The 72,089-nt window shown below is 38.3% G+C and overlaps 3 protein-coding genes across 7 annotated transcripts in view; 1 reads left to right on the top strand and 2 right to left on the bottom strand.

The window, feature by feature from the left end:
* Positions 1–22,744: 22,744 nt before the first annotated feature.
* On the bottom strand, positions 22,745–31,211 carry pwwp2b (PWWP domain containing 2B). 2 transcript variants are annotated; one of them, XM_079473709.1, is made up of 4 exons: positions 31,055–31,211; positions 30,343–30,669; positions 25,569–27,231; positions 22,745–24,118 (listed from the first exon to the last, which is right to left on the bottom strand). In XM_079473709.1, exons 2-3 carry the CDS (start codon positions 30,654–30,656, stop codon positions 25,569–25,571), a joined length of 1,977 nt encoding a protein of 658 aa, XP_079329835.1. In that variant the 5' UTR covers positions 30,657–30,669; positions 31,055–31,211; the 3' UTR covers positions 22,745–24,118. The 2 variants fall into 2 exon arrangements, with proteins under 2 accessions (XP_079329835.1, XP_079329836.1); XM_079473710.1 differs by lacking the exon at positions 31,055–31,211 and adding an exon at positions 30,756–30,842.
* Positions 31,212–37,731: 6,520 nt separating this feature from the next.
* LOC306903332 (leucine-rich repeat-containing protein 27-like) lies at positions 37,732–44,295 on the bottom strand. 4 transcript variants are annotated; one of them, XM_079472406.1, is made up of 8 exons: positions 43,976–44,295; positions 43,760–43,890; positions 43,526–43,584; positions 42,489–42,620; positions 41,671–41,875; positions 41,166–41,288; positions 40,760–40,835; positions 37,732–38,082 (listed from the first exon to the last, which is right to left on the bottom strand). In XM_079472406.1, exons 1-8 carry the CDS (start codon positions 44,078–44,080, stop codon positions 38,056–38,058), a joined length of 858 nt encoding a protein of 285 aa, XP_079328532.1. In that variant the 5' UTR covers positions 44,081–44,295; the 3' UTR covers positions 37,732–38,055. The 4 variants fall into 4 exon arrangements, with proteins under 4 accessions (XP_079328532.1, XP_079328534.1, XP_079328531.1 ...); XM_079472405.1 differs by having other exon boundaries at positions 37,742–38,082; positions 41,166–41,357; positions 43,976–44,240; XM_079472408.1 differs by lacking the exon at positions 40,760–40,835 and having other exon boundaries at positions 43,976–44,218.
* A 16,844-nt stretch (positions 44,296–61,139) lies between these two features.
* The window catches only part of stk32c (serine/threonine kinase 32C), a 19,758-nt gene continuing 8,808 nt past the window's right edge, over positions 61,140–72,089 (top strand). The window contains exons 1-2 of the mRNA XM_079473415.1: positions 61,140–61,190; positions 68,416–68,567. Of these exons, the coding sequence (XP_079329541.1) occupies positions 68,449–68,567 (119 nt within the window). The 5' untranslated portion in view covers positions 61,140–61,190; positions 68,416–68,448. The remainder of the gene's footprint in view (positions 61,191–68,415; positions 68,568–72,089) is intronic.

Below are 72,089 nucleotides of genomic sequence, written 5' to 3'. Positions count from 1 at the left end.
GTGAAATATGTATGTTGTTTATATCATTTTTTTTTAACGTTTTTGAAAACATATTTTACAAACGTGAGCCATTGTTCTATTGCATCATATTAATATAATTCAGACCTATTGATTATAATTTTTAAATAGATTTTAGAAAAATATATATTGCATCGCATATTTCTTCAATATCGCTCAGCCCTAGCTCAGAGAGAGGATTTATATGATTATTAAAGAATCGTCTCATCACAATTATTTGAGAAAATCGCGATTATTGTAAATCCTTGTAAAACAAGAGTGATCTGCAGCATTTACATCCACCATCCTCGATCTGCACTCACTGTTATGTTCGAGTAACAGTTCTCCATCACTTGAGTTGTATCAGATTTGTATTTTTTGAGTTTATGAGTTTTACTAAAGTGATTCCAGATTTAAAGAATTAAAGAATAAAGCACTATTCACATCTCAAAAAGTGCAGATGTAAACAGGAAACAGTAAAAAAGCATGGAGACGTCACACCCAAAGAGAGAACTTACTCTCTGCTTCTTTTTACGTCTCATATGACTTGAAACATGCAAAACAACACTCAAAACAGACTGGAGTCAACCGAAGTGTCGAAAACACATCACAGTTCACACAAAGAAACCAGCAGATTCTTAAAAAGATACAGCCTATAGAATTGACCAAATTAACTATTATTTCACAATGGGTTGTATGTACAGAAGTGTGTATGAGAAGAATCTAGAATGTTCATGTTTGCTCACAGCAGATGAGATAAAGGGCCAAAAGTAAATGTTTCTATTGTTGGATTTGTTTTCACTTTAAATTACATTTAGCCTCTGTAATGCTGACGAGAAATGTGGTTCACAAACCCTCGCTATTTCAAACGACTCATTTATATCAGCAGGCAGGAGACGGACATCTATTATCATACACCATATCAAGATGCCACGTCGAAGCAAGAGAAGAGACCCTGTCATAGAGACCCGTGAACTCTAATCCATATTTGAAATGCAGAAATGTTTCCTGTGTGAACAGCTCCAAACATCTCACTAAACTCATCCTGACCCGTCCCTTCTCTCAGTGTTCTCTCCCTTCCCGTCTGAACTTCTCGGATACAGTAAGATCTTCCGCTCTCTCTCTTATCTCCAGCGACTCTCCGGCACACAGCTTCCTGTTTGTGTTGAAAGCGGACAAACACAAAACATATTTCACAGTCCATCAAGTTCTCAAAATCAGCCTGCGAGGATTTAACTGGAGTTTTCCTGTCCCACACAAAGCGACAGAGAGATGGAGGAGTCGTATACGTAAGATAAGCTCCATCAACGACAGCATTAGTGACAATATTGATTCATCACAGAAATTCAACTCCTTTGTAAAAACAAACAATAACATTGTTTACAGTAGTGTGTTTTAAATACACATTACTTCAAAGACAAATATCCAAAAGCTCAGATGTCTTACAGCAAAAACAAATGTACACATCTCAAAGAACACACTGAAATGAAGCTCATATTTGTGTTAAAGAACTTTAAAGTGCACACCTCTCTAAGTGTTTAAACCCAAAACCTCTAAGGTCTAACACAAATGTTGAAAGACTAAAAGCCACACAAACAAATAAATAAATGATCAAATGAAGCACTTAAATCTCATCTGAGGTCATCCATCAAACCGCAGTTCCTCTTCCGGCCCCAATCATCTCTGATCAATACTGAAGACAAACACTGAACATTTTAAAAGATCCTTTTACACACCAACATCCTCCTGCGGATCACACCACATCCAAAACCAGAAGAAACACAGCCCATGATAAAAGCTAAACCCCAACACAAGTCATTAAATCTAACACAACCTCCTCCAGATGTATCATAAGATCAACACATCAAGAGGACACAACCAATGAATGAAATGGTTTAAGACTAAAGTATAGTACTTGTCCACCCGCATGACATCATTTTCTTCATCAGGAGGGTCCGCGGTTGTCCAAACACCACATACAACAGCACATACTGTGCTAGGCTTTAATGGACTAGTTTGATGCACTTAAGTATTTTGTTGTTAATTGCTTCCCATGTTTCCTCATCTGTAAGTCGCTTTGGTAAAGTAGTCTGCTAAATGTAAATGTAAATGCATGCAAGAAAAATTCTGAATCGGCCGAGTCCACTAGGTGAAGTACTGCGCATGTGTGGAACTCATCCATCCGCGCTTATCCACGGTTGAGTATGACGCGTTAGTGCGCGAAAAGTTAATACAAAGATTAAAATACCTGGGCCTTTAGTTTTCTACACATGTAACTATACTGTGGTATCATTAATATGAAATTAAACGAATCATACTGCCATAAACAAGGTTTTTGGTTGTGCCACCCAACCTCCAGCTTTGGTCTGGATAACATCGCCGTCTTCAACAACCTTTAATAAAGAGTGTGTGTTTGTGTCTTGATCATATCAATCGAATATCCTGTAATGTCTGCAAAACTAAAAGTTCCTTTTAGTTCTGTACTCCAAATTCCAAATAAAATCAAACAGATGAAGGTACGCTCAGAGAATGTATTTGTTATCAATATACAGAAGCATTTGTTTATATTTTTCTGTAGCCTTTATAATGACGATTAAACATCAGTGTATGCATACGTTTTCTATTTCAAAAAAGGGAAATAAACCTTCGTTATGGATGTGACAAAAATTGACAAGTTCTTTGGGGGGGAAACACAAACTTTGTAGGATTTCTGTGAACAAAAGTCTTTATTGGAGCGATGCACAGTACAAAACGGGGCTTTACAACGAAAACATTTGAGAACCACTGCTTTAAAGGATGGTTTACTCAAAATATCATCATTTCTGTTCATATTAATTTATTCTAGCATGGTTTATTTACCCTTATGTTGTTGAAAACCTGCATATATAAGATATTTTGAGAAATGTCTAAATGGTTTTGAGTCATACAATGGATGCCAGTGGGGTTCAGTGTTGTTTGGTTAACATCGTCCTTTAAAATATCTTCTTTAAGTTCTGCACAAGTAATAGTCACAAAGACGGATGATGACGGCATTTGAAGAGAAAATCGTTCTTATTCTCTATTAAAAATATCAACAATGTGCATATTTACATAAACATACAATTTGAAGTTACTATGGGGTAAACACCACAGATTAATAAACTGTAGATATTATAACAAAATACTTCAAACCTTGCAGCAAATGTGGAGATGGAATTAATGGCTGACAGATTTTCATTAAACTACTTTTTTAAATAAAGAGTTTCACTGTTCAAATTCAGTCAAATTCAAATTTTGAATTTCAAAAACACCTCCTGTTTCCTAATCTCATACAGTATATGATGCTTTATAAATAAATGGGTCAAATAAAGGCAACAAAAGCTCTGCGAAACTTTTATCAGAAAGTAAATCGCAAGTGATTCTGTTCTGATCTCACATCATTAGAGAGGGTAAAAGTCAGCCTGCTCCAGGCTTTTAATATGAACAATGTAGGTGTAAGAGAGTAAATATAAAAGAGTGTGCTCATTTTTAACATGCGAGGTAAAATAAAGTCAACACAAGAGCACTAGCTCCAAACCCGCAGTCAACCATGAGTTTCTATACAACACATCAGGAATCTACATTTACAGTTTTTATTTATTAACTAAGCACAGTAGAGGCAGACAGGAGGATGGGGGTGAGGGATCCGGACATGACTTGAACAAGGGTCCCCATATGCCCATGTCTGAAATATGCGCTTCATCTCTGACTGCATTCACCCTAAACTTCAGAATGAATGCAAAAGTCAAGGGTATCACTTTTTTAGTTGTATCAGCACAAAATATTAATAATTATATTTCGAAACAAAAGTCAAGCTTGTTTATTTTACAGCACAACCAAAAAACATCAAAATATTTTAAAACTTCCTGAGAGAACAGTGAGTGCACATACAAATCTCCCGGCCACGATGCAGGGCTGTTGCCGAAGGGATGCTTGCGGTTCTCTTTAAATGTCTAAAACGTCACAGCTCTTCTCAGCGGGCAACAGCGAGGCCGTTTAACTTTAGCACAAATAGTGCAGAAGTTACACATATTGATAATTTGTCATAATTGCTTCCAATGTTTCTCATCTGTAAATCGCTTTGGATAAAAGCGTCTGCTAAATGACTAAATGTAAATGTAAATACTTATCAGACGTCACTGTACAAATAATGAATGTTTCAATGTCAGCGTAACATTTGAATCTTTACACATAGGATAGTACAGTATATATGGAGGATTGATACACTGTAACTGGAGGACACCAAACAGGAAATACACTCTCGACGAGAGGCATTATGGGTAGAGTGCAATTTAACTGCCGTGTGTGAATGACACTGAATAAAACGAGCCATGTCTCCTGTTTCTACATGTAAAACACAACACCCAGCACGCTCGGTCAACGCTAGTGATCTATTTCAGTCCTGCAGAAGATCGGTACGCCGCTCAGCGTTTCCTCCTACACACCAGACAGGAGAAAGAGGCAAAACACACTGGTGAGGAGATGACAGGATCACGACTGATGCAGACGAAACCAAATGATCCCCGCCGGCAGCGCATCTAATAATCCCACGAGCACGCTGCGTAACGTATCGGCCGACAAACCCCTGCTCCATCACCATACATGGGCACCTGCCGCTGCCAACACAGAGCAATACTGATGTTTGTCCCAGAGATTTCTGTAATGATTCCACAGACTTCCCATGGATGAAAAAAGCCAGACACACACACACACAGAGCCGATCACATCCTCTTTAAAAGAGGTGTACGGATGGTTTTTGAATTGGTGGGAAATATTTAATACTTCCCACAGTTCTGATGCAGACATTTACATTTATTCATTTGGCAGACGCTTTTATCCAAAGTGACTTACGAGTAGTTTTTTACAGTGGCACATTACTGCAGAGCAATCAGGGGTAAGGTGTCTTGCTCAATTTGCTTTAATTTGTATCCATCCATCCATCCATTTTCTTCCGCTTATCCGGGGCCGGGTCACGGGGGCAGCAGCCTAAGCAGAGAAACGCCACTAATTACGCCAAGATACGCTTTAATTTGTAAATAAAAAATTCCCCCGCAAATTACCAACCATATTTTGTCGAACAGCGAGGTCTAGTGAAAACATAGTCTCGTGCGAATCGGCATCTCTGTGATTTGGCGGGGTCGTTAATCCTTTTTTAAGGTTTTATCCACCGTTTGCGAATAATAGAGGCTGTGTTGAAGTGTTTTGATATTATTTCGGGTGCATTATGGACGGGAGCCTCCTGTTTTGTTATTTCTCCCATGAAACTCCAGTAACACGATCGCGAACCAGACAGAGGAACATCATGGAGTTTCATGTGGGTCTCAAATGCTGACAGGCAAAGTCATATATCGTTATACACCATACAACTATATGTGTGTGTGTGTGTATATATATATATATACACACACACATATATACAAACAAAAGGCACTGCCTTGCTAAGAACAACACAATGAGACCAATGAACATATCAGCATCTTTATTTTTAAAAACTTCAACTCTTGATAATAAAAATAAATCATTCTTATGTGCTTATCACAAATTTTCAAAGTCCTAATTTCACAGTGTCCAATAACCTCCAAAGGGCAAAATCAAGGACGTAAGCGTGCAGATTGCGATGCGTGGGTCATCATCATTGATTTTGAAATATTTCCACACTGCTAATAGAGTGTTCACACCAAACGCACTGGAACGTTCTGTCAGTTACGTCACGTGAGGTATCGGTCTTTGGTATCGGGCCCGATGTTTTTATGAGTACGAGTACATGAGCTTGGTATCGTATCGGTGCATCCCTATCAGAATGCTACGGATGCGGCAAATGCAAAAATAACCCCAAAAAACCAGTAAAGCGGTTTTGTACCTGTTAATTTACTCTGACATAACATAGATGCCAGCCCAGCTAACAGCAGAGCTCTGTCAGCATACAAACCCCATGGACACGCGTGCCAGACCGGTCACAGCTTTTACTTCAGGTTTTAAACCTGATGTTTACATTCCTGAGTTAAGACAAGTTCAAGCTTGCCACGGTTCTCCTCCATCAAATGAGTCCTGCGGCACAGAGACGGCATTCACTTCACTGATATATCTTTATGTTCTATCTCGGGATTAATGACTGTCTATCCACACATGACATTCTGACATCATCTGCTGTTTTTGTTTCACAGAAATACATTGAAGAATATGTACGCTGTACTTTTATGGGTTGATGGCAACAAGACCTGACAAGCTTTACAAATATAATAAAAATACACAAAATAAAGGAAATAATCAAAAACCCACAAAGTCCTACAACAGCTCTGTTTCCAATAAAAAAATGTATGGTGTGACTTCTGAAGTCACAGCCCGAGCACATCTTCACACCCATCCATAGGATCACCAGCCAACATTTACTGAACATTACATTACATCATGTAAGAATGAAGTCTGGTCATTTAACTCGTTTAAACACCTGCTGTTGGGTGCTATCTGTATGCAGACTATATATTTACAAACATCTCTCAGAGAAGATTGCTCAGGTTTGGTTTAGTTACTGATTGTCACAATTTCACAAAGCGAGAGATAAACGCCTCTATCAGGATATTTTAGAGTTGCTATGATGAAAATCTGCAGATATCTGTGCATCCCTCACAAAACAATATGTGACCCTTCATCAAATCATTCAACATAAAAGAACATTCTGTGACAATCTATCTTTAGATATTTTAAATATTGAGTAAGTAAGGTCATGTCAAAAATTTAAATCAAACTCTCAAGTACTGTGCATGCAGCTAAAATTGTAGTGTTTAACACATGTCATTTTTGAGTTTAATTCTCATTACCGTAATACATAAATCAGCATAAATGAAGGCAGTCCAACAGTAATACACCATACATAATCTACACAATATTTAAATAATATTTGGTGTTCTGCATTGCCGTGATGATAATGTCATGTTTACATGTAATGATTCACTTGTTGAAATTCGATAATATCATATGACGATTCAAGCCGGTTGAGATGTTATTTGAATGGCAATACATGTTTTGAACAGCAGGGGAAGCTTTGTTTACTGCAAACTTGGAAAAGAATTGAAATACTGATATGTTTTTGCTATTTGACATAAAATATATTTTCCTGAAGACACAAGACTCTAAACTCATTTAACGTGTGGTAACACAAATTAAAACGGTTTCCTCACGAGATATCCGCCAGGTCGGGTGATGACTGTAATTCTCAGAGTCACTTCAGCTGATGCTTCACACTCATTTACTACGGTATGTGGTTGATGATAATGTAAAATCCATTATCAATATACTAACATTTCCCTAGAGCAGACAGAAGACAGAGAAATGCTTTATTTCAAATGAGATGATGTGGCTAAATTCATTTCCTTCTACTAAAAGTCTAATTGTTCGTGTGTGGGTTTACATTTAGCAAAACTCACAGGCTATATCACGTGATGAACATCAGGACACCCATGATGGCTTTAACAGAGGCTGTGAAAAATCATACAATTCCTAAATTCAACTGAAAAATATAAATTTACATTCAGTCATATAGCAGATGCTTTTATCCAAAGCAATGGAAGCAATTGGAAAAACATAAGGACAACAAAAACTGGTCTCAAATAGCCAACACTACCTTTTTGGGATGGTACTACAAGACATTGTTCATTTGCAGCGCGTAGGGATCTGGCAGGTACATAAGTCTGTATTAGCGAGTGAAACTAGTGGTGGTCTTGTAGGTCAAGAGCAGAGCTATGATTTTAATGCGAGCCTCTATAAGGAGCCGATGCAACTTAATGGAGAGAGGAGTGGTGTGCATTCTCTTTGGTTCATTGAAGACCTCTCTCGCCGCTGCATTCTGGGTCATCTGTAGAGGTTGTGTTGTGGAAGCTGGAAGTCCAGCCAGTAGCGCATTGCAATATTACAGTCTAGAGAGGACAAGAGCCTGAACTAGGTAAATGAAAGAGATAGCACAACTGAACCGCTGTAATTGAAGGGGGTGCGCTGTGGATTTATACCACAGGAGAGAATTCATAGTTTTACCTCGATTATTTTGTTTTTGTAATTGTTGAAGGGAAAAATTTACAATCAAGGTTAATTGTCGATAAATTGCACAGCCCTATATCCTTTGCCAACATAAGGTCGTAACATCACAGACGAAAGTAAAGGTATTCTGGCAGATCTGTATAACCACCAAATAAAAAGGATCTAACATAAAAAGTCTAGCGTGAGCTCCTCTTCATTCACACAATGTGAATTCCTCCACAAATAACAGCTGAATTCCACAACGCCACCTGCACGGACATATGCAGAATACATGTTAACATTAATGCAAATATCTAACCCTCCACAGCTCAACATGAACAGGAATGGTTTCAGACAGTAACGATACGGTACATCTACATTTACCATAGTACTGAATCATCACTAGATTGCCATTTACCATGTTTTATTACAGTTTTTTTAGAGAATCCCCTGATAACAGCACAACAGCAGCATCCATGTTCATTTAATTATTAATGAAGATCTGATGCTTATAAACAGATGCACTATGACATTCTGCTCTCTAAACACGCTTTTTCTTCATCTGATTTATTCTGTCTGTTAACTTATACAGTAACTTTCAGCATTACAGAGCTAAGAGATCGATGAGGATGATGAAGAGCTGTTATGAAGATGACAAGTCCAGCCCCAGTTCCCTGCCAGCAGTAAATTTGAAGAGCGAGGATACAAGGATTCTTTACATAAAAATGAAAAGATAAAGGAGAACCTGTGTGTGTGTGTGTGTGTGTGTGTGTGTGTGAGTGTGACTGTGAGTGTGACTGTGAGTGTAAGTGTGAGTGTAAGTGTGAGTGTGAGTGTGAGTGTGACTGTGATGCTGATAAGAGGATGCCAACAACATAAAACCTTACATCTCACGTGAGCAGTTGTTTATTTACGAGCATTCCACATCTATCACTTCTGACCTAGTGTGTCTCTTAAGATCACAGATATCTGCATAGTGGCACCATAGCTTACCTGGCAGGTTTTAAAGCAGAAATGTTTTTTATTTCTATTTGATAGAAGTTTGTAATGTTTGCCCGCGGGCCCTGAACACACAGTGAAGTTATACACCACAGCGGAACACAAAACCTGTGAGTCAACTTCGACACGTACGCAAGATAAGATATATGAACACGAGCATCTTTACAGAACACGTTCTCTGTTTACTGGCACAATGAAACATCCAAATCACAGTTTACATGAATAAAGTAGATGAATTTAAGTTGAGTGGGAAATCTTAATTGATCCTGAGACTGTCTCTTATAAAAAGTAATCAAATACAATTATAAAATGACAAAAGCGTACACCAAAATGGCTAAAACTTGAAGTAAAATGATTATTAAAATCTAAAATATTCCCATTATCCTCTGCTGCAGCATCTCACAAGTCACAGTTATCTCACATCTCACGATATACTTCCACTTGTTTGTCTATCAGATATTAAAACCACATTTATGCGTAATCTCGGCACCTGCGGTCCACATGGACATCTGCCAACAGCCGATTTCTCCAAAGGAAATAAGCAATATTTCCTCGAGCTCGCTACATCATAGTGCTCAATTATTGTGTCCGAAGGGTTTTTATGCCTCCAAGTTTCCCAGAAACCCTTTAATAAAATCCCATCAGGAGAAATCCAGCGCTCGAGGAAAATTACTACTACAGTAGACAAATTCATCCAAACGCTTTCCTAGAAAAAGGATCGAATCTCAGCCAAAAACATCTTGTGACTGCTGACAAAAGCCGTTTACTTCTTTTATATAATTTGGAAAATCTTTGCATTTACGCCATGTGCTGCACAAAAGGCCCATTCAGCGGCGAGACGTCTGCACATGTTACATATTTAGAGGAATTTAAGCCTTTATAAGTGGTGAGCTGGTTTTGGCCGTCCTCGCTTGTAACAGAAGTAATGAATACACAGTGATATTCATAAGACAGAGATGACAGGCAAACTATTTATAACTCTGAAGATAGTATCCGAGTTTCAAGCATAAGGGTTCTCCAGAATTAAATAAACACATCTCTCGTAAATGTCAGAAAATGAGCTCGGTGAACTAAACACTGCGTTAGACTCGCCCATCGTCCCAATAAACGTAAACACCTTCAAACTAAAATGCATTTGATGGCACCACTCGACGACACGTTACCACAGTTTATAAAGAGGAAATGATTTGTTTTAACCTCCATTCATCTTCAAACCACATCGACCACAACTTTACACGCAGTGAAATAACAAATAATTGCTTAAATTTGTGTTTTTAACTAAACCACAGAAAGCCAGATTGAATTCCCTGAACGGGGAGACAGAAGCTGTCTGTTATGATGCTGCTGAAGATCAAAGAGTTTACTGTAAATATAATCTGTGATGGTCACACAAGCCTTTCATCCAACATACTAATCTGCTTTTGACAGCACGAGTGACAATTTTATGAATGTTATTGTGTGAAGAGTGTTTGTCTAAACACGTTCTGCGTATTAAAACTTTCCTGTCATCCGTGACTTCTGCTAAAAGATTGGGGTCATTTAATCAATTAAAAACATCGTATTCAACATAACATTTGACCTTTTAAAGCCTGGAAACTGTCCCATATCAGGTCATTTAAAAAACACAAGACAACAAAACACAAGTCATGAAAAGTCTACAGTCACATTAACATGTATCTGCATCATTAAACAACACGCAGCTGTCATCAGAAAAACACACAAACCCGTGACATCACATCACACAACTCTTGTTTATAAACATGATGAAGTTTCTGCACAACTCTGTGGCGCGAGCTGCACTGAAGCCACAAACATCAAAACATTTACATTAAAAACGACAAATGAAGAGTAAAACGGTCCCTCAGAGCAAAGCGGTTCATTGATAATAAAGCGTAACGTTACTCACATCGTCGAATAAAGAGCCGACGTTTGCGGTGACGAGCAGGATCCCCGCGCCCGGTTCTGTCAGCTTCCCCGCCATCATTACAGACCTCAGGTCAGCGCAGATCACACGATATCGACTGTTTGTGGACTGAAGAGTGTTTACCATCGACTGAGGGCTCGTCGCGTCGCGATCAGCTGGGCTCGTGCATGCTCGGGTGCGCGAGCGCGGTCGGTCCTCGCGTTACTTTCTCGCCGCCGGGAAACTTTAATCCGACGCGAGCGGCGGTCCGTGGCTCGTTTCAGCGCGACGCTTGTCTCCAGACGCGCGCATTGCTCGGGTTCGTTGAGGGAGGACGCGCCGCCGCTGAAGTGGGTCCCGCACTGCCGTGACGTCACGGACCCGACGGAAAGATGCGGATCTTAAAAGGGCAACGCGCGATGTGTGCGTGGCCCCTTTAAGAGCTGCGTGCTCGGTGACGTCACGCCAGCGAAAATCCTATTATGTCCATTTATGTCACAAATTATTTGGTTTTAATTAAACATGCGCTCGAGTCAACTTTATTTATATATAGCACTGCAAACGATACTATTTCAAACACTTCACTAAATAGATATACATTTAAAAAAGCATCACATTTATATAAACGTAACGTTGAATACATGCGGGGGTCTACAACTCCAAACAGCTGTAAAGTCAAAAAAACTAAACAGAAAGAATATTGTTATATAATATAATAATTTACATTAAATGAAAGAAAAGAAAGAAACCAACAAAATCAAACAGGCACACATATACACAACTTAAACACATTTAAAGTTCTTAGAGGAAGACAAAAGAGCAAAACAATATTTATATCTGTGACAATATTTCAATGTTTTTACAGTAATAGTTTTTTAGACAAATAAAAACTGCACTTATGTATAAAGAATATTTATTTAAAAATACTTCTTCACACCACAGTTCTGTCATGATGTCATGTAGAGAAAGTCCATGCTACTTCATTTCTGTTTCATTAAATTGATCTGTCCATCAACTCGATATTCATTATGTTAATCAAGACTTGACGTGTCTGTTGTTTCATGTGTACAGCATTGATCAGTCTTAAATAACTTTTTTCTTTTTGATGCAGTGTGAACTAAATTGAATGATTGACAGCACAATTTGTCAGCATTCTTCCAGTGTATACTGTTTAAAAGAGCCTGAAATGACATCATCATGATGCTTTCAGTTCACATGGCGAGTGCACTTGGACATGGAATGTTGCGTTGGGAAAATCATAAGATAATTGCATTTGATAAGTCCAGTTTAATGTAAAGGATTGGTCTTTGACAGCATGTGTAGTCTAAGTGTGTCTTATCACACTACAATGCTGGGACTGGCAGAGCAAGAGTTATGTGTCTCCTAAACGGCTGTTTGGACATTACCTCTCAAGATTCACAAAGTTCTGGAAAACCTGAAAATGTTGGGAAATTGTATGGACTTGGTCAATTTATAGCGAGTTCTGTAAAATGTGGGAAGAAACAATCAAACGCTGATGTGAATTTCAAAAGATTTACGACTACAGCACTTGCTGCTCGACTTGTTTTATGTTTAATATGCAGATAAAAAAAGAGTAATAGAGTCAATCACATTCAAATGAATATAGAGGCTTTGAACTTAAGCCTGTCCTTGAATCAGATACATCAGAATTTTCATTAAAGTGACAGTACCAGCTTGTGGAACATCTACAGATCTACAGACATGTGAAAAATGGCCAGCGTTGGAGAGTCAATCTGTTTTTGGGGCGGTGTACTTGTGAATGAGGGGAAATGGAGTTAAATACACAGTGTGTGAGATGAGCCGTGTCTCTCTGTGTACACACAGATAACATTCCAGGCAATGTGTTCCGTATACGCCACAAATACTACACTGCGGCTCCGAGCAGGATATCCCAGAGAGAAACACACAGTGGGAGGGCGAGAGTTTATTTTAGTACGACTGACTGTGTGTGTGAAAATACAGAGAGAGATCTGTGGCCGGTCATCATCCACTGGGCTAAAGCGGGCAGGATCCGCTCTCAAACTCCTCCTCCAAACGTTTGAGTAATGGAACAACTGATGGAGGAATTCCATTCTGGGAGAAAAAAGTGAACTTTAACCTCTCTCCCCGGACTGATCAAATTGAACCATCCAAGAATAGAACAACCTGGAATTGTGAAGCAAGCGTTTGCTCGCTCTGAAGAAATGTCTGATTCAGCCCTTCTCGAGCCATAACAAGCACACTTTCAGTTGCAATTCTGAGCCAGAATTTGAGTAACGTGGGAAGCTTGGTTTCATTCGGGACACATGTGTTGTTCTTCCTTCTAGAAAAGCTTTTCTCTTGAAACACAATAGCTGCAGTTTTATGTGTGTGAAGTCAATCATTTAATCCTTCCACAGCATCTCTGTTTATTTCTTGTCTCAAGGTAAACATGTCTGAATACATCGAAACTAAAATCCAAACGTTTGGTAATCAGATGTTTAAGAGATCAACACAAGTCCGTGCTCTCCTCACGCCAACAACAGCTCACAGTGTGTTCAGATGTGTTAACGTCACAATGGGTTCATAAAGAAGTATGAACACCAACACTATTACTATTACTAAACATGAAAAACTGAAGACAGGAGTAAAATGAAGTGAAGTCTGTCGAGGTTTGTTCTGTTTCTGTCTCTGAAGAATCTCACATTACAAACCAGCAGCTGAAGTTTATTGTAACATCACATTACATTTGCTAGTGCGGTGATCTATCAGAATTGAGCTACACAGAAATGATCAGCTTCACAGACGAGAATGTTATTGCTCAGAGGATTCTCTATAGTTCAGAAGATTTGATGGAGTTCCCAAATGTGTTTCAGTATTAACTTAGTTTCAGATGTTTCTCAGTTGTTTCACATCTCAAATCCGAGTGTAATTGTGTAATTGTTGAGACACGTGAAGAGTCTGGAGGTGTAAATAAATGTAGATTGTAGAGGTGAAATCATCTGGATTGGAGTAAATGTGATCAGAAATGTTTGAGTTGATATTGAGATCTTTACTAATATTGACATTTGATCACAGACGAGACGAATCTGAGCTCAGTTTGACACATTGTTGACGTCTCTTCTAAACCTTATGGAACCAAAAGAATATGGCAATATCCTGCGAATTGTAACGCCATATATTACACAATACAGTATTCCACCAATCACTACACACGGGTGAACTGGCCAATCACAGCGCACCTCGCTGTTCAGAGTCATGAGCTTTGTAATAAATCAGCGTGTTTCAGAGATACAGACATGTAGTGTGTGAAACATACAGTGTTTGTGAACCTTAAATCGTGTAATTACACTGAATTACATCTAAAACAAACCATAATATTAGTTTCAGCCGTATCATATGACCCCTTTAATGCAGATTTCTAGTTTCCAGCATGCTTTGCTTTTGACTTTTTTCTCAATATTAATATGGGGAGATCTGTTGTATTATTTTGACATTTAGAAGGGTTTCTGGTGCGTGTGGGTTACAGTGGTGCTGAGGAGTAGAGCCTGTGGTCAGGATAACGATTGGCCAGGCCGTCACCATTAAAACAACACGTTACTTCAATTAAGAAGAACTGGATGTGCACTTATCAGCGCAACCATTGTCTGTTCACGAAGAACTTCATGCTAATGTCAACTATTTTGAAATATGAAACATGTATATTGTAAATGTGTGTTAAACATAAGAAATATGTGTCTTTTAATATGTGCGTATATGCTGTGCGAGTAAATGTTTGTTATGTTATGTATTATTCAATTTGTTGTAATATATTGACACAATGTGTTGTTCTGTATAATTTTGAATATACCGTTATGTCATTAAATATATTTATCATTCATATATTAAGAAATATATTTAGTTTCCTTCAAGGGAAACTTTCATGACAGAGACTTTCATGATGAGATTTTCTCTCATCTCACTGATGTCTAGGAGAAATAACTGAGATATTAAAGAGATCTCAACTGTTCTTAAGTTTCTCTCACTGGTGTTTAATTCTTATACACACATGTTGAGGTGAAAGCAGAACGCAGTCATCTCCTCTGAGACTGAAGGGTTTCTCTCTCTCTCTCTCTCTCTCTCTCTCTCTCTCTCTCTCTCCGTGTGTCTATTCTCACACCAGAGGATCTAATTAACCTCACATGTGATTTTAAAAAGCTCTTTCCAGCTTTAGATGAGCCATAAATCTCTGACATATTTCTCAAATTCCTCTGGGTGTGAGAGGGGTGGATTCTTCAGGGTGACTGTCCTATTTCAGCTCTCACAGGACACCCCATAATATCACCTCTTATTGGAAAGAAAATTAAAAGTGTGACCTACATTTATATATCCAGATAAATCACAATCCATGGATCAGGTCATGGGTGGATCCCTGGAAATCTGATGAAAACATTTTCTGGTCAAAACTCATTCCAAAAAGAAATAAAACCTTTGTCAGCTTTCACAAAGGCGGCTTACTAAAGTCCCAGACTAGTTTGAGTGTTAACTTAAGATAATGACTTTGACAAGCACAGCAATCCTGTTTTTACTAAGGCGCTTTAATCAAATCTGTTTTAATATCCCTATTTAACGAAGCCTTACTTCTGACTTAAGCTAAACCTTGTCTGTGAAACTGTGAATTTATTTTTTCCAATTCTCATGACTAAAACACAGTTTATTGTATTACTGTAAAAGATAACGAAAGATTGCATTACAGTGTTAAACAAACCATTAAAAGATGTCTGATCGGATTTATATATATTTCTAACATTCTAATTACTGTAAAATGACAACGTAAACATGTTGTGTGATTCAGTTTCATAACAAGAGCGCCCTTACAGAGCAATAACTACATCTGAACTACATTTCATGGCAACTTGGAGTCCACTTAAGTTACACAGATGAGAAGATGTGAGTTTGTTTGCACGTTGTGTATGATGGATGTGTTGTACTGTTGCGTTATTGTATAGTGTTACCAACGTTTATTATTCAATCGTGTAGATGTGGCAGTATATTTACATTAGGCTACAATTCTTTTGTCTGAGACACCATCAGCAGCTGTGGTCCATGAAGAGACAGTCAACCAGCACTAAACCAACTTCTTTCTCACCTGTCAATCATCACAAACATGCAGTGGATTCACAGAACATCTCTGGATATCAGGAGGAATTATTTTCAATGTAAACTGGAGAAATGGCACAAACATCCCAGATAACACTGATAGTCTGCTAATGATAAATCATAAAGAGGTTGCTTTCTCAAAGGAATAGTCTAGTGGTGTTGGGAGGGTATATTTGTACAATATTCCTTCAGGTTCAACTAAACCATCAATATACGGTATGGTGTACTATGGTACAAAATAGAGAAAATGGAGAAACACTATACAACAACTATTTATTTGACAACATTGTTTTGCTAAAGACAAACTACACGGTATCAAAGAATATTTCTAGATTTCTATTCTAACGCATCAAATGCATAGAAATAAAAAAGTGAAACTTAATATAAAAACAATGAGCAGAGTTTTATCCGTTATGAATATTGTGTTGTATTTAAACTTCCTCTCCCATCAAAGCTTAAGTTTACAACCGAACCCAACCCATATCAACTGTTTAACCAAGTGCCAGTAAGTGATTCACCCACAAAAGTAGGCGACAATGCAACAGCGTGTGTCCTTTAACAGGTCGATGTTCAATAGAACTTTCATACATAAAGTACACAAGGCCAAAGTTTATACATAATAAAACCATCAACAGATCTGATTGGTCCGCATGAGGAAACAAGAATTACAATCACACCATCAAAACGAAAGTGTGCAGCTACAAGTTGTGTACATTTAAACACAACACAAGTGACATCACTCTCTCCGGGAGCGCTCCACAACAGACCCGTCATTACTTATCATCATGAAATCTTATGACGGAAAAACTCCATCTGTTTCTGTCTTGGTGAGGGTGGACAGTACATTGAAAGTGACAGAAAAGTGTGTATCTTAAGATATCTATAAGCTCTATATTTGTCTGTCTATATATTCATGAAATTAATAAATCAATATTGACCTTCACAACTCAAAGCTGTGTATTATCATGAAATAATCTGCTGAAATGTGTAAACATTACCTACTTTACAAACGTCACTTCACACTACTGATGCATATCATCAAAACGTAGACATAAGTTGACAACAATTATTTGAAGAAAATAAAATGATGCTATTTCATATATCTGACTGAATGTAGTGGGGTATGAAAATAAGTTTTGTATTTGAAGATCTGTTAACTACAGAAATAACATTAAGAAAATGCAGTTTCACTTTAATATCAGCAGATGGCGCCACTCCAATGGTTTAATGTCAGGAGGAGTCAGCAGTTACAGCTCATGTCTCTGTCATCTTAAAATGAATATTATTTATATATATATATAAACTTATTTACATTTCCAAATACTCATTACTTACCAAAATAAACACACCTGTTCAAATGAAGAGTCTGTTTTTTTATTGTGCATTCCAATAAATATAAATCAATCTGCAGTTGGTTTGTTTTGATTGAAGCCATAATAACTGAAAAATACAGCTAACTAAGAAAATAAAATACAACAGAAACAGGATAATATAATAAAAAACATGATTTGTTAAAAAAAAACACAAAATGGTCCCCAATGGTCAAGTCAATGGGGACAACTTTTGTGTGAACTATATTCCTTTAAGAACCTTCTAATCTATGGCATTGTTGTAATGAACACAATGGCACATCTATTTTCAAGATTGTGATCCACATGAGGAAATGTTTTTTAGAGTTCATGCTAAGACAGAGAGAACTGATGTTTTTTTCTTGTCTGTCTATTTACTGGAACCTCACACACTATCAGAGGTTCAGAATCCTGCTCGGTGGCATTCTTGATGGGTGTATCTGAGATGGGGTCTGCACGCAAACACACACAGAAAACTAAAGAAAACTAAAGACTCCAACAGATCGTTCACATCTTGAAATGACCTAGTGAAAGGTTCCTATCAAATGATGAAACCAGAAGAAATGAAATTAGTTAAGATCGTCTTAATGTTAAAGGTTCCTGTGAGTACAGAAGTGCTGGAGGAATAAGTCAGATACACTGTGCTGTTTTTATAAGGCAAAATTCTTCTTATACAGATGGATCAGATTGAATCTCGACAAACGTGGAGAGAGAGAGAGAGAGAGAGAGAGAGACAGAGAGAGAGAGAGAGAGTAACCACAAGCAAAGGCATGCTGTGTTGCTCTCATACAAAAATGCACTTTCATAAACTAGCAGGTATAAAATTCGTCTGGTTCTGGTTAAATTCTTAGTACCTGGCAACCGCAGGACCTCCTGTGGTGTGGGTGGTCTCTCTATTGTCTGAGGGGCTTTTAAGTGTCAAGTCTCAGTTCCGCTCCACTGAGAGCAGATGTAAGCCTTCTGACAACACACACACACACACGTGCCTGTATCTGTCCATCACGTGTCCTACTCCTGCAAACAGACATGTATACACAAGTTATGTTTTTGGTAAAGCACGTTTGTAAAAACGACTTCCTAATTTAGGCCTAGTCTGGTTTTAGTTCATCCCTGTCCGGACAACCATCCCATAATGTTCAGTAATGTTCGTGCATTTACAGACACAGAGATGAAATACAGCAGAAACACAAACAACAGTTCATTTAAAACACAAAGAACATTAATGTGATGTTCACCCAAAAAATGTTGTCATCATTTACTCACCCGCACGTTGTTGCAAACCTGTATAAATGTATTTTTTTACATTATTATTATTGGCATTTGGCATTTAAATTGAATTTGTTCTGCTAAACAAAAAGGAAGATATTTGTAAGAATGTCAGTAACCAAACCGATCTCTTGACCCATTGACTGCCATAGTAGAGAAAATAAATAGCCTACTATGGGAGTAAATGGGTGATGAGATCTGTTTGGTTATTGATATTCTCCTGAATATCTTCTTTTGTGTTCAGCAGAACAACAACATTATACAGGTTTGCAACAATCTGCGGGTGAGTAAATCCCGACAGAATTGTCATTTCTGTGTGAACTGTTTCTTAAAGTTGTGTCCTCATTCTGTGGGGTCACGTTCAGCCCGCCCCACCGTCAATGCTCTTTAACATGTTGACAGATGTTCATTGAGCAGAGACAGAACAGATCTCAATAAATCTGCCTCTGCTTCATCAACACACACGCTTTTTTTTTTTCTCTCTCTTTCTTCAGAGCGCAGCAGCATGTGGATAAACTCAAGGTCTCGTCTCTGTTAAAGTCAAAGAGAAGTCAATGTTTACACTGCTGTCTGTTTGCTCATGTTAACATCTGAAGAGCATCACAGATTCATGGCAGCTGGGGGTTGGGGTCTGTATTATCTGTCATCAGGTCAGTAAACCTCATCTGAACCCTGTCCTCCAATGACACATCCGATCTTTATTGTCTGTCAATGATCTCATGTAATCCTCTGCAAACCAGGAGGAAATACTGAATAAGATCACGGCCAAAACTACAGCTCATACCGTAATAAAGATCTGGGGATTCACGTATGATCAACATTTGCATTTACTTAATAAAAGAAAGTAATGATGTGCACTCTTGACTGTATGTACGCACACTTTAAGGACACTGTTGTTGTTGTTGACTGATCAATGCTGAATCACAAGTGAACTGAACATTGAATTCTATTGACACGAGCTTCAATAAGAGGCGGATCAGATCAGATCAATACAGTCGACCGGCAAACAGAAGACGAGAGAAGAAAGCCAGCCGAGGAAATCCATCCGGGGTCTTGGAGGGCCGCCAGAGCTCTATTTGTTTAGGCAGAGCCGCACCCTTTATTTCTGAGAGCCGGACCCTTCCTGAACGCTGGAGAACTTCAGAAAAAAAACTTGCATTCAACATGTTTCTAATTTACTGACATTTCTAAAACACAAACTAAAGAAGTTAAGAATTTCACAATAAAACGTTGTTCAAAACAGGTTTTTCATAATGCATTCTAAATCAGTTTGCAAAAAGCAAGCACAGCATATAAACATGTGAATACGTGAAGGACTCTGATGCTTGTTGTGTAAAATGTCCCCTATGGTTTTACTGCAAGACAAACACCACAGTTTAATCCTGGTGTTTTACTGTGATTATACAAAATCACACATTACACAAGATCACTACAGTTTTACCACGGTTCATTTTCATCAGGGTTGAGACGGATGCAACGTTTACATCTTCCAGCATTACAGTTATGTCATCATCACCATGGCAACCAAGAGAATGAACACTGACATGGATAGGCCATCCAAACAGATTTCATTTCATTCGTTTTATTCACATTTTGAAAATAACTCTCACATTTGAAGGTTTTAATAGTAATTTAAGCAAAGATTTTCTTTTTCTAGTCTAGGCCTTTTGAATTGTTTTATTGATATATTGTACGTGCAGTGTTTGAGCTTACTGTAAACACACAAACAATGAGCTGCAAAAAGTGATGACACGTGCGTTTGGGTTGAGGATTTACAGTAGATGGCAAAACGCCAGCACCGGGAGTGAACGAGTCGAGGATTAAGTGCAGTTTGTGTCCACAAAACACAAGTGTGTTTTTAGATCAACATGCCAAAGGGAATGCGAGGAAACTCAACAACACCTGAAGACACACAAGACTGGAGCCCTGGAGAGAAACACGGATCACTCTTTTCCCAGCGGATATGAAAGCAGATGGCACGAGACGTCCGCAGGGAGAAACCATCCAGAGCTGAGGAACATCTCACATTTCAATCAGACATCACCCGTCCACACAGACTACACTCATGTTTACATCGAAATGAATCCAATGTAGGGCTGCTCGATTGTGGCGATAATCATAATCACAATTAATTTGCTCAATATTGAGATCCCCATTATTTATCCTGATTACTTGTTAACTTTAAAACAACATAGAAAAATGTTAAAACTTTAAAGCAGGCTTTTAAACTGTGAATTCAACTGAAAAATACATGTTCAGAAATAGCACTGCTGAACCACAGTAAAGGAAAGGTGTGGATTTATACCACGAGAAAAGAGAGGATCCTTGCAAATGGGATGCGGCACAATAATTGTTACCATCGCATAACACAAAAACAGTTCAGGTCCTGGATGCTGATCAATAACAGCAATGTAGTAATAACTTTATTAATAACACAGCAGCCAATCAGAACGGTTTCATGTCACGATCGTGTTCACTCCCATAATATCACGTATATCTGAGTGAAATGGAATTTTGAATGAGGAAAACAGTGGGCGTGGCTTTCGTCTTTCTCTGCGATCTGATTGGATGTATCTGCTCTGGCATTTTGAAATGGAACTGGCAGTAGACTGACGGCTGAAGGGGAGGAGTTCACAAAGGCTCCGCCCAAGCCGCCAAGAGCATTTTCAGATTTTAACTGAAGATTATGAGGGCACATGAATTTTAAAAAGTTAAGAATGATAAACTATTTACAACAAACACGGCAACATTTCATGAAAAACTTTAATGTAATAAAAAATGTGTAATTTTTTATTTCACTGTGACTTTAATAAATGATATTTGTGCTATTTACTATCAAGTGCTATTCAACAAAATTATTTAAGGTTGTGCTGGAAAATGTCTCCGATGTAGATTTCATATAACTCAGGAGGTTTTCCGTTTTGTTTCCAAGTATCAACTGAGAAATATTGGAGACACACCAGTTTCCGTTGACTCTCAATTACATCTTATTTATATGAGGAATAATTAAATGACTTGTTTTTATAAAGCACTACAGAAATGAAAGTTTCTGCAGATCAGTGTGTGCTACGACTGATGAATGTGTGACAGATCTGCATTGCTGAGACTGATTTAATCTTCACTAATGCAAACACTGCAATCAGAACTTTAGTCAAAGAGAACGAGACGACTTCAGCTCATTTTATAACGCGCTACAAGATGAACGATTCATGTGGAAAACATCGATTGAAGTGAAAGGATAAATGTGCAAAAATGATGTTTAACAGACCGTATAAAAGCAGTTGCTTCACGTTAAGCCACAGCAGAAACACTATTGCTTTGAAATTATAGATGACCTATTTAAGGTCTGACCCCTGAACTGACCCGCTGAGACCCTGACCTCAGAACTGTGTGCATCTATAAACATTAATATTCAGTACAAAGACAACAGCATCAAGAGTTTAGATTAAAGCTGTAGATTAAGGGCTGTGTGAAATTAAAGAAAAATGCTATATGCCATAGCATCCTAAATAGAGCAATATTTGATACGATATTACTTTTTTATAGACTAGACACCACTTCACAAGACATAGACACTGGTCCTGAAACACTTCTGGTTTTATTTCTTTTTTAAATTGTAAATTGCAACCATTGTGTGTTAAAAAAACTGTTCTTTTGGACCAGCGTTGTTTACGTCATCCAAAGAGGTCTATCGAATTTTCTTAAGATTACTGTTATTGACAAATATTGCGATTTGCACATTAGCGATATATTGCGCAGCCTTCGTACTGTATACAAAGTGTCGCAGTGCCATCTCTGTCTGAAACATAAAATGTAAAATAATTTCCAATAAGTGTTGAAAAACAACTGACATGTTCAGGCAAATCAAAACAGACAGCTCATGACTCAGTGTTGTTAAAGGATTCGTGTGAATCAGGTTAAAGGAGATTATGTACTTGCTTATTAAGTGATTTTCTGTTCGTTTTTAACCATAAAAATGCCAGATTGCAGTTTTAATGAGGGTTCAGCGAGTGCATTCTTCACACCTCATGCTTACATAACCTACGAGTGTTGTGAAATGGAGCCAAACGGCATTGCCTGCATGCAAAAGAACATTCCAGAAAGGTTATGGCTTTCATATTTTATTCTATTTACAGCACATAAAAAAAATCCACCGTGTTGAGTCGTGGATGGCTGCAGACGTCTGCAGAAAGTCCAGAATCATAAACCAGCTGGAAAAGAAACGCAGAGAAAGGTGCGACTGACGGGGCGAGCTGGAGCTCAAAATATACCTTGAGTTCCCTCCCCGCCCCCGCCGACAGCCCTCTTTAATCGCTCCTGTCCCGGAGGTCAGCGGGGTGCGTGAACAACTCATTCCACTTCACGGAGAGTTCCCGTTTCAAAGACGCATACAGACAACTGATGCTGTTCATTTAGCAAACACATGATTGAATTCATCCCATCGGGTAGTGTTGTAAGCTTTAATAAAAGAGGCGGGCGGTGCAAAGGAGCGTACACTTCTGTCCAGATGTCCAGTGGAACATTTCACCAGGTTAAAGAAATGGTGACTAACGTAAAGCAGGCTAAACACGAGAATACAGTGTACACAACTTCCTGAAGGCGTCCTTTAATCTGTAGGAGAAAAGTTAAAAATCACTTCGAAAGCAAAGGGTCGGCTCCTCCATCGATCTGCAAACTCTTGTTAGTGTCGCCCGATGAGTTCACAGCAGGCCACCGGGGATGGAATAAAGTGCTATTCTTAACGTGACACATTAAATAATTAAAGCAAATACAACGGAAACGTCACCGGCCTCTTCGACGAGCGGATGCGAAAGAAAACGTCACATGATCAGAGATGTGAGAAAGAAAACCAGCTGGACAAACCTACACAATCATCTCAGAGGTTACAAAACAGAATTTCACATTATCAGAATCGGATGAAGAGAGACACAAGAGTAAGACTTGTTATGTAGTATCGTGGGGTTGATATTCGTCCGTTCTGGGCATCCTATGAGGATGACACTGTGATGTGACGGGCGGGCGAGCCCACGGCCGATGAAGGACACCGTCAGTCTTCAACAGTAGCACTTTCATCCTACAGGATTTTTTCCAGTCCAGTCACCTGACGAGTGTTTCGTGAATAAATACATTCAGATTTAGTGTCGATCTACTTCTAATATAATGTACGCACTAAAAGAACAAACAGACGGAAGATGAAGAGACGAACAAAGAGAAGATGGGGGAAAATCGATGGATCGCTCTAAGATTTTCCAGCGTTCTCCTTGTGGCCCCTCAAACGCAGTTTACTCATCCAGTCCACAAGTCCGCCGTTCTCTTCCAACAGCCGTGTGTGTGGGGGGGGGAAGCACCGTCGCTCATTATATCCGTGGCAAATAAAGGCACTCTCCGTCCGGGGAGACTGCCACATCCGGGGAGCGCAGATCCTGCGTGAAAGCCAAACCAGCACCTTCCTCTTCCTCTGAAGACAAATTAAACACAGACAAGTCAGTTAACAGATTAAAAGAAATATGGACTTTGAAAACCTAATCAGCTGTATACTATTACAGCAAATATATGTACGTCTGCATCATGTGTATACTTGATAAAGAAAGCAAACCCAGAATGCATTGCAATAAACACATTGGAAAACATAAACATACTTCACTAAATACACTCTCTTTTTTCTCTAATATTTGTTTGCGTTGATTTTCCTGTTAAAAGCTGCACATTCTCTCTTAAAAGGATAAATTAGTCCGAATTCTGTCTTATCCTTCCATTGTATGGACAAAACCCACGGAGACATTTCTCAACATATCTTCTTTTGTGTTCCACTGAAGAAAGACTCATATCCAGATTAGCTAGCACACGAGAGGGAGTCATTGATGAGAACACTTGGATTTTTGGCTAAACTTTGCTCTTAAGAACATAAAATGTCAGCCATTTTTTGAGATCGTATTTTACTTTTGTGTGGTAAGGAATTGTTGGATGAGTATTTAATTGGTCTCATGTAAAGTCGGGTCAAGTCTGAGACAATTCATTGAAATCTAGTTAGACAAAAATGTGCATATATTAACTAAAGTGTGTAAATAAGGATGAATTGTACATAAAAATGACATGTTGAGGAAAGGTGGTTATTCCTGCAGGACGTCAGGGTGCTTACAGCTCACAGACATGAAGTCTGACAAAACACCGCTTACATGACTAAAAATGGCTGTGGTGAAATACAGGAGTGCAAACATCAGCAGTGGGACGGGCCTGGAAACCTCAGACAATATTGAACTAAGCTGTGCCGTCTCATCTTCTCTAAACATTCAGTGACTCTATGGAAACATGAAGCGATGAAAAATAACCAAAAGTTTAAAAATGTTTCTTACCCAACAGAAAACAAACCTAGTACTAACAAACGTATCCTACAAATCACCCAATCGTGAAATGTATAGAAGAACAAATATCAACATTGAAGAAATAGTTTCACCAAAAATAAACAGTGTCAGAAAAGATACCAAAAAAGGAGAACACTAGAGGGAGCAGATGAAGATTCTTTAAGACAAAAAGTTTGAGACGGCTGATATTGAATTTGATATAAGAATAAGTGTGCTCAAGAAATAATGTTGCACATCCTTATCTTCGGTGTCAAAGACGGAACCAACAGAGAATTTCACTCCCCATCTGTGTGTCATTAGCAAGAGAAAAACAAAACTCATCATTTGTAAAAAAGGGATTGTGTGGTTTAAAAATCGGTCACAAAATGTTCTAGACCACAATTTCACAGTAAACGTTTTGATCCAAATCATGCTCTTTTAATATTGGGGCAAAAGAGAATCACATTTATTTCTAGAGCACAAGCCTCAAATATTGAGACACATAGTACGTACCGTCAAAATAAGGAAATATACAGAGATACAGGCAAAGAAAGAAAAGAAGCTCACCTAAGTTTCGCAGTGAGCAAGTAGAGATGTGATTTCTGCACTCATGTGTCCCACCGCCTTGGCAGCCTCCATAATGGCCCGCCGGTACATCCCTTTCTTTTTACGGTTGAACCGTGACCTGAAGAACTCACGGAACGGTGACAGTTTGGCAACCGAAAGTTGGGAGGTGGTGGGCGAGCCGAACCAGGACACTTTAGCTTCAGGCCAAGGAGCGTCAACCTCCCCTTCTTCCCTATGAGTACCGCTAATACTGAGTATCCGTGCGGGCCACCAGGGGAAGCCGTGGATCTTTCCCCAAACCACATCACCCACAGTCACCGCGTGACCTTCCTCCGTCACGCACTTCGTCATGCTGCGAGTATGAAGTCGTACGGTGAGAGGCGGAACCGTTTTACTTTCCCCGTGACAGGAAGACGACACCGATATGTCGTCACCCGGAGCGAGGTCGCACAGTTCCGGTGACGTGCCGTCCGAACTGAACGACTTGGACTCATCCAGGCTATCGCTACTGCACACGGACAGACTCGACGAGTCGGCTTTCCTCTTGCGGAAGTTGATGAGTAAAGTCAGGTCGCCGTGACGCTCGACTTCATCCCCACAGTTTCCAGACCAAAGTTCTAGCGAGTTCTTCTCGGCACCGTCCTCTGACTGCAACAGAGCAGTGCTGGGAACTCTGGGACTTTTCCGACGCGTGCCACCCACCAGTTCAGCCTCGTACACGGACACCTGCTGCGTGCCGTCACTGCGGGATCTTAAGCGTATCTTGGGCGATGGGGCATCTGGACCAGTTAGCTTGGGGAGCTTGAGTTTGGGAATGGAAATGGTAAGGCCTGTCCTGATGGCGTCCATGGAGGGTTGTACATCTTTTTGAGGCTCCTTGGAAGTTTCTCTTTCTCCATGACCGTTCTGGAGCAGCTGCTTCGGGCAGAATGGTTTGACAGATCCATGTACTCTAGAAGGGATCTTAATGACTTCACCTTTACCTTGAGGAGTGCTATAAGAGATCTTAATGACCGGACTGTGAGGAATAACAACCCCCCCTGGAACCTTCTCATCGTCCTTCTTGTCCTTGCGAAAGCGCTTGTTATCGTAGCCTGTGGAGTCCTCTCTTCTTTTAGACTCTTTATTGTTGTCTCCATCATCCTTCCTCAGACTCTTGGCTGGGGCTGTTTTAGTGTCCTCATCGGCTTGAGGCGCGTTCTCCTTCCTCGACGTCTTGGGCACCGTCGGCCCATCTTTGCTGTCCTCGTCGCTGTTTAGCGTGTTCTTACATTTCTCGCACAGCACCTGACGCGGCCTGAGTCGAATGGTGCTCATGGTCATCCTCCCTTGTTCTCGACCTCGCCTTTTCTTTCTCTTGATTGGACGAGGTGGCGGTTGAGGTACCCATTGGTTGTAGGTGTGCCGGACCCACATGGGTTGGGGGAAAGGGGCACCCTCAAAGTACGGAGGGTATGTGGGCTGGCCCGGCTGGAGCGGGATGGGTACGAGAGCGGGAGCGGGAGGGACCGCCTCGGGTTCTGTGTTCTCATCTTTTGGTTGCTGTGTAAGTTGAACGGAGGGTTCAGAGGAAGGCTCTTCACTTGAGACTTCACAGTCTTGTCTCAACCTCGTGTTTTCTTCTGACTTCCCAAGTACGTCTGGAAGGCAAAAGAGCCCTGTCCTGCGAACACAGACAAATGGAAACATAAGAGCCAATCATAATCAAACACACAAGGGATGGAGTTTAATGAGAACGGCCATTCCTTACAGGAACAAAACAGCCAGCACAACACATCCCTGGTGTTCTGTTCTTTGACATAAGCGTCAAAGCTCTGCACAATGAGAGCAAGCCTGAATGTGCTTGGGAAAAAACCTTTGTAAAGATGACACATTTATCTTTTAAAACACTAGGATTTGAACTGTAATAGCAGATTCATCGTTTCTGATGTAAGCTGACTCTTGACCAGGAGAACGAGTTAGTGAACTGTCCCAATCATGCACCACCTGACCACACCTGTGAGCTTTTTCCTTCTTATATTTAAAAAATAAAACACAGGAATCAGTTCATCTTTTAAAGTTCTTAACGGCGGTGAACAACATTCTGTTACTCACATGACCACATATACTACCCAATAAAAAAAGAACGAACCAAAATGCTTCATTAAATGTTTACCTTTTGGTGACATATATCTTCCTCTGTTTCTTACTGTAGCCGTATTTTTAGTTCATTGCAGTTAAGGTTTATGGAAATAACAGCACAAAGGTTTCATGTCCCTACAGGAAAACATCTGTCAAGTGCGGTATATCTGAGATTCAGGTCGTTTAGATGTGAAGCAATGAAGGCACGGACCACGATCCGGCACACAGGTGTATGATTCAGTACTGATGAAATCTGTAAAATATAGCGGCTCTGTGAACAGCGCTGTAATGGCGCAGGACCGGATGGCTGCTTGCCCGAACTGGATTACTTCTCCCTGTTGCAAGTCTTGTATATGGTGTATTGTGTTCATGTTTTTCTCCCCACCTTACCCATGTTATGCTGTATTTTTCTTCTTACTACATTTCGTTACACTGTACTTGTATGTGTGTAATGACAATAAATTGAATCCAATACATTGATAACAAGCTCTGGGGCTCCGCTCGGTTAGGATCGACAGACAAAGAGACCAACGGATCAACCCGGAAGCCACCCCCCCAACCTCCACGTCTGAACAAAAACAATCCCATAAACCAGCAGGGACACGGGACGAGGGCCAAGAGATTTCAATGTTTTCACATGCGGCCCTGAAATCTGATTGTGCCGGGATTATCAATTAAACCTTAGAAGAAAGTCCTGTGGGTAAAGAGCAGCAGAAAACCCTCAGGCAATAAACTATAATCATTTGAGATGTTTGATGTGAAAATAAAACGCCCACCCTTGAATCTGCTGTCCTGAAGACCATAATTACACCAGCCGCTCAATCCAAAACTAAAGCTGCGTAGGGAATATATTGAATATTATATTACAAATGCTAATGAACGATGGTAATTAATGACTTGATGTTATTTAATAATCCCAAACTATGTTTGAAATGAAATCTTAGTAATGACTGACTGCACTGCAGTGTACCCCAGATATTTATTAAACAGTACGCAACCGTAACGTTGTTGTCAATGTCCCGTCGCCAGAATAATGAATCTATATAGTATAATCCTAGTAATTCATCATCATGTCATGAACGAGTTTCTTTCATCATCAGAAGATATTTTGATAGTCAAACAACACTGAACTCCATTGACTTCAATTGTGTGAACACAAAACTACTGAGACATTTCTCAAAATGTTCCACTGAAGAAAGACTGGCATAGAGGTTTAGAAACACACGAGAGTGAATAATTGATGACGGTATTAATGCGTATACCTGTTAACATAATTTTGGATGCACTGCATTATGGGATAGAGTTGTTGTGTAACGCACACTAGATCATTTTCAGATCACAAAATACACAATTCACAGAGCACAAAGAGCGTATACTGCAAAAACAGCAAGAATATTCCTTAGTTTGATAGCAGGATGAGCAACTAAAGGCCAACCATGTTATCCACGTCCAAGGACGCAGCGGATGACCTGCCGTGACTCACAGCTCGACTCAATAACATTCTGAGCAGGATGTGACACATCATGACATAACAGAACAATGTCATGAAGAAATTCACATTAGACAACATTTCACATGTCACTGGACCAATAGGACGATAAAATAACGTCGAATACACAAGCTCACCCCTATTCTTCCACGAACGGCTAAATATGATGGAAACATTGGTTTAAGGTCCTTTTCTGAGCTTTATAAAGTAAATGTGACATAAGATGCATTCGAGCTATAAATATCTTCCACTGCACATACGCTCTCGTATGAAGACAAACGAGCACATCGATAAATAGAAAAATCTCCAAATGATGGTGTAGTAATGTTTTTACAGAGACACAAGTGACATCTCGTCTGTCTTTGTCTGACACAAAGAGTTCCGGCTCTTTAAATGAACACTCCAAACTCAAATATGACATTTATTTGATGAATTATTTTGTAAACACATGCATCTATTGACATGATGTTATCACTCAACATCACATGCTCTGGGTTAGCAAAGATTATTCAAAAAGGTTACCATTGTGAGGCCTCTTAAAACCACCTGAGCCTTTAAGAAAACTTTCTAAATGCTAATAAACATTTTCCCACAATGCAAAGAGAAACACGTTCAATTCATTCACATACAAAGTTGACAAATGTTTGACCTTTAAACTAAATGTATGTGCAGGTAACAAGCTACAACAATGCCATCAGGGCCATTCGTCAAGAATAATGATGTTTCACTCGAGAGTTAAATAAAGAAACATATCGTTACACGTTTCAATAATTCGCCATGATATATGTGTATAAAACACGTCCATCCATGTTTCATCTCTGTAGAAATACACACAGCAGATTGTGAGGCTGATAAATAGCTTCAGATGGCTACATGGCTAGCTACAAACACAACAATAAACATACACCGTCAAATAACAGAATTAAAACCACACGATCTGAGACGAAAGCCGTGATTTATTCGTTTAAACGCGTTTGCGGTGTGTGTGAAGTGATGCTTTGGCTTCTTCTCATTGTTAAACACACACACACACACACACACACACATATACACACACACAAACACAACACACACACAGGCCTCTGCTTGTCTTTATTCGGCCTGCTTGTTGGGCCCACATGACAATTTCTTTCTTTCTTGAAAACATACAATAATGTCACTCACTTCTTTTTGCAGTCCAGTAAAATGCCCGTGTAGCTTTTCTCTCGGTACGTGAGCGTCACCAGCAGCGTGTCGTTGACGATCTGATCGACGGTGACGGGGATCCGGGAGCCGGCCTGCAGCTCCTCCGCTACGGCCTGCATGTTTCCTGACTCGGGTGTCCGGCTTGGCGTCGCTCGATCCCGGCCGCCGGAGCCTCGGTCGTCTCGGCCTTCGCTGCTACTCCGCTCCGTCAGCGCTCGGGAGGCTCCGCCAGCGCGCGGAATGACGCCATCAGCTCCGCCGAGGCGATTACAACGGATCCGCCGCGGTGACATCACTACCGAAAGACTAAACACATAAACTGCATTTACTCCAACATATGTACTCGGAGTCAACTATTAGAGAAGAGATTACAGAATAATACACCAACACACCCAACACACACCCATTCAACCTTTATAGCACATATATACACTATATATGAAATTTCACACACATAGTGAGGGTATAGCACGCATACAGCCCACTTCGAGTATAACATATATCCACACATTATATATCATGTACACAACCATTATTGTACATATTCACCTTTAATAAAGCACACACTACATACACCTTTTAACTACTAACATATAACTATTTCATACACCATACAGAGAACACTTCAAGTGTAACATACATTCATATATTATTGAATGTAACGTAAATATTTACATAGCTACTATATTACCTGATGTCAAGGTCCACTTAAACTAATCTTTTATTACAGCATAAAAGCCCAAAATAGATTAATACACCTATTTCAACTGTATACATCTACACCTGTAATTTTCTTTATTCTTAAATTCACATGAGCTTTTACAGCTGAAATGCCAGGCGCTTAATCTACCCAAAGTTATTATGGTCAGTTCATTTATACAGGTGCTGTCACTTTGCTATCTTTAGTGTTTTATTAATCATTTATGTGTTTATGACAGGATTAAAACATGTGACTGATGAATTTGTTCACGGGATTACTGTTATTTTTCAAACACCAGATGAGACAGGACGTTACACGGGAAGAGAATAATGCAGATGTGATATCTGGAGCTTCAGAGTATTTTAACTCTGTGACATTAGGCCCTTAAAATGGCTGACTGTTGAGTCCAGACACTGATTCATGGAGGAATAAAACAGGATGGATGACACCTGCTGGTCAAACTGAGAACACTGGGTATTCAGTTCAGACAGACAGAACGTGTTTGCCCTGTATTATGGAAATGCAGTACAGAACTGCTGTCATCTCTTGAAACATAGTCGATATTTCATCAGTGAATCTATAGGCCTACTCCAAAGCTCCAGGCCTACGTCCTCTCCTAAAGAAGAGTTTAGAAGACGACTGTTTTCAGCATAGACTTCAGGTCTGGATTATTACAGTAAATAAATAAACACGACTGAAAAGAACATCACTAATTTCAGCATTCTGGTATTACAACAGCCAGAAAAGGAAAAGCCTGGGGTATAGAATTGGAATACGTTTGGGAAATGAAAGTGTTTTATACGTGACGTTTTTCAGTGTTTTAATCAAAGTTTGGTGAAAAAATGTGCAGTTAGTATAGCTATTGGACTAAACCGTGATGCTTTTGAGATACAGAGCCACGTAAACTATCTTTCTGTAATAAAACATAGCATTTGAACATGTCCAGCCTTTAAATGTGATCGAGATGTGTCTGTTAAAGGTCCAGTGTCCCAGATAGCACAATCCATCTGGCTTACGTCTATTTTAATGTCTGCATTTACATCTGCAATACATAGCTTGCTCATCTGCAATACGTCTCTGAACGTCTGTAATATGTCTGCTTAAGATCTGGAAATATCTGCTGTATAAAAATTTGCTAAATATCGTATAAAGAGCAGCTTTACATCAATTCTAAATCATAAACATCTTACAGACATCTTCTAGATGTCTACATGACTTCTGACAGCAGACGTCTCCGAAGATGTAGTGCAGATGAGCAAACTATGTCTTGCAGATGTAAACGCAGACGTCAAGTAGACGTAAGCCAGTGTTTTTAGGAGAATCTATTGACAGATCTGCAATATAATATACATAACTATGCCTTCAGTGGTGTATAAAGAGCTTATATAATATGGTGTTATGTTTTATTTAACCTAAAATGAGCTATACCTATATCTATCTACATACACCGTGGGTACCTTGCATGTAATGGTCATTGTTGTGTCAGCTTTGTAGTGCTTCGAAAGGGCGCTAGGTTTCACAGACTGTTCCTTTAAGACAAACTTGACTACCACCATAAACTACCATAGTAAATAAAAAAATTGCTTTATACATTTCCCTGTTGTCTTAAACACAAAAGAAGATATTTTGAAGAATAGCAAACACTTTGGGGCACTTCTTACTACCATTGTCATTTTTCCTACACTAGTAGTCAACGATGGCAAAGATCTGTTTAGTCACAAGAATTCTTCACAAATGTCTTTCTCTGTGTTCATCAGAACAAAGACATTTAAACAGATTTGGAACAACTCGAATGTGAGAAAATAAAGACAAAATGTTTACTTTTGGGTGCACTGTCCCTTTAAAAGCCTTATTAATTTATGTAATGGGAAAAAATGGCAATTAATAATAATGATGCATTATTTAGACTGTTTAAAGAAGAGTGATGTGCAAATACAGTCATCTTAACCATCATATATTTTCAAGTCCCGAAAATACCCACAATGCCTTGCTTTTGAGCGTCTTCCACTTCGCAGGTAGTTACTTCGAAACCATTGTAATATTTTCGTAATGTTATCGTTTTAAAGTTGTCAGTGAGCAATTTCAGTTTTATGTACTTGTGGCACATGCACGAGTTTTGAACTTACATCGTGGTAACACGTCAGGCTTTATTAACTGATGTGCAGCGACATCTCCTGGTCTGGATCGATGACCAGCAGTCACGCGTTTGCTTCAGGCAGGTTTAGTAGCGATGCTGCAGCTTTGTTGTGAAATGTGATCATAAACAAAGCTACATTGCTAAACATAACACAGAAAAGACGTTTAAATAGTGTGTGTGTGCTGCCTCATTCAAGGTAAAGACTCATTTTAAATGCATCATAATAAAAATAATAAATGACATACTGTCCTAATAATGTGATTTATGAGGTAACTTCAAACAATGTGCCTTTAATAGCAAATTAATTGAACAGTTAATTCTCTCTGAACTATTTAACATGATCAGTAAGCTCGGAATGATGATAAAACCAGAGAGCTCGCGCGGAGCGTCAAACAGGAAGTCGCTCGCGGAGGCGGTAATGGCGCCCTTCATGTTTGTGGTTAGCACGCAGGCATCTATCATAAACAGAAAATTCGTTCAATGTGGACAAATGGTTTAATAAATTCAAAGAAAATCAAACGCCAACTCGTAACCTGTGCGACGCTACGTGTTTATTTCCTTTTTACATTGCGGTTAAGTAGCCCACACATCGTTGCTTAGTAACTGACGTGTTTAAGGTTTCAGAAACTGAGAGTAATGCGCTATGTGTGTAAAGTCAATGTGAACTATACTCAAATGTCTTTAGAAAATGGAAATTATAATAAACAACATGTTTCAAATTCATTTTGATCGCCGCCATCTTCCTCACGCGCACATTCGCATGTCAGCATCCACACAAAAGCTTTGACAATACATCACTTTTTGAAATAATGTTTAAGTTATTGCAAACCCATTTCATCGTGCCTACTGCGATATGGACATTTCGAGGATTAAAGGTTCTTTCAGATCGCAACGAGTAAGTCTACGCAAAAACATTTAAAATGACTGTCACTGCTGTCTGTGTGTGTTTGTGCCCAATAGAGCTGTTTTTAATGGAAACCAATTCAAATCTATTTTAAAAGTGAGGAAAGAAACGGCAAGGTAAACCGCAAACAGAAGAATATGATTGTATGAAGATGAACCGAGTTTAAAAGAACACAACACGCCGCATGTGATCGCACGTGCAGCTTTCACTGTTACGTCATAGTGTCATTTGCTAAGACTCCGTTTGTTTTGAAGCCTGCGGATCATTTGAAGTTTGAACGAGTTTTATAAGCGAGCGAAGTGAGTTCAAACAGGCCAGTTTTCTTTGCATTCATTTTGTTCAAACTATTATTTTAGCACACTTTATACACGATTTAATGTTATGGTTTATTTAAGTATCGACCGGATACGCGGCTTCAAATAACGAACATTTTACATTTTGTTTCGCGTGAATTGCATTGCTTAACGCAAACGGCAGACAATTACCCTCTTTCTAACAGTGTGTATTTTCCAATAATACCATTTCTTAATACTATGTATTTTTATACTTGACTTTTACTTACTTATTTCTATTCTATGTGTTTTCTGTAACAGTGCAACATTAAAAAACGCCATGGAAATCTATATAGAGATCGACATGAGTATAATTTTGGTCACCGTTAAAATCACCATTATAAAATAAGATTTGTAACTTGAAACCTTTGATTTTCAATTTCCATTGAGAACTGAAAATGCATGCATTGGTTCACAAAATAACTGTCATACAACACATCATTTTCTTTATATTCCTTATAGTATCATACTGTGATCATGACCCCAAAACCCTTTTCTTTAACAGCAAGACTCTTTTATCTTTTACAGATGGGGCATCAGAATTCAGACGATCTCTCTGAACAACATCTCAGACAGGTCCTTACTGACATCTTGGGGCCATTGACTTTAGGTCTTGAGGCTGGGGACGATAATGCCAGCATCAACACGGTCTGGTCTGGAACTGGAGATCTTCAAAACGAATTTAATCATGTAAGAAAAGAGATGATTAGAACAATTCACACTACAGACTATGGCCGATACAATACAATTATGTATAGAGGTGTCAAAGCGAGGTCACACGCTTCAGTTCAAAATAGAAATATTACATAAAGTGTTTTCTTTATTGTTTTTTGCTGTAATCATGAGCCCATAACCCTTTTTTATCAAGACTCTTTTGTCGTTTTACAGGTGGTAGTTGAGTTTTCCCAAGGTGCTGATCATGCCAACCATGTACACATTGAGGGATGTGGTTAGTCCACTGTCTGAAAGAGACCTTGAACAGACACTTTCTGCGATAAGCGATGTAAGCAAACAAATCACACAACAGACTCAGACCAATACAATACAATCATTTTCAAATGTGTGTACAGACCCATTCCATCCATCCATATCACACACACACACACACAGAATATGGATACCCATGTATGAAAGTTAAAATGTGGGGATAACATACAGTAAATATGTGGTCATCATCATGAAGATCACAATTCAAGGTGTGTTCAATTTTGTAAGAATGTTCATTTTGTTTCCTGTAGTTTTTACAGCCCCGGAGGTATCACAGAGAGCAAGGAACCACTTCCTTGTGGTGAGTTTGCAAAATGCGGTAGAAAATGTTAGGACCTTCTTCAGCAAAGTCTGGAAGCGATTACGACATATCAAGGTTATGTGTGTTGATGTATTCTAGAGAGACTTAAATCTCTAGAACAAGTCATTTTACTAGGCATAGGTAAAAGTTAATTTTATTGAGTATGCATATTTTCTGTAAGTACACTAATATAAACGTACTGGTTACGTAATTGTTTAACACGATTTGGTAGGTATGTTAATAATGATCAATGTGAATAAGCTTTAAGAACGTAGGCATGGTGTTTTTTGATAAATGTGAGGTAGTTTTTAGACTGTGGCATTTGTAGACATTAGTTGGTGTTTTTTTTGCAATCATTTGATCAGTTCAAGTTTTAGAACGTTGGCGTTAGTCTGTGTATTTTGGCCTTTGTTGGATCAGTGCGAATTCACTTTTAGAATGTTGGTATTTGTAGGCATTCCTTGGATCAGTGTGATTTGGCTTTAAGTGGGTTGGCATGTGAAGACTGTGTTGGTGTTTTTGCTGTTTATTAGATCAGTGTCAGTTAGCTTTTAGAACTTAAATCATTTTGTTGCGCTGGTTTAAAGGTAATGTAAAGTGTACTAGTTAAACTAGTTAAATTCTGTTGCGGGCGGCGCAGTGGCTCTGTGGTTTGCACTGTTGTCTCACAGCAAAAAGATCCCCGGTTCGGCTGGAGTTTGCATGTTCTCCCTGTGTCCGCGTGGGTTTACTCCGGGAACTCCAGTTTCCTTCCACAGTCCAAAGACATGCAGGTTAGGTTCATTGAAAAATCTAAATTGTTCCTCCCCCAATTTGTGTAGAATAAATTGTGTACGTTAAAATGAATATAGCCATACATGCTGGAATAAATTAATTATGATGCATCAGGATTATGCTTCAGATTTTAATTTTAATAAAAAAATGGATGAAGATAATAAACAGAGATGTTTTTAATGCTCCTGCCCCTTTAAGAGCTAGCGGATCTAATATAGGTCTACTGCGACATGCATCCATTTACGTTCACGCAACTGACTACTTTTACAAGGATTCTTGTTAATCTGAGAATTTTGTGTTAAATACTAAACTCAGTTTAGTATTCTGCGTGCGCTCTGACTCCCTGTAAGCGCTCAAATCTCAATCAGCCCTTCAGGTTTTAAGTGATTTTTCGTCACGAAAGCTGCATTGATTCACGTTTGGCTTTTATCAATAGTGAACTCACAAGTGTTTACCGTTATGTCTAACATTTTGTATGCTTTCTAGTATTGTCCACTCTCGCAATATAAAATTTTGTTCATTAAATTCATAATGTGAAAAATTATATATTGATCAGTCGCATTGATGCAACTATTAAGAAAAATGCAGTCTAATTGCACAATGCCGCCATCTGGTCGCAGTCTTTGTTCTGTTGAACAAAAAATGAGATATTTTGAAGAATTTAGTAAAGCAAATAGTTCTGGGCCACCTTTGACTACCATTTTAATTTTTCCAGAAAGTACTTTGCTAAGGTTTCCAAATACAGTATCATTCTTTGTGTTCAACAGAACAAAGAGATTTATACAGAAATGTTAATTCCTTTAACACGAAAGAAAATGATGTCATCACTTATTTTCACCTTCATGTCATGTCAAACCTGTATGAATTACTTTCCTCTGGAGAACACAAAAGAAGATATTTAGAAGAATGTACCAATTGACTTCTCAGTGGTTTTGTGTACATCCAAAAGAAGTCAATAAAATGACAGCATTTGTGGCTGATCTATCCCATGAAAATCCTATTTACTATATTTGTTGTTTATTAAAAATGGTGACTGTATGAACCTAATACACTCGGTCAGTTTAAATCTGGACTAAAGAGTCGGCTCATTTATCAATCATTTACCTAATTCACCGCCTAAACACCTTCAGACACAATGTTTAGCTCAATCAGAACTGAACAGACACACCCGTCTCACTGTATAATGATCACTTTATACGTGAACAGCCTAATAAAAACATTTCAGCTTTGGTTACTTGATGGTCAGATTTCAAAAAGTATTTATTGTCATCATGAGGAATTATGAAGCATGACTGTAACGGAACTACTAAAACCATCAAACAGATTACAGTAATGATTGCAACGAATCAGGAACAAAGTAGACATGTTCACGTGTTTTTATCCAAAGTGACTTCATTCTTCGTTTGTGTGTTCAAACCCGTGATCCTATCGGCACAATTCTCGTCGTTCTTCAACTTTCACAATCCACCACAAGATGTCAGTATAACACAGATCTGAAGGTATCTGGACGCGTGCCTGTACCTCATTTCACTGGAATCCAGGAAAAACGGTGATGTCTCAGGTCAGATGAGCAGACGATCGATCCTATAACACACAAGTGATGTGCTGGTGACAACAAGATCGTCATTAGAGCTTTATTTAGAAAAAACTTTAGTGTATTTAAAGTGCTCCAAGAAAATATAACACATAGTGTCGGGGTACTCGAGACTGGAATTAAGACTGTTTTCATGGTCTTGTCTCAGTTTCAACTGCAGTTGGTCTCGGTCTCGTCTTATTCTATTTAAAAAAATAAGACAATCACTTAATTGTTAAGTTACAGTTTTATAATGAATATTGTCTTAAAGTGCACACTCAGCTTTATTCAGAGTGTATTCACATCCAGATTAGCTGGTGGGTTTAGGAATTAGTTCTTTAATATGAAGCTCCCCCTTTTTATCACGGGACCAAAAGCAATAGGACAGTCGAATCAAAAGCTGTTTTTATGGACAGGTATGGGCTTTTCCTTAAATAATTTCTTCATAAATAAAGCATGTAAAGGTCTTTGCATTTGGAAGCTGTTGCTGTGAACCCCATCATGCGGTTCAGTGAGACAGACCGCTGTATATCTTGGGTATTTATGTGCTTTCTACGTTTATCTGTTACCTTTTTGGCATTTTTACTTGCACAAAAATTGTGATGTGATATATGGGTGATAAAACATAGAAAATAAGCTTTGAATGTAAAGTTAACTTCCTCTCCTCAGTGTTTGTATATATCGTCTAAAAAAAAAAAGAAGATCCCTAAACATAAAACTCTGCTCAATGAATTGCCACAACTATTTAATTATGTCTTTTTAGGGTTGATGAATTTAGAGAGTGCTTGTCTTGGTCTCGACTACAATAGAGAGAGTAAACTGTAAGTATGATGTGCAGCTCACCTAAAGAAAACTGACAAGTCGTGTTAATTGCACACACATATCTTAAAATATATCTGTGTTTTTCCTCAAGATGCACACCAGTAATGTTTTTTTGTAATTTATGTTTTGAAAAACAACTTAAATCACCTTATTTAACTAAAGCCTAGTCCTGGTTTAAGCAAGCCCATAAGGGTATACTTCAGGTCATTGTGCTTTCATCAGCTGAGAATGTGCTGTAGTAAACTAAGTACACCTACAAGTAGGGATGCTCCGATCCACCTTTTTTGCTTCCGATACCGATTCCGATACCTGAGATTCAGTATCGGCCGATACCGAGTACCGATCCGATACTAAGGTAAAAATTTTAAAGTGCACAATTACTTAATAAACTATGTGCATTGCTGTGCAAGACATCAGGCTCGACTTAACATAAATTTCCTGACCCCGTAAAACAAAATAACAAACTAATGATTCACAAATTTAGTAAATAGTTTATTAAACCAGCACCGGTGCAAAACAAATGAAAAATAAAACAAAAGTGTTCACTATCTTTGGACAAAAGACATTCAAAATTAAAGCATCTGAATAAAACAACAGCTTCACTAGCTTGATAAACGGGTATAAATAAATGGAAACAAAATCTCTTAATAATTTTTAAGAAAGTGCAAAAATAATTAAAAAATCAATTCGCAAAAAAAAGCTGCTGAAATTGAGCAAAAAAGTAATAGCTTTACTGCTTTAGATATTCAAAGTAACATGAATCAGATCTTTTTAATGCTTTAGTCACTAAAGCAAAGTCCACTTAACTAAACTAAAGTTTAGTGAAAATAAAATGTAACATCCAACACAGAAACAGATGAATAAACCGCTAGCTTCCCTAGCTGAGTAAAACTGCACATGTTTGTTGCATTTAACGTGGCATTTTGTGGCACAAATTTCTCATCCAACCAGTGTGCGGTTAAACTTAAAAGCGACACGTCGCAGCTCCAGATATCTGTTGTAAAACTCACCGCATTGACATCTTTAATTTTTTCGGATATGTGTTTGCTTTTTGACTTTTCGGTACAGTTCAAGGTAGAGTTAAATATTTACGCTTCGGCGTGTCGTACTGCGGCTCCAGGTGGTTTATAAGGAGTCTGAAGCCATTATTCGCAACGACGGACAGCGGTTGCCCATCCATAACAATGAAAGCGGTGGAACTTATTGGCGTAGCTGTTGTAAAATAACTCCAAATGACAGATATTTTGGCTCGCTCCATGCTGTTCGCTGCTATATGTTCACTTGTTCACGTGCACTACGTACAGAGCACGTTGCTAGCGTATGATGGCGCACGTTGCTAGCGTATGATGTCACACGTTGCTAGCGTATGATGTCGCACGTTGCGCAATGCGCAGCCGCCCACGAGAGAGTTTAAGCGCCGGTGTCTCCATGAACTTTTACATCGTCTAGCACAAATTTTATGTCAGATCGGGTATCGGTGACAAATTGCACCGATACCCGATCTAGAATTTTATTACGTATCGACGCCGATACCCGATACGAATATCGGATCGGAGCATCCCTACCTACAAGTTCACCGTTAGTATATAAAACATATGTGTAAACTAGTTGTGTACAGCTATACTTAAAATGTTACATTCATAACTAAAGGTGGGCCAATTTAGTCCCGAGCATTATTGAAATAGTACACCTGCTACAAGTATACTACTCCTACATTGATATTGCAAGTGTACTAAATGAACTTTACCTCTGTAAACCTTACTAAATGATCTTGAAGTATATTTATTTTTGTTAAGCGTACAGCATGACTTCATTCTGCCAGCAGACATGCTGAAGAGTGTTTGATGTGTGTTGATTTGTCTGTACCTGTGTGGTTCTTCTGGTGTGCTGCTCTGTGACTCTGTGGCTCTTGTTTCTGTGACTCCACAGCCGCTCATGGGCTCTGTGTTTTATACACAAACATGTCAACTGGGTGTGTGATTCATCAAGATTACATCACGCAACACGTGCACTACAGGAGAGTACATTCACATGAGCATTGTATGACCAACAGATCGAGGTTTCTAGTCTAAATATGTGGAGCAGGACGTTTTTTTCCCGATATTGTCTTAAAATGTTTTGTCTGCTCTTTAATCCTCACACAAAGTGTGGTTTCATTGGAATGAAGTAGTTTTGTTTTGGTGACCGGTGACTACCTAATGCTTTATTCTACATCTGGTAGAAGTCCTAGAGTTTTTCAAGAATGAACTCTAGAATGAAGTTGTAAACACACCTCTTTCTTTCCTCATGAATCCACTGTTTCTCCTTCAGTTCTCTCGTGGCTGCCAGTCTGATCTCATCAGTTCTGCTCCAGCTCGGGGTTTCTGAGCAAATGCCTCTCGTGACGGCTTTAGTCCTGGAAGACAGATGGATATCATGTCTGATGTGACATGCTTGTTCCCTCTTGAATCTACAGGTACAGCCTCTAGTGTAACACACACACACACACATTTTATTAGGCTAAGGTTTTATTATACTGAGCTAGTGATCATTTTCTTCTATTCTAGATATCACATAATTTTTACATTTGTAATACATAAACATTTAGTTTGTTGAGTTAGCACTTTCAATTATGGGGACAGTTGTGATGCACGCACACACACACTTTTATTTTGAATAAAAAAGAATTTCAAACATTAATACATCACATGGGTTATATCTCTATTTTCAGTGAAATGTACCCTACTGTCATGCGTTTTATAATCATTTATATAATCTCGCTGATTGAATCCCGGTACCTGATGGTGGGGAGGACGAGAGGTCCAGCTCCTCTGTCGCCCTCGGATGTTCCGGGCTGTTCTAAATCAGCCCTCTCCATCTGGACCATCCTGTGCCGAAGCTCCTGAAAGTGCCGGACGTCTGCGTCATCGGCTGCTTCTTCACACAGATCCAGACTGAGGTCACTCAGATCAGACAACTGCAGCTTCTCCACCGCAGGAACATCTGAATAAAACGCATCATCTCACTTTTACATGTGAATACTTTGAGATATGACACAAGCATTGAGCCTTTGTGAGTATTAACCCATATACAACAGTGCCTTTTTTTTAGTGGGCTGTTTTGACTTTGAGGAATCGCAGAACGACCAATCTGAAACCCCAGCAGGTACAATGTGCAAAAAACACCCTTTGCATGGTCAAGTAGGGCATATTACACAACAAACTTTACTGGCCACACACTGAAAGTCAGGCAAGACTTCTGTCTGAAATATGATTTACATTTGAGATGTCATTAAGATGTTAGTATCCTTCCGCAGTCACACTTGATTCATTTAGAGCTGCGTTTATTTCTTCTTGGTCTAGATGTCTATTGACCACGTGCTGTGTCATGGGTTATTGATCGTTTCCATTGGACTGAATATGCAGGCGTCGTGCTGCGCAAGAATCCAGCTGAGCGGCATGCATGCGTCTCCAGGGGAACAGAACTCACACCAGCCAAGCAGAACCAGGGCAAGGAGCTATTTTTGAGGCAGGCCATGCTTTTAATGCAAAGCCACAGATGGCGAAGCACAACACGCACACATCTACACACCTCACTCTCAGGTTTATAACCTCACCTAGTTGTGGTTCAGCTGTGGTGCTGCGCAGATAGTGGAGAATCTTTGCCAGCCCCTGATTCACGATATAGGGAGGTGGGAACGTGAGAGGGCAGTTCCTCAGACTCAGGGCTTTCAGTGTGATTACATTACCTGCGGTGGGCAGAGAGAGAGGACATGTCTCACTGCAATAAACAAACACGTCTTTCACATCTTCTAGAACAGGGTTTCAAACTTTATGATGCCAAAGACCCCAAATGTGAGGGACACCCTTCCTAAACCATACATTCATCAGTATAGTTTTGATAAACAGTATGTGTGACATTATAAAGACAATATATCGTTTTTGTAAAGTTATGTTGTATGCATTTACCTGAAGAGTCACATTTCCAATTCAAATGTATGTATTGAAGTTACTTCAACAATAAATCTTATTTAACTTTACAAATAATAGAGATTTGTAAACCGTAAACAGTGAATATTAACATTCATTACGAAAACATGTTTAATACTGTAAATCAGGGCTGTCAAACGATTAATTGTGATAAATCACATTCCATGTTTGTGTTTACGTAATATATGTCTGTATACAGTGCATATTCATTTTGTATTATATAAATGTACGTGTAAGGGCTTATAATTTAATAAAATATCAAATATTAAAAATTAACTTTTTAATTACTGGTAAATACAAATATATACATATTATATTTCCAAAATATGTATGTGTTTATAAAAACTAAATTAATATGAAAAGTACACAGACATGTGTACACACAAACTTTAATTTTATATCGATTAATTGTTTGACAGCTCTACTGTAAATATATGTTTGTATCTTTTTCAAATCATGTTCGCTAATGTATTAACCAATGTTAGTGAATAAAACCTTAGTGTTAAGTGTTAGCGAATCAAAACAATCCATTTCAATTTTATGTATGTAGCAATAAAACTTGATATTTATCGATTTATAAATATTAACACAGTGATTTTGTATAATTGACTCTAACATTTGTGCTTTTTGTTGGTCCCAGGAAAACCTGCACATTTGTACTCACCCAGTTCTGGAGGTAGTTCAGTTATTGGGTTGCCCTCCAAAAGTAACGTTTTCAGGCATCTTGTAGACAAATAAATAATAAAGACCTTGTTTTGCAGTCTTTGACGTATTTAAAAGATTAAATTGTAATGTTTTCAGTAATGAAAATTCTGATCATTTTCTAAATGTTAAATATGAAGTTGGATAAAGTCTCTTCAAACTGAGAATATTTCTCTTTCTGCAGCTGTACTCTCACCTGTGATGTCCAACACCTGCAGGAAGATTAGTGAGTTCATTATTTCTCAAATCCAACCACACTAAAGATGGCAGAGAGCTGAAGATGTGCTCGGGAACGCGAGTGATTTCATTACCTTCCAGATATAAACTCTACAACAACACACACGTCACAGGAAACACGCATTAAGGGAAATATGAGCACAAACTGTTGAAGAGTAAAGTCAACTCTACTGACCTTTACATGTGTCGTGTTTAAAACAAACTCTGATATTTCTATCAAACCTCTTCTGCTCAGATAAAACACGTCTGGATGCTCTTCTTCTTCTTCACGATCGGACATCGTTCATGACTTTCTTCTGGTGTGTAATGGATCATTTCTTAATGGCTTTTACAAAGCGGACGTTGTTTAAAATAAGTTTATGCATTCTCTCTTTCTCTTACTGCGTTTCAAAACGATACACGCGCAGTCAGCTGCGATGTTAGTCGTTACCATAGAGACTGCGCGTGAAAGTGAAACTACGGTGCTCGGCGGGGCCCAAACATCCGCACGCGCTTGAAAAATACACGGAGCGTAAACTGATATGGATTTTATTAGTATGTTCACGCCTCAAATCAAATGTCGTTTTAATCAATTGTTAATATACTTGCTAACAGTTTTAGAGTGAAACACGTACATTATTTCCTAATGTGTGTTCACATAAATGCAAATTGATGTTACGGATACAACATGAATGCTTATATGGATTATTTCACGAATATGGTGTATTATTTTGCTCTGGTAAACATTGACCCTTCGATTCCTCTAACACGCTAATCGATTATCTTATCAAACAGAACCTCGCCATGTTGCTCCGACCAGATTCACTTGAATTGACTGGAACTCGTAAATACGAATCTCCCAGAAAGATCGTTATGGAGGATGTTACAGTCGCTTAACGAATTCGTTGTACTTCCGCTTTTTAAGTCATATATTGTGCATTATTGTCTTGCCTTAAATAAAAATAAATTTTTTGCAAAGAATCCTATTATTATTATTATTACAAATAAAACCAGTTAATGAGATGTTATGGGAAGAAGAACATATGAAGAGTTTGGTTCAAAAATGAGATAAAAGCTGCTTTGGAACAATGCAAATTGTGAAAAGCGCTATATAAATAAAATTGAATTGAATAACTCAGTTTTTAAAGCCAATTAAAATATCCTGTTTTGTATTATGTTATCATGTTTTTATTGTGTTAGTTAGCTGTGTTTGTTTAGTTATTATGGCTGAAATCAAAACAAACAAACTCTAGATCGATTAATTGGAGTGCACAATAAAAAACTCGTTTTGCAACCAAAATCTTCATATTGACATTATTTACTTCACAGAGAGAAAGAGAGATGCACAGAGAGAGGAGGAGGAGGAAGGGGCAGAGAGAGAGAGAGACACCCAGGTAGAGAGAGAGAGAGAGAGACCCAGAGAGAGAGAGAGACACACAGAGAGAGAGAGAGAGAGGCTGATACACTCAAGCTGAACACATCATCAAGAGCTGCAGCTCGTGGTTCAGTAGCACGAGACACATTCATCTTCGGGTTTCTCTCTAGTGTGTGAATAAATAAAGTGCAGCAGAGATCGGATCGGATCGGACCGGATCTTCAGTGTTGATCACAGATGCTCGTGTTTTAGAGGCATCACGCATCAGTTTCAGTGGGACTGAAAGGAATGAGATCAGATCATCAATGTTTCACTGGGGCAAGTGGAAGAAGAGGATGGGCGCCAACAGTTCGTCCAAGAGACCGGTGTTCGACGACAAAGAGGATGGTCAGTCTCAACATCAGCACCACTGTTAATGCACGTGCACGCACATCACATACATGTGCAGTTCATCAGTATCACACAAACTGCAGTTTGGCTTGATGAACTCTCGTAATCATATGTAGACACAAATTCACAGAATAGTTTCCGTTTGTCTCGATGGTATTTGCCTCTCGGTTATGTGTGTGTGTCAAATGAAATGCTCTTGTGATCCTAAATAATTAAACATGCATGTTCGTATTCTCGTGCATTTCTGCTTTATGTGTGGAACGGTCTGTGACGGCTTTATTCTAAAAAAGCCAGATTGTAAAACTGAGATGATTATAGGAATCGCTGCTGTCGTATTGTCTGTCAAACTTGCTTTTGTTGAAAATACACTGCCACAAAATTTTTCCATCTTTTGTCTGTCACCACATCAGGACCCAAACATAGAGATTTTTAGGAATACAAATCAGCCAATTAAAATCATGTGCCGTTTAATTGGTTCATTAGCGAGGATTTGAGGAATCCGGGGAATTATAAAGCAGTATTACAGCACTCGCATGAATTCAACTGGAACTCTTCAGTTGTTCTGATGAAACCTGATGAGTTATTTCATATGATAAAACCCTGTGCTGGGTGGAGGCGTCTCTGATGGCCCAGTTAGTTACAGTATGGACTGAAATCACTTCACTGCTTCTGTAATGAATGTGAAAATCATTTCTGTGCCGCCGTCTTTATTTACAGGACAAAGTGAAGTCAGGGTTTCATGTCAATGATTTCGGTTAAGAAGTCAAATGCTTCATACAATCGGACGAAATGCTGAGAACTGATCCGTAACTCTTGACCATAATGTTTTGTATTAGATTATGCATAGGTGTCTGCTAAATGACTAAATGTCAAATGACATACGTTTGTATTCATCTTGATAAAGTTCTGCGTAGCATCTTCGTATTAAAGGTTGTGCGCATTAACATCAGGTAAAAAAGAATAATAGTCAAATTATACATGAGCATTAACCAAGAGGAATAAATGCATTGTCAGTGAATACATTTCACTAATGTTGAGATATATTGTAAGGGGATAATATTATTAAGCTCAGTAATTCTTTGAGACAGACATCAGGTTGAATTTCTCTGCCAGTCTGCTTTCTCACAACCGCTCCAGAAGATTCTCACATTTATAATCGATGTGTTAGTTCTACAGGAGCGGTGGGTTTATGTGACGTCATGCACACGACCTCTTTGATGCTGTGTAGACAAAACTGGGTCCTCCTCATGACACACACATGAGAGAGAGAGAGAGAGAGAGAGAGAGAGAGAGAGAGAGAGTCTCTTAGTTCTGCTGGTTTGAGTCATAACGAGAAAACAACATGCTTGTATTCTTCCAAATACAGTGTTTTTTTATTCTGTTAAACACAAAGAGAAAGATGTTGATGGTTCTCTATTCTATACGACAGTGAAAAGATAATGATATCATGTGTAATGCATTTAAAGAAACAGTTTACTCAAAAATTATAATTCTTTCATCATTTATTTATCGTCATGTCAGACCTGTGTGAGTTTCTTTCTTCAACAGAAGTTATTTTGAAGAATGTTGATCATCAAACAACACTGAACTCCATTGACATCCATTAGATGAACACAAAACCACTGAGATATTTCTCAAAACATCTGCTGTTGTGTTTCACTGAAGAAGACTCACGTACAGATTCATAACCACATGAGAGAGAGAAAATGATGAGAGAATTTACTGTCCCTTTAAGTGAATGTGACAACAGAGATTATCAGTGAATAATGACTTGTATTTGGGTTGGTTCCTCACACCTGTGCTCACTTCACCTGCCACACACAATAGAACTGCGCTAACATCTCCTTTGGCTTGTGACAGAAAAAACATTTTATTGGTTTGAAACAACATGTTTGTGAGTAAATGGTGATAATAAAATGATTAATTCCTCTAATGAACTATAGCTTTAATGTGAATCCACTGCATGTGAGAGTGTTGAGAGATTAGAGCTTGTTTTTGAAGCTCTCGCTCAGAACAAATAGCGGATGACATCATGGCTCAGGACATTATGTTAGAAGAGCAGAAGCTCATGTTGACCTGGTTAAAGAAATGATGTAGACTGACGCTCCCTGCGGCTGAATCACACGCTGTAGACCGCAGCGCATGCCGACCCCTCACATCTTCTTAATGAAATCAAACACGCATGAGCTGAGACACAATACTTCACTGTAACGTGGAGGGATTTCATATTTCTTTAATAACGCTGCAGATCTCTCCCCTGGTGTTGTAAGTGCTTCCTTCACCTCTCATTCCTCGTTTCTCTCTTGACATGAATAATAGATCAGGGTGATGATGCAGAGCTGTGTGTTCCTCATTCATGATGGAGTTTGTTGACAGTATATGACCGTATAGACACTGTATTCTCTCATCATTATTAATGCGATGCTTCATTTTCTGGCTGATGGTGATCTATACTTGTGCGACCACATGCATACTTATATACTTTATGCTCTACACATTGTATTTTACTCAATTGTCATGGGTTATTTATTTTTATACTACTTTAAAAGCATGCGTGTTAGTCTCCTGAGAGAGAGAGAGAGAGAGAGAGCAATGGATTGAAACCTAATGAGGGGAAGAACAAGACAAAGAAAAACTCACTCTGAGATTTAATGAAGATGTGAAGCCGGACACACACATGCACACAGATGTTAACATCTACACAATGTGCATTTCTTATAAATATGTAATCATCATAAACATGTTTTATTTGAAATACAGTTGAGCTCAGAGGTTGTGATAGACTTGCAGGCTCGTAAAAAATCGCTGTAATCTATTATTACCCATCACTGTGGTGCAAAGTGGTGTTACGTTCCAATTAGCATGTTCGTGACGTCATCACACAGTGCCCAACTCAAGGCCCAATAAAGCCGTTGTGGTTTATATTCATTGATATATTTAATGTTTCAGGCATAATATTATCTCCACTGACAGTTTGTGTTTTCCAAAACGCACCAGACATTAAAGAAAGCTAATGAATGGGAAACACACGTCCGTTCATGTTGCGTTCAGGGCAGGTGTAGTAATCTACCTTCTGCCACTTATAATGAAAGGAAATTATAAAACGGGAAATTACAAATTGTCCTTATTGTAATCTGTTAAAATGACAGAAACCTATAGATTTTTCAGTCACTGTTAAAAATATCTGTCAATGACGGAGAATTTTGGTTAACGCGACCTCTTTACCTGAAGGAAAAGAAGTTGAAGTTTATTGAGAGTAGCAAATTACAGTCGAAAGCACAGACACCACAGTAATCCAATTTACGGTGGGAACAAGGCGTCCACCAGAGAGACAAAATCAAAGGCACAAAGTCCCACAACCTCCGCAGATGAGCGACGGTGTGTCTGTAGAGGGTGATGAGAGCAGTCCGGGACGCCAGCAGGGGTTGGAAGCGAAGGTGACAAAACAAGGCAGCAAGAGATACTAGGTGAGGTAAAACCTCTAACATTGACAAGAGAGCTGAGACAAGACAAGGGCAATAACAAGGTTCCATAGGCTAGACTCACTAGACCTAGTTCAGTCTGAACTGGCGCTAAAACATGCAACGGTCAGACACAGGAGGAGAGAAACAGAGGGGTAATAAGGAGGAACCTACTGAGTGGGAATCGGTAGCCGGTGTGGGGTGATTACGGGAATGAGTCAAACTAAAAGGGGGGAATGGGTAACAGGTGCGAGTGTGATGAATAGGTGAATCACCGGTGAGGGGGAAACACGAGGGCGGGGCGAATGACGTAGACACTGAACGCGTTGGCCCGCCGTCAAACAACGGAGCACACGTGCTCGACAAAAACATAAACACACCTCAGATAACACCTAGACAAGACCGAAACCATGACAGTGGAGTGCCAAACCACAAACAAACTATACTTCATTTTTTCTACAGTGTATACTATATATATTACTATTTATTACACGGCTCGTTGGAATGCTTGATTCTGATTGGCCAATCGTGACGTTTGCAGGTTTGTTATTCCAGATAACATCCTCTCAAAACTAATAACCACACGGTATAACACACTAATAACGCACCAAATCATTTTTCACAGGTTTTTATATTAAATATAAATGTATCTTTTAATAACATATAAGACATTATATTTACAAATGATTGAACCAAATTGCCTGTTCATGACATTTGAACATCGTTTCCTCACGGAAGGTCTGCATTCGGTAAAAATATTAATGAAATATTTCAAATTCACATTTCATTTCCAGTTTTTCCTCGTGTGGCAACTAGCCAGCCGGTAACATATCACGATAACAACAGTACATTTATTTACACAGCAGCTTCTGTTTTCATGTTATTCTGAGGTTTCTCCACATTTTGTTCAGGGTAGTGATGAATTGATTCACTGATGATTCATGTTAATGAGTACATGTTGTGAAAGTTCAATTCAATTCAATTCAATTCTGGCTGTTATTTTTGGGCATTGTATTTTGCCTTGTGATTTTGAAAGTAGTATGTGTAAATACATCATAAATACTGTTTGCTAGAACTCTGGGAGTGGTATCCAGTTATTTTTTGTATTTGTATTCCAGCCTTGTAAAATGGAATTAAAAACATCTGTCTCTCCGGATCGAGAATAAAAGGTCACATTAAATGTGTTGCATTATGGGATAGAGTTTTTTGTGCAGTGTGCTCTGTTCTGCATGTGTAGACAAATGTAGCAGGTCATCCGGGATAGAAAATCTGCACACAAAACAGAACAAGTATATGCAGAAATAGCTGGAGGACTAAAGATAGATTCCATTGTGTTTTGGGTTAGTCATGTATTACGATTAGCTTTGGAATAAAACATCAGATACAGCGTGAAAAATAAGTATTTGACACATCAGCACTTTTATCAGTAAGGGGATTTGTAAGTGGCCTATTGACACAATTTTCACCAGATGTAGCCATCAAGCCAAATATTGAATTCATACAAAGAAATCAGAACCTTTAAGTATACAAGTTGAGTCATAATAAATAAAGTAAAATGACACACGGAATAAGTATTCTACACACTTTATTTAATACTTTGTAGAAAAAGCCATTGTTGGTGATTACAGCTTCTAGACGCCTCTTGTATGGAGAGACCAGTTGTTTTTATTGCTCAGGAGGGATTCTGGCCCATTCTTCCACACAAATGGTCTTTAAATCTTGAAGGTTCCTTGGGCCTCTTTTATGAACTTTGATCTTCAGTTCTCTCCATAGATTTTCTATGGGATTTAGGCCAGGTGATTGACTGGGCCATTCATTGTGTCCTTGGCCTTGTGTTTGGGATCATTATCTTGCTGAAATGTCCACCCACTTTTCATTTTCAGCTTTCTGGTAGATGGCAGCAGATTTGTATCCAGAATGTCCCAGTACATTTCTCCATTCATCCTGCCTTCAATAATATGAAGTCTGCCAGTACCCCTTGCTGAAAAGCAGCCCCAAACCATGATGCTTCCACCCCCAAACTTAACTGTTGGTATGATGTTCTTGGGGTGGTGGGCAGTGCCATTTCTTCTCCAAACATGGTGTGTAGAATGACTGCCAAATAGTAATAATCCACAGGCTTCTCCAAATGCTCTTTCGCAAACTTTAACCGAGCCTCAACATGCTTTTTGTTCAGCAATGGAGTCTTGCGTGGTGAGCGTGCATGGATGCCATGGCGGTTCAGTGCATTGCTTATAGTTTTCTTTGAAACAACAGTACCTGCTGATGCAAGGTCTTCCTGAAGTTCTGCCCGAGTGGTTCTTGGCTCTTGGAGAACTGTCCTGATTATTCTTTGGACTCCTCGGACAGGGATCTTACGTGGAGCACCTGATCGTGGCCGGTGAACTGATGCTCTTTCCATTTCCAGATTATGGCCACCACAGTGCTCACAGGAACATTCAGCATTCTGGAAATGCGCCTATAACCATTTCCATCAAAATGCTTTTCAACGATAATATTACAAAGATCTACAGCGAGTTCTTTACTTTTACCCATCATGAAGTCTTTCCTGTGTGCCTCCTAGGTAATGAGAAGCCTGTATAGGCCCTCAATTAGGACTAAAGCAGTTGATATTAATTAGTACTGATAGGGGGCAGGGTTTCTCTCTCAATACTGACAGATTTCAGGTGATCTCCTGGCTTTCTCTGCCATTTTGCACCTTGTTATCTTCATGTGTTCAATACTTATTCCGTGTGTCATTTCACTTTATTTATTATGACTCAACTTGTATACTTACATGTTCTGATTTCTTTGTATGAATTCAATATTTGGCTTGATGGCTACATCTGGTGGAAATCAGAATTTCCCTTACTGATAAAAATGCTGGTGTGTCAAATACTTATTTTCCACGCTGTATGTGTAATACCTTCTCATTTAGATGAATGTGTGTTTCCGTGAGAGAGATGAAGGGGTTTCCACACGCTGTGGGTGACATCATCATGTGTCCATCATCACCTTATGATGGCAGTTTTACTGGCTGATTCTGCTGAATAACTGTGTTTGAGTGGTGATGTCGTCGTCTTCAGAGCGGCTCTGAGAATGGATCTGGATTTTGTGTTTCTCTTTATTTTAGGATTTTAGTTGATCAAAGTTGTTTACACTCTTTGATGCCATAGAAGAACACTTTTGTCTAAAAGGTTCCACAAAGACCCTTTAACACCCTAAGAACCTTTCTGTTTCACTAAAGGTTCTTTCTTTGTGACAAAAAATAGTTCTTCAGATTATGGAAAGGTAAGAAAGAGATGGTTCTTTTAAGAACCTTTGACTAAATGGTTCTTTGTGGAATCAAAAATGGATCTTCTACACTCTTAAATGTAAAGGCTCTGTCTTTACAGCGATGCCATAGCAGAACCATTTGCTGAACCATTCAGCCAAAGGTTCTTTAAAGAACCATCTCTTCCTTACTTTTTTATAATCTGAAGAACCTTGTTTGCCACAAAAAAGCTTTTTGTGAAACAGTTCTTTGTGGAACCAAAGGGATGGCATTGAAGAACCTTTTGAAGCTCCTTTTATTAAGAGTGTATATAGAGTTGGTCTGACAGTAAACTTCAGTCTGTCCTTGTTCACCTGAGCACTGTGTTCTCTCTCCCTTGTGTTGTCAGTGCTTTATTTTATAGTGTGTTTGTCTTTATTATTATTATAAGGTAGCTCATAATGGCTTGAGTCGGCCCATTCTTAAAGCATTTGTGTTCCGCATGTCTTGGTTCACTGATCTGCTGTGAGTTTGATGTATATTTCAGCAACAGTAAAAACCCACTTCATCGTCAAGGAAATCTATTGGTATAAAAGATTAATGTGCACTGGTTAGTTTAGCACATTCAATGGTTTTGCTGTGCACACAGTTCTAAATTACAGAACAAATGCAATTCATAACAATCTTTTCACACAGATATGATATTTGTGAATGAAACAGTTTTATTTCACTCAGATGGGGCATCTGTCAACTCAAGGTGACACATGAGTCTCAGATGTTGTGTTTCTGAAAGAGTCCAGGAGGAACAGGCCGGTGCACAGCGGTGATGTTTAATGGATAAATACTGTACAAAGATCATAAATGAATGATGTGTTAATGGTGCCGCTGGAGTCATGAGTCACTCGCGTTATTTTTCTCTAGAGCTATGTGTTGTCATGAGCAGTGACTCTTGTCCAGTGTCGATTCTAGACGTCTAGGGGCCCTTAGCAAACTTGTGAGGCGATTTTGTACAGTTAATTGAAATTAAATAAAAAGAAACACATGCCGTCCTGTTCTTTTGCTTCGTGTTGTTGCCCTTTTTTTCTCCGGCAAGACGGATAGCTCCGTTTTAAAGCCATGGTCATGTGTTAAGACACATATCAGCAAATCATGCACATGTCATTACCTGCCACTCACTTCATGATATCCGAGTATCTAAAAGCAATTGAATATATTAAGAATTATAAAGAACATTTCCAAATGATTCCTCTAAATTTGAATCCGCAAGTTACAAAAATAGTGTCTTGTTTACAATAGTGTTTTTCATTTGGTACTCAAGGGGGCCCCTGGTTGTGCAGGGGCCCTACGGAACCTGTGTCCGCCCCTGTCTCACTGTTGTGTGTGTGTGTGTGTGTGTGTGTGTGTGTGTGTTTGTGTGTGTGTGTGAATAATGGAAAAGCAAAATGGCGCACAAACTTCCTTCTACTACAGTGAATCGGTTTTACTAATTCAATCAGTGTGGAGTCTTATGACACACACACTTCTCAGATCTTGCTTTCTTTCACCTTCTCTTGTATGTTTGTGACAAACAGCATCACATTTGAAATGAGACAACCTCCATCTCTCTGTCAAACTGCACTTCCCCATAGGAAATCACAGACGAGATCTCTTGTATATCTCAATTATTTATTTTACATATCAATGAGATTAAATTAAGAGCGTCTCATGTGTGTCTCAGATATTTCTCCTGAGTAAAGAGTCATAAATGTCACAAATGTGTCTGTCATGAGAGTTTGAGAAGAGACGTCAACGGTGTGTCAAACTGAGCTCAGATTCGTCTCGTCTGCAATCAAAAGTGAAGATCTCAATATGAACTCAAACATTTCTCATCACATATGATTTCACCTCTACAATCTACTTTCATTTCACACCTCCAGACTCTTCATGTGTTCACACAAGTACACTTTCACTTGATTCTCCTGAGCCATTTTACTTCTCAGTGAAAGAAGTCAATTCTTTAAATGTTTGTGGAATTCTTTGACACCTAAAGAGTGAATTAAAGAGGAATAGCGCTCTGCTCGTGCTTTTCCTCGGAAGTGTTAAATGTGGACATAATGTTTAAGTTAAACATAGACTGTGTTTTTGACTTAATGGCACACAAATCCAGCGCTGCCGGTGTCCTTCCTGACATTTAAATTCTTATAAATACAGAGAGAAAATAAGCACATTTACGGTGGTCTCACACATATTAAAGCGTGAGCGTTCTGAAAGCGAGCCATTAAACTGTATTCATCCCTCACGAGCACAAAACAATGAGCTGTATTCATCATAGTAATTACAGTAAACACTCAGATTTATAGATTTATATCTGGACACTTGTGTAATACTTTATTCAAAGTGTTGTGGATTCTTTATTATAGCTACTGTATGTGTTTCATAAGCCATATGACTGACTTTCTTCTGGCTTAAATTTCAGTCATCCGTTGACTTCAGAAGATTCAGCACATAGAAGATTAATATATGAAATGTATTAAAGAAGCCTTTTAGGAATTTAATATTGATTATTGATTTAGTATATATATATATATATATGAATATTTTAAGTTCTTACATATGTTCCTCACAATATTAAAGATCAATGACAGAAGATTATCATTCATATTCTGTTGTTCCTCTGGTTTTACACACCAGGAGATCAGGATTTACTTGTGGTTTAAACGTCAAGTATTTTCATAGCTACCAAAAAGGACTTGAGAAAATAAAAGATTTCCAGACAGTTTTCAAATCTCACATTCTAAGATGTGTTAAAATAGTTGATAGACGCACATCTTTGACTGTGATTTATTTATTTTCTGTAAACTGATTTTAAAGAATAATACTCAAACTTTCATTTTTATAACTGTAGATGGTTTGTTTTATTCATAAAAAGCAGTGATGATTCTTTATATTGATAATGGCAGTCCCCTGAATGGACTACGCTTGAAGAAAAGGACCCGTTTGAGACCGCCGTCTGGTTGTTTTCTGCAGACGGTTGTATTGATCATCAGCAGATTCCTCAGCACATGGTTTTTAGCTCCTGGGACGCCGAGATGTTTCAGACTTTATGTCTTCAGGATCTTACACTTTAGAGGATTAACTCGGACGCATTTCAAGATGTTCCTTCTGTCTTTGATTTATTTTTGTTACTGACACAGTTCAAGAAATAAAAAAAGATTTCTAAGATGGGAAACAATGGATCTTAGAATTGTGAAACTTAAAAAAAAATCACAGTCCGTTTTGTGGCATTATTTTAATGGTTCACATAACGTCCATGTAAAGTGACACACGTCAGCATCCTGCGAGTTTCTGCAGATGACTGTAGGTTCAGTAGTTGTGTCACAGAATTGAATTTAAGATGTTTCCTCCGTGTTGATGCTGTTTGGTCTCTTTGGTCTTCACTGCAGGTTACCCATCATGCATCAGTACCACACTGTTTGTGCCTGAGGGCCGATTGTGCCCTTGATTGTTATTAGTAAAGAACTGTTTATTCTAATGACATATTCTGAGTTTGCCAAAATATGACGGAATGTCCAAACGAGTCGCAGTAGAAGTTTAGGACCTGAAGATGTGTGTGGTTGTGTGTCTACACGGACAGATTTCTTTAGCATGTTGTGTGTTGTGCGGTGGGCATTGAAACATCATCATATTGTGTAGATGCAGTGTTAGCATGACATCTGTGTGGACTCATTAACGCTGAACCTCATGTTATGACAGATGAAATCATTAAACAATCACTTGAGGGGGAACAACACAACACTGCAGCAAAAAAACACATTTCATCTCATTGTCTTCTTCAGAACATCGAGGCTTCTGTAGGGCTGCAGTGAAGAAATAGCTCAATCTAACCTCACAAGAATCATACTTCAAGTTAAGTTTGGGTTACTTTATGTAGTAAGCAGGACTGGGCTCAAATGTATTTCACTACAGATTACAAAACACATGCTTTAAAAAGTAATCTGTAACGTATTTCATTAGATTACACAAATTCTTAATCTAAATGCTTTTGAGGTCGACAACAAAGGGTTCATCAGACAGAGGACTTGACTTTCCTCTGTTTATTATTTAAACAACATCAGTTTTACAGTTTTTCCTCATAAAACAAAATTCTAGAAAAATAAATCAGAATTATGATTTATAAACTCACAATTGTGAGAAAAAGTCAGAACTGTGAGACAAAAAGTTTTACCTATACCTAAAAATTACTTAAACAAGAAACTCACAAACAACTATCACACTTATTCAGAACAGTACTAAATAATATTAGCATGCAATTTCTGTGAACCCAGATCCCTTTTATTTTGCTAGAATTATTCTCTAAGTGGTGTGAAACTTTTTATAATGGTTTTGCAGTTAGAGAATAACCAGTTATCTAAAATCTTTTTTGGGATGTAGCTGTAATTGGATTACTACTCATTTAAACTTTAATGAATGATTTACTCAAATTTTGTATTTTAAATATGTAACTTTGTTTCTCCACAGCCCTAGTAGTAAGTATACTAACATCAGTGTACTTGTACTTATTCCGTAAGTTCACTTCAATATAAAACTGTCACAAGTATTAAATAACCGTGTGAATCCTTAGAAAAGAAGAGTGATCCCCTCCATTTCACATCCACCGTCCTTGATCTGCACTCACTGTTACATTAAAATGATATTTCTCCATCATTTCAGTTGTTAGCTTTGTGTCCTTTTGTTGATTAGATTTTTCTATTTTCAGTAAACTTCTGTTTCTATTAAGGTAAAACATACTTGAAATATACCTTAAAGTCAGTGGTTCTCAACAGGGGGGCCGTTGGCCACAAGGGGACCCCAGGTGACTTCCAAGGGGGCCTCAAGATGACTAAGAGAGTAGAAATACATTTAGAAATATGTCACATTATTTGGTCAGTTTTATAATGAGTAAATGATTTCACCATTAATGTCAAGCTCTAAAATATTTATTGGGTAGAAATTGAGTTTTTATGAGTGGGAGGGGCGTCTTTGAATATTTTAGAATACAGGGGGGACTTGGAGTCAAAAAGGTTGAGAACCCCTGCTTTAAGTGTACTTGTAGTCGAATTAGTAGAAGTATATCTCAACAAGCTAGACTTTTCTGTCGGTACAAGTCAAGTGTACTTAAGTTTAATTTGAAGTATATTTAAGAGAAAAATGAATTTAAAAAGAGCTATACTAATATAGCACACCTGAATAAGGTTCTTATACAGTAGCAGGCCTGAAATATCTGCAGAATTGTCCCGAAGTCAGATTATTTTCTAGCACCCTATCTATTGTCCAGAAAGTTTTATATATAAATGGAGTTTCAAGACTTCCTCTTCCAAGAGCTCAGTGTCCTGTGTGCATTATCATTAGTTAGAGTGCTCTGTCTGTGTGTGTGTTTGTGTGGCCTGTAGACAGGAAGACAGAATAATGACTTCCTGTGTGTGGGTTTGTGTCTCTGCCCACCAGCTCTGAATCTAATGGCTGTCTTGAGAATGTAATGTGGTGCTTTAATGCAGTGTTTCTCAAACTTTCTTTCTCTCTGAACACGCACACTGTATATATAATCACACCACGTGTCTTATGTAAGAATATAAAACACCTCACAACAGCATGAGTGTGTTCTGTGTGTCTGTACCCGATCACATCTGATCTGTTGGCAGTGCCTTGGATATCACAGCTCTGTTCTTGTTGGCGTGTTGGCATTAGAGCAGATGAAGCGACGCCAAGAGTTGCAGCTCATTCCAGCGTCTGTGAGATGCTGATTCAGCCTCATCTGCTGATGGTGTTTGTGATAAAACCGCCGAACAAACAGACAGATTGTGTTTCAATTTCTGTGTGTTCAGCTGTAATCTGAAGGAGATTCTTCTTGCCTGTGACTCATATATTCTAGGACAGATTTTTACAATCTAGAATGATTCAGACGTGCATGGCTGCATATCCAGCATGAGTGTGTGTGTCTTGTTTGTATACCCCGATGGGGACCTAAACATGAATGCACACCAACTCATGGGGACTCGTGTCACCGTTGGGACCAAAATTGAGGTCCAATCGTACAGAACAATATTTAAAAAAAATCTAGAAATGTGTGTGTGTTTATATAACAGACAGCGTGCTCTTTATTTATATCAAGGACTGTATTTTAATTCAAGAAGTTAATGGACTCTGCAGTGTTTCATTTTATTATAGTTGGCAGCAAGTAGAATACAATGAAATATATCAAATGTTACATCGAAGATAAAGAGAAATTCATTATTGGGACGTTATTTGTGGGCTGGGGAAATATGCCCGGTTTCACAGACAAGGCTTCAGACTAAAATAAATGATTGAGCTTTCTGAAATTAAATAACTTGCCCTGAAATATCTTAAAATATGTGAGTGCCATTGTTTTGTCTCAATGTGCGCACATGTCATGTTTTTATCTTAGGCATGTTAATAAAAGCAACTTAAATATCCTAATTTAACTAAGGCACAGTCATGTTTAAAGCTAAGCCTTGTCTGTGAAGGGCAAGTTACTGGTAAAAGTAATGAATTACTAGATACTAATGACATATTCAATAGTGTAATTAGATTACTGTACAAAGGACTTTCTCCAAAAAGTATTTCATTACTCTCTATGTCAGTCATCCTCAATAGGCGGACCGCGGTCTGGACCTTTGCTTCGTTCCATCCGGACTGCCAGACAGCTTCATAAAACATTTCAACTTTTGGCTATTTTGGTTGTTTTGAATAGAGCCGCACCTCTTCACAACAGAGAATCACATCACACGCGTTCACAGGAACATTTATGTCATTTATCTATTGCAGGTAAATGGACACACAACAGCAAATATTAAAGTATTTGTATCCGTCAGTCTGTTTAATGTCTGCTATATGTTTCCTACCTTTCAACCAGATTTGTGATATTCTTTTAACCATAACGCTTTATCTACATTTAGCTTTAGCATTATTGATCGGCATGTAAACATTTGAAAACCCAGACTGACATCTCATAATCCAGTTGAGTATTAGACAACAAGCATCAATGATTCATTTCAAGCATTCAAGATTTTGGCATTATTCAGTCAATATTGTTATATTTTCACAGAATATTCAGCAGGATGATTTAATGAAGGACTTTGCTGGGTTTTCACGAGCAGGTTCACATTTTGAACGTTTTAATTGGGAAATTAATTAAAGATAAAAGTAATTCTAGTATGAAAGTGAAAAGGTGACAATGGCATGTAAAGGATTATTTAGTTAGTAACTCTGTTTTCCGTCTATGATTTTAATTGTTATATATCATTTTAAGTTTTCCATTACATTTTATCAGTAGTTTTTTTTACAATTATTGGTTATCAGACTTCTATTAAGAGGGCATTTCCCTAAAGCCACGGAGCCTATACATACATATATGAAAATAAAAATGGCCTGATAAAAGATCATATCTTTTATACAGTATATCCAACTGGGTTAAATTAATTAAATAGTTATTTATTTTCAAAAAACATTTTGTCCGGACCTCCTTTGGAAGAAACTATAAAGACTGGACCTCTTGAAACTTTACTTGAATACCCCTGACCTCTATCAACCTTGAGTAGTTAAGGGATTCAAGGATAGACACAATTATTTACATTTAAAAAGGCTCTTTAAAATAATCACATAAATGATATAAAACACATAAAGTCATATTATTAACTGACAAAAGTATTAGGAATGTGAGAATTATACATGAATATTACTGAAGTATTTGCATGATTTCTCAGATAGATAAGATTATACTGTAGGGGTTGTCTCTTACATTTACATTTACTCATTTGGCAGATGCAGTGACTTACAAGTAGTTTTTTTATACAGTGGAACATTACTGCAGAGCAATCAGGGGTAAGGTGTCTTGCTCAAGGGCCCTTCAGTCATGACCTGCTGGCACTGAGATTAGAACCAGCAACCTTCTGATCACAAGCCCAACACTCTAACCATTAGGCCACATCTGACCCTTATGCTTGCGTGCTCTTGGAGAAGGATTATCTTAAACCAGGACTGGGCTTTAGTTAAATTAGGATCAAAACATACGTCTACAAAAAACATTACTGGTGTGCATCTTGAGACAAAACAATCACGGTGATATATTTAAGAGATGTCGGGGAAAGACTTTATCTACATTGTCTCTCACCACAATGTCCCAGTGCCATTAGCCGAATCTGTTATCATCAGAGATTCAGATTGTTGTTTATTTGATGATCATTTTTATCTGACTTGAGTCACTTCACGATTCACTTAACATCGTAAATATGATTTGCAGGCTCGCAAGCATAAATTCCCAGAAATCCTTAAAGGTTTAATGAGAATTCATACGTCATATGTGCTTTTTGCTATTAAACCTACATCACCCATAATTCAATCCTCTTTACAGAAGCAGTGATGCACTGAATGAGAAATCCACATTATGGGACAAATTTCCTGATACATTTGTAAGAAATGTGTATTATAAATATCATCAGTCTGTCATGCTGAGATAAACAAACAGACTGCCGTGAGAGAAACACCGCGTGTGAAAGGTCGAATCGATCAAGCACTCACGTTTGTTTTCTTGTTATATGATTGTAGTTTTTCATGGTATGATGCATTGATTCATGCGGTGTGATGGAGGATCAGAGGAACAAACACTGAGACATGGCAGCTCATTCAGTGCGTCTGTCAGAATGGGGACTCTGTGAAAGCAAACAAGTTCATTTCGCTTTTTCAGCCAACAACACCAGTGAACACAGAAAGAGACACTGAAAAATCTATAAAAATCTTTCTCATGCCGTTCCAAATCCTTATCTTGTGTATTTCTCTCATTTATTTGATGGGACAAAACAGGATCTTTAATCTTAATACAATCGTTGTGCATTATTAATCTACTTTTTCTTTTTTATTCACAGTGAATTTCGATCACTTCCAGATTCTCCGAGCCATCGGTAAAGGAAGCTTTGGCAAGGTAAGATGATTTTATGACATCTGTTACTCCAGTACATAAAAAAGCGTCTGCCAAATGAATAAATGTAATGTAAATGTACATACAAATAAAAACTGTTCATTGTTATCATTATTGATCAAATAAACTACGGAAGCGATAATGAATATAAGAGGCTCATTTGTGTGAGTGTGGATTGATTTAGATCTTTGCTGTGGGGAACGACACCTTGGATCATTCAGTCGGTGTGTAATGAGAGTCTGTGATTGTGTTATCTGAGACGGGACGCTTGAGAGTCACCGCTCCAGTAATTACATTTTCATTTTTTCCATTAATCTGAACCACGGCGCTTAATTAATTTAACACGTGTGAGATTTAACTCTGAACAGACTCGAGGAAGATGATAAGAAAGAAACTGTGAGAATCATCAGAATCATCTTTACCTTTATATAAAACTCCCTGTAATTAATACCGAGACTAATAAAACTAATAAAAGAGAATCATTACTCAGTTTATGTTTAGCGCTTTTCACAATTTTGTTTTATTGCAAAGCAGATTGACAGTAAAGGTCAGACAGTAGAGACAAACACAAAATTAGGGCGGATTATTAAATACATAGAATATCCATTAAATGTAAAAAAAATTCCCCATAAGATTTACATTTGTCTGTGGTTTAATAAAAGACTGTTTTATTAATAGCGCTGTTAAACACGTGTACGTTCATTAAATTTTTCATGTTTATTTATTTTTCGATGTAACCTTTCATTTATGTAAAACTGTTTTGTAACAATTCCAAATTTGTCACAAAAATCTAAAAATGCATTTGAATTCAACTTTTTATAAGACACTATATATAACTTTATTTCAGCTCTTGAACTTGAAATATGTCAGAGTTGATGAGAAATACATCACATTTTCACCATTTCACGATATGGCCAGGCATCAGAAACACCTGTAGTCTCATCCCGAGTCATGTACCACATTACTACGACCACTACGAGTACTAAAACGCTGTTTGCCTTTTTTCTGTGAGTAATGATGACCGATGTGAATTTTCATCACTTTTAATAGTAACTTTTTATCAGTAGGGTTCATTTCCATTATAAAGTTCTGGAACTATAGTTTTTGAGGAAATGCACATTTTCTTGCAACATATAGTGTATTCAAGCATGCATCTACAAAGGCAGTGGTTTTATTGTGTGGGTCTAAAATAAAGCACATCAAACATCCATCAGATGAAGATGTCGGAAGAATCCTCAGGGGTTTGTTGCTCCTGTGTGTCTGTGTGATGAAATGACTCCGTCTGCATCTTCATTCACCTCAGGTCATATTTGTTCTGGTCTCATCATTCTGTGACTTCACCTCTACGCTCTTCTCAAATGGTCTTTTAGGACACAAGTTGAAGAAAAAATGACTGTGTCTTCCTCATCACATCTCCGGCAGATCGACCTCCTTCACTCCGTCTTCATGATGGCAATAACCATAAAAATATGAGAAGTGCCTTTAGATGGCAGATGCTTTGTGCCGTCGACTCTCGTGAGGTTTATAAACCCGCTGGATGAGAATAAAGAGAGAGAGAGAGACCTCAGTTGTCCTCCAGGATGAGAAGAGTCTTTAAAACACAGCATGCCTGTGAGTTAGTGTGCAGTAGAAGAGAATATTAAACCCCATCTTTCCTTCTTCTTAAACAGACCTCATACAGATGCTGAAAAGCCCCACCGAGGGTTGAGAAAATCCCTCTGTTTCCCACAGAGAAACACAACAACACTTGAAACACACACACATTAAACACTGCATGTTATTAATTGTCATCTGTTTTAACAGCTCTGATCTGTTTATCACTTCGCTTGAATTCAACACACTTTGCGCTCCTGCGGCTGGGATGTATGGTTGCTTAGTAACTAGTGGTGTCATGGGCAATGTTTAAAGTTTCAGTCTCTCTCCTCTTGAAACCCTGAGATTTCACCAGAGCAGTTTGGTGAAGTTCTCATGACCCGCTCGAGAGCATCTGACATTTCATCTTTCACTATTACATCTTAGTCATTTAGCAGACGCTTTTATCCAAAGGAACTATTATAGAAATGTTTCAATTCACAGTAATTTGTCACTAACAGTTTATTTCCTTGTGCACTTTTTTGGGTTGTTCAATGTCTTGTGCTGAATAGAAGGAATAGAATAGATTTTGAGTTGTATTCTTCGTATGTGTTTTTCTTATTCTCATCGGACGAGTCTAACTGTGTTCTATGTGGAGTGATGTTGTCGCAGTCGGGGGCAGATGGGATTAGATTTCCCCGGCACCAGCGGAGGTGAGGGGTGCTGATTGTAATGAGCTTTTTAAGAGCCATCAGCCTGAAGGCAGGAGAGACGGAGCCGGAGAATCGCTTTCTTTCCTTCAGAAGTGTATAATATAGCCTGTGACCTGGATTCAGACTGAATCTATTTTCCATCCTGATGTTGTATACCATGTACAGTCATGGACAAAAGTATTGGCGGCGACATAAATGATGTGTTTCGCAAAGTCTCCGCTTAAGCTGTTGTGGTGTTCATTCACATTGTTTAAAGATTATTATGCGGCATGATCCCCTGCATTTTAAATAATAAAAAAGAGCAACTCCCCAGATGTCAATCCCATGTGGAGAAGGTGCGGTCAAGCCTCAGTGGATAAGCAGAAGCCCACAAATAGTGATCATCTCTCAGAGCCCTTCGGCATCAGTCAAGATTTGGCACAGAATCAGATTTCCAGCCTGCCAGAGCCAATTACAGAGATTATGAGAAACAGGTATATTATGGTTTTGCCAATAAAATGTAAAATATCCAGAATACCATAGAAACATGTGAAAAAATAATCTCCAAGTACAGAAGCAGCAAACTTTGGGTCACATCAAATCAAACTCTAATAAGAAACACCCTTTATGAGAGAAGCTTTTTTGTAATATTGAAGAGCTAGCTGCTATTTTCACTGCTTATACCATTCCTCTGTTAGACCTAATTACACTAAATTAGACCTAAACACTTTCAACAAATGAAATATCATTATCCTATATTTCCCTGTTATTCAAAAACATTTACTCAGTAACTTTGAATCAAAGTCAGTGAATGCAGCTGTGACATGTCAGAGGAGAACTGGTCCTCCTGGCTGAGTCTGGTTTCTCCAGAGTTTTTATCATCGTATCATTATCATTATCATCATCAGTTTGGTTCCTCGCCACAGGGCCGTGTTGGCTTGCTCACCGTGAGACTGCTGATATTATTATTTACTAGAATGATCTTTCTTGTTCTATAAACACCATGCACTGTGCTGTCTTTTACTTTCTCTGTGTAAAGCTGCTTTGGAACAATGCACATTGTGTATGTAAATACAATAAAATTGAATTGAATAATTCACATCAAATATAAATCTAAACGCTTTGAACAAACTCATAACCCGCTACACTGTCTGTTAGAACACGTTAAGTGTGATAAGCATGTAAGTGTGTTGCGATGACAGCCGCTCTCTGTTCTCTCATTTTAAAAATGTTTTCAATTCATTGGCATGGCAGTAGTTAAAATGTATTGCCAAAGCATTTCTAACATTTACACTAAATCTAGAACAGATGAAAAAACAAACAATATTCATCAAATCAAATGATACACATTTTATGGATTAAATATATAGTCCAATACCAGCCATTTATTACAGCAGGAAGATATTGTACACGTCTGTCTTGAATCGGTGAGTTTGGAAAGGTTAAGATCTGTTTCTCTGGATAATTCCTGCACTGATCAGCGCTTCTGTGACACAGAAACCAAATGCGTTTCATCAAGCGTCCTGTAGATTTAACACAACAATCTCGTTTCTCTTTACGGGGCCGCCCCATGAGGAACACAGTGACAAGAATGAATAGAGCTGCTAAAAATACCAGTCGCAGGGATAAATGTTCAGTATTTATAACTGTGACCCATTCATTAAACTCTTACTCTACATATAAAGTGCATGTGACACACATCATTCTTCGAAAACAAAAGGAATAGGAATCAGATACTTGAGATAAAATGTTTTATTCCTCTTAACAATTCCTGTGTGCATATTTTCAGAAAAGGACACGCGATGGGTGATCTGCTGATATCTCAATAAAGGCTCCTATGAAAATTACCAATATATTTACTGTAGTAAGCATAGTTTATCTATAGTATTTGATTTAAAAGCACAGGAACCACAAATTAAGCAGTTTCATTATGGTTACAACAGTTAAACCATGATGTAGTTCAACTATGGTAAAAACATGGTTCTATGTGTATATTTAGACAAAACGGTGCTCATAAATACATATATTTGTGCACACAAGTCAATAAGCAGGCTAAATGACCATTCAGTTTGATATCTTAATGTTTTCTTCAACTGTGGAATGGAAACAGGCAATGGATAAGAAATTGATAAGCAGAATCTGAAAAATTCAAACGATTCCCAACCCTTTCAGCAAAGAAACTGATATTTACTCACCCAAATGTCATACAAGCCATCCATATGTCTTATCCATAAATTGGTCTTCAACAGGGAGCTGTTGGTTAAGGTCCAAATTTCAGTTTCATCACTAAAACGTATGTTTTTTTTAACATAAATATATGGCTTGCTCTGTCTCGGAGGTCCTCCAGGATGCGCGTCCATGAGTGCATTACGCATTTACATTGGACGTAACATCGCTGAATATGAACCAACAGCCCCACGTTCAAGTGCATTATATGGATAAGAAGCCTGGAAAGCTTTCCTCAAAAGCCTCATTTTGTTTCGACAGAAGAGATAAACACACAGACTTTAATTTATTGTGAATTACTCATTTAAAGCCATGAGAATGTCTTTAGTGTGTTTGGTAGTTTAGAAAGAAAAGAGCAAAATAAACTATTAGTCATGGTGTTTCATTTGATCCTGTGACCCCTCACATTTGACCTTTAATATACAATTATACTGTATGTCTTGAAGTTAATGGAAAGTTGGTACAATAAAGAAAATGTATTACTGCTTTTAGAACAACGACCAAGAATGTCTCATGTTTGGTGTTAAATGTCATTATAGAGTCTAAGGTTGAGCTATAGCTTTCTAACCGAAGCACCGAGAATGAGATTCAGATACTGCAGTGTGTTTGTGAAATGTTGTGAACCCCTTGTATAAAGATCCATGTATGTTTTTTATTTAATTTTGTGTGTGTGGGTGTGCATAAGTGTGTGTGTGTGAGAGAGAGAGAGAGAAACCCTGAAAAACACAGTTTTTGTTATTAAGTGACTATTGAAGAATACATCATCACAAATGCTCAGAGGACGTAACCGAATTCAATAAGAGTCTTCCTTCATTATGAAAGTGGATTGTGGGATTGACGGCTGGTATTTGGCATTGACGTACATGAACTGAAACCTGAATGTTATTTAAGTCTGGAATGTTAAAGCCCCCCCAAATCTTTAACATGTAATTATAACCCAAGTTTGAGTCGCCAGTCTGTGTGCAGAATCATGCCGTAATTATACAAATCCATCCATTCTGTTTTTGGTAATCTCATATAAACCACAACAGCCACACTGAACAGGCTGTTGGCGATCTCCTAGAAAACGAAGTGATGTCACTCTGATAACGCCCGCCCATGACCGCTCACAGACTCCGCCTTATGAGCATAGATTCCACCTTCCGCCGGAGACACACTGTCTTCCGTCCGACCACAAAACAACCAAGATGTGCAGTTGTGGGTTGTAGAAACGGACATATAAGTCTGCTTTTACTCCCGACACATGAGCCGCTGAAGACGCTGTGGATTCGTTTTTTCTCTCAACGGTGTGCAGAAGTCACTTTACACCGAGATGCTTCACAAACAAATGTCAGTAAAATGCTGGATTCATAATGGGTCATGTTTTCGTGATGGTGCATTTGTCCCGTGTATTGTCACAAAGCTGTGAAACTGTGTCTGTTATATACTGTAGCATAACATTAATGCATTAAATGCTTTGGATTTTTTCTTTTAATGGTCCAGTGTATGAAATTTAGCGATATCTAGTGGTGATGTTGAGAATTGTAAACAACGGCTCAATCCAGAAGTGAGATGTTGTCACGTTTTAAAATCTTTGCTGAAAGAGATAATGTATTTATGAATCGCGCGCTGTAGAGCAGTTTGTCCATTTAGGGCTACTGTAGAACCAACATGATGAATTCTATGTAGGAGGACCTGCGGTGTATTTAGATAAAAAAAGCTCATTGTAAGGTAATAAAAACATAACGCTTCATTGTGTACGGTCTTTATACACCTCTGAACACATAGTTATGTATATTATAATGCATTTCTGTTAACAGATCCTCCAAAATATTACACATATCACCTTTAAATCTGTTTTTTGGAAGGTTTGGGTGGAGCATGATCATGTAAAGCAACCAATCAACTGGATTTTAAATAAACTTCATTATCTGTTGATTCATTATTGAGCTTTTATTTCATGGTTGGGCTTTGGAATGATGTGACATGATTAATGGAATTGGCTTTATTATGTTTGAGGTCAGATCTGAGGTCAGGAGTGTGTGTGCGTGTAATGGGATGAAGCATCTGTCGGTCGGTGTGGTTGTGTCTGATGGATCTCAGATGAATCAGATATATAATAGTGAGCCATCATCTTTAGTTGTGGAATCTGATCATATTGCACATTTGGATGTGAATCTGTTGCGTGTGTTGTACTCAGATCTGATATCTCATCCGCTTCAAACGATCGCTTTGTCAACTCATGTTGAGAAAACAGATGTGAGCTGCTTATTTTATTGATTTGATAATATGAATAATAATATATCATAATTATTTTGCGCAGTGTAGAGACCTTCGAGTCGGTTTGTACTGTGTGCATGACAGACTTGAAATAGAAAATGGAAATGAATCTCACAAAGAAAAGATGGAAATGAATAAAAGTGACTGGCAAAGTGTTGACAGAAAGAGTGTCTGCAAAACTTCTTACACCGGACTTGACACGACGTCGGCTTGTTCTTGATGGGTTTGTCATGTCGCACTGCATCCAGTGTTGGACAAAGTGTCAAATTATAGTGGAATAATGCGTTTTATTGTCTTTGACCGGTGTAGATACGGTGTTAATGCTTTTAGCTGCTAATAAAAGAAGAAGAGTCACAGCTCTGTGAACCACATATAACATCCCCTCATGAAAACAATGCTTGTGAATAACGTTGATTGTAAAAAACAGATTTGCTATGTAAAGTTGATGTGTTTATGTTGTCTCTCTTCCTCTCGGGCAGGTGTGTATCGTGCAGAAGCGGGACACAGAGAAGATGTTCGCTATGAAGTACATGAACAAGCAGCAGTGCATCGAGCGGGATGAGGTGCGGAACGTCTTCAGAGAGCTGGAGATCTTACAGGAGATTGAACATGTGTTTTTAGTAAACCTCTGGTGATTACCCTCTCTCTCTCTCTCTCTCTCTCTCTGTCTTGTTACGCATGCAGTCTTTAAGTCTTGCATACATTTTTTCTTCATTATCTTCCTTTGTTTATCATTTTAATATTTTCCTTTAAAACAGTGTGACATCATCATCCAGGAGTTGTGTAAATGTATCTGTTACAGAGTTTAGAATGATTAACAATTATATTTAAAGGGACAGTTCAATCATAACAATGTTTTGGCTATATTCTTCTGCCGTGTGCCTCCCGCACACACGCAAGTGCGCATACAAAACAGTGTTTCTAGCGTACGCAAGTCTGTCTCTTTTGTTCAGGTGAGTAAATAGTACACTATAGTTAAATTCTAAACTTTATTGTGCGCACATGCGTATGGGGGGGTCTACAAGACACTTGTGACCAGGGGCCGCTGAATTCTTTATCCCGGCCTGCTGAAGCCAGGGCGTTAGCATTAGCATGTTTCGGCTAAATGTTGCAGGCTTGACTTCTTGTGGCTTTGTATATAACTGATGCGTCACTAAATTAACAAATTAACATTAAATATAAACATTACATACGAAATAATAAGTGCTTAAATACAGTACCTTAATGGAAAGAAGAGCTGTGTGTGACAGTTAAAGTCCCAGTGAAATGAAAAATATGTCTGAATCGCAAACTTCCGGTTCACTGGGACTTTAATGGACACAATGTTTTTCCTGTTAGTATGTGCCAGTGCGTGCATATTGTTTTGCTACATACTAAAATGTACTGTATGCACTTTTCCATTACAAAAACTGTACATACTTTTAGTGCATAGCATAAGTAGGCGCATTGGGACGCAACATGTGTGGGTAAATAATTCTTCTTCTGTCCCATATTCAGAGTTTCTGCGCAAGAGCGCCCTCTGGCTTGCTGATGTTTATTGAGGAAACTGAGCATACGAATTACACAATATATATCGTCCCAGCCCTATTGTGTGACTGTTTTTTGAGCAGCGTGAAGATTTTGTGTCACAGAAGATGATAGAGAGTTCGATAAATACGGGGGAGAGTAAATGTGGACGGATCTGGGCGAACAAACCCTTCGAATATTGTTCAACTCTCTTCAGTGACAGTGGCAGTCTTAATCTTAATCTGTTTAATGCAGCAGCTCAACCCGAAACAAGATAATCCCACTAATCCAGCATCTCGGATGTGTGTTTGACGTCACACACCACCACTTCAGGAAGTGACATGACGGTGTGCGTGTAGAAGTGTCTGTGTAAGTGAAAAAGGGGAGCGAGCAGGTATCTTTATGAGCAGTGATGATAGAACAATTCAATTTTATATACATGGCGCTTTAAACAATGTGCATTGTTCCAAAGCAGCTTTACAGGAGGAAATAAGAAAAACAAAGCACAGTGCATAGTGTTTATAGAACCAGCAGGATCATTCCAGTAAATAATGATATCAGCAGTCTCCTGGTGAGCAAGCCAACACGTCCCTGTGGCGAGGAACCCAAACTCTGATGATAAATAAACTGTGAAAAAATAAATACCTGAAACCAGACTCAGCCAGGAGGACCAGTTCTCCTCTGACGTGTCACAGCTGCACTCACTGACTTTGATTCAAAGTTACTGGGTAAATGTTTACGAATAACAGGGAAAGCGTATTAGTTGGGATTTAGGATAATTCATTTGTTGAAAGTGTTTAGGTCTAATTTTGTCTTACTTTGTGAGGAATGTTATAAGCAGGGAAAATAGTAATGTCATTGTGTATCTGAGTGCAGCTTTAACTTCAAACTGCTGTCATTTGATGGAAGTTTAGCATTAAATACTAATTATTGTAAAAGTAGTCTGTCTTTGCTCTTGGTTGGGGATGGAATTGCCTGAGATGGTCAGTCAGTCCGCAGGCTCTCGCAGGAGGATGGCACAGGATTTTCAGGTAGAGCTGGCGTTATCTCTATTTAGAACACATGAGCAGGTCTTCGTCGTCTTTACACTCTCAGGTCCGTTTCCATAGAGACGCTTCATCACCTCCTCTGACACACACACATTTGATGATTCGGTCATCTGCATTAGTGTGTGTCCTGTTAATGTGATTAGTTGTACGCCGTGTGCTTTAAAGATAATCACTTCTCTCCTCATGTTTAGTGTATTAGCTGTGACTCCTCATGGGGAAAATGATCTGATATTTATCGATTAAAATTCAGATCTCGTCTCAACCAAACCATCTGTTCCACAAGTGCTGTCTTGAGTGATATGTTTACTTCTACAGAGCGCGGCAGCTTTTTAAGACAACATAAAAATCTAAATGAGTTTGGTTACTGAGTGCAATATCAATGTGAAAGGAGTATTTCGGTGTTCATTGGACACTGCCATTCAAGTGTTGACCAATGTCATGAAACGGTCATTTTTACCACCCAATCAATTATGAATAAGAGGAAGTGACGTTAAGGGCTTTGGGTCAATGGTGTCACCAGTTATTGGAAAGGGAAACACATCTCTATGAACATAGAACTAAACACGGGATGAATAGCACAATAAAGTTGGTCTCTGGTGGAGAAACTTGTTTAGTCTCGAGTCACTCTTAATCTCGATAGTTAGCTAAAGCAAGGTTATTTTAGTTTACTAAAATTAAAACTTTGAGAACGTTCCTGTTCATTAAATAAAAATAATATTGAGATAAAAATTATTGGAAAAACTTAACTCTAAAAATTTTAATGTTGCCTCAAAAATAAACTGAAGTCATTTTGAAGAAGTAAAATTATCATAGAAAACACAATAAAAATTAATTAATCTTATAAAGCATCATTAAAAAAACAATAAATTATAAAACGAAAAAAGCATATACAAAAATCTAACTTAAAACTAAAATTAACAGTAAAAATAAAAGCTAATTTAAAATATTAATAAAACTCAACAAATCTAAAATCAAAACTATAATAACAATTAATTCATGGAATTGTCAGAAGGAAATGATTCTCAAACGCTCATTTGAAGTGTTTTTCTTGCTCAAACATTGTGAAGATGTCATTAATGTAATTTAATTTAAATGAAGTGAAATGTAAATAATCAGCACACAGCTTAATGTTTTTGAAATACTGAAAGATTTGAAGTTTTATGTCATATTTTATAATATTTACATTTAAGAATCTAGCAGATGATTAATCCAGAGCAACTTGAAGTTAAAGGGGCAGTGTTTAGGAGGATCTATTGACAGAAATACAATATAATATACAAACCTACAGTATGTCTTCAGATGTGTATGAGGACGTTACGTAATCATCCGTGATGTTTGTATTACCTTAGAATGAGCTATTTCTATTTACTATCTAGCCTACATACATGGAATTAGCCATGTTGCGCTGGCATGTTTTGTACAGTAGTCATAAAGGGACAAACAGCTCTATAAAATGCTTTTAGTATATATGTTGTAGATCTTTGTGAGTTTTTTTGGAGGCTAATTTGAAGACACACAGAGAAGAAGTAGTCGTAGGAGGAGAAGGAATAACTTACTACTAGTCGTCGTCATCGACAGAGCGTGCTTTACGCATATTT

The sequence above is a fragment of the Barbatula barbatula genome (genome assembly GCF_947034865.1).
Source record: "Barbatula barbatula genome assembly, chromosome: 14".
Lineage (NCBI taxonomy): Eukaryota > Metazoa > Chordata > Actinopteri > Cypriniformes > Nemacheilidae > Barbatula > Barbatula barbatula.
This window is presented reverse-complemented; position numbering and strand designations above follow the sequence as displayed.

Bases quoted from the DNA above. Each gene is read 5' to 3' on its own strand.
- pwwp2b (XM_079473709.1), bottom strand. From the start codon at position 30,656: ATGTCACCGCGGCGGATCCGTTGTAATCGCCTCGGCGGAGCTGATGGC. The intron at 27,232-30,342 runs GTGAGTGACATT...CTGTGTTCGCAG, and splicing joins TTACTGGACTGCAAAAAGAA to GACAGGGCTCTTTTGCCTTC.
- LOC306903332 (XM_079472405.1), bottom strand. From the start codon at position 44,080: ATGTCCGATCGTGAAGAAGAAGAAGAGCATCCAGACGTGTTTTATCTG. The intron at 41,358-41,670 runs GTACCGGGATTC...GTGTTACACTAG, and splicing joins CTCGTCCTCCCCACCATCAG to AGGCTGTACCTGTAGATTCA. The intron at 38,083-40,759 runs GTACAGACAAAT...TGTGTGTTATAG, and splicing joins ACACCAGAAGAACCACACAG to GATCGATCGTCTGCTCATCT.